The sequence below is a fragment of the Chrysemys picta genome, chromosome 12, assembly GCF_011386835.1.
Source record: "Chrysemys picta bellii isolate R12L10 chromosome 12, ASM1138683v2, whole genome shotgun sequence".
NCBI lineage: Eukaryota > Metazoa > Chordata > Testudines > Emydidae > Chrysemys > Chrysemys picta.
Window position 1 is genome coordinate 14477561 of NC_088802.1, and position 60948 is coordinate 14538508.

General features: G+C 53.5%; 1 protein-coding gene across 1 annotated transcript; it reads right to left on the reverse strand.

Moving 5' to 3' along the window:
* Window positions 1–19391: 19391 nt before the first annotated feature.
* On the reverse strand, window positions 19392–60664 carry LOC135975013 (zinc finger protein RFP-like). The gene is made up of 8 exons (XM_065565046.1): window positions 60233–60664; window positions 57688–57764; window positions 56863–57082; window positions 56101–56123; window positions 51974–52089; window positions 49423–49443; window positions 49293–49319; window positions 19392–20132 (listed from the first exon to the last, which is right to left on the reverse strand). The coding sequence occupies exons 1-8, from the start codon at window positions 60647–60649 to the stop codon at window positions 19573–19575; spliced, it is 1461 nt and encodes a 486-aa protein (XP_065421118.1). The 5' UTR covers window positions 60650–60664; the 3' UTR covers window positions 19392–19572.
* Window positions 60665–60948: the final 284 nt, after the last annotated feature.

Below are 60948 nucleotides of genomic sequence, written 5' to 3' on the forward strand. Positions count from 1 at the left end.
GTGTAGTCCCATAACGTTTTGCCAATAAAGGTCTTAACAAAGGTAGAAACACACTCACCACCCTTAAATTCCCAGGATTTTTCCGGCTTTAGGGACATAGCAAAAACGTAATTCGTCACATGCAACCCTGTCTCCTGCGTGCATTCAAAATAGTAAAAAATATACTTTCCCGATGATTTGGGCTTTCTAATGCTGTCCATAAAACACAGGTGGCTCTCTACATCACCAGCGATCAAACCCTGACACTGCTTACAATGCCTCCCTATACACCTGTTCCCCTTGTCCACGAAAGGCTGACACTTATCACATACAGTTTAAGACAGGCATTCGACTTGTTTTTTTGATGCGCAGTCGATGTATCTGTCTAAACACTCTTTGGAGCGACAATGCAGTCTACAGCAAGGACACCTCAGCTGCACGCCCACGCTGTCCAAGCATGTTCCATTCAAGCAGAGGAGGCAATGATATCTGCAAGAGTGGTCGTTACTGTACACCGTGTGGCAAAACTCACAATAATTTTTCACACTGAACAACTTTTTCATATCCAGAACCCCATAATAAGGCTTATCATGCAACAGGATGAAAAAAGTCTTGGGATACACTGGGCCACCCATTTAAAAAAAAAAAAAAAAAAAACACTCGCCTTTTGCCAGCTAAAGCACCATCTGTATGTTGACTCCGAAATGCTGTTCAAACTCTGCTATGTCACTGAGCATAACCTTTTTTTGATCTGACCACCCCAGTTTCTCATGCGAGTTTCTCGTCCCCGCTAACAATTCCGCATCTGTGGGTTTAGAGTCGGTCATGATGGCCATGAGCCCACCTGCAAAACACAGATTGGTACCGATGTAAGCCAGATTTACTAAACATTGTCTCTTTTAATGGACAATTTGACTACTGAGGATAGAATTTAAAACTCTACGATTACCCCGCCCCTGTTTTTTACAACTTCCACAACGAGATGCAACATCCTATCAATATGCAACTCTCTATTGCTCTGTAGCAGCTTTGAGGTCTGATTTAAGAAATGCTCAGCAGACAGCTCATCCCTAGTTCTTCTGACCAAAAACAAAGGGTTAGTTAAATTACAGCTCTCTAAACGTAACTGAACATAATCATCAGCGCCTACCCTGCCATTAACATCATCGAGAACTGTGTCCCCCTGTGTATGGCTTCAACAACCTGCTGAGCTGAATTTATTCGCTCAAGATTTACAAAACGAAATTAATAGATTCATAGATTCTAGGACTGGAAGGGACCTCGAGAGGTCATCGAGTCCAGTCCTCTGCCCGCATGGCAGGACCAAATACTGTCTAGACCATCCCTGATAGACATTTATCTAACCTACTCTTAAATATCTCCAGAGATGGAGATTCCACAACCTCCCTAGGCAATTTATTCCAGTGTTTAGAAACAAGTTCCTAACTGTCAGGGTGGTTAATGTCCAACCTAGACCTCCCTTGCTGCAGTTTAAACCCATTGCTTCTGGTTCTATCCTTAGAGGCTAAGGTGAACAAGTTTTCTCCCTCCTCCTTATGACACCCTTTTAAATACCTGAAAACTGCTATCCTGTCCCCTCTCAGTCTTCTCTTTTCCAAACTAAACAAACCCAATTCTTTCAGCCTTTCTTCATAGGTCATGTTCTCAAGACCTTTAATCATTCTTGTTGCTCTTCTCTGGACCCTTTCCAATTTCTCCACATCTTTTTTAAAATGCGGCACCCAGAACTGGACACAATACTCCAGCTGAGGCCTAACCAGAGCAGAGTAGAGCGGAAGAATGACTTTTCGTGTCTTGCTCACAACACACCTGTTAATGCATCCCAGAATCATGTTTGCTTTTTTTGCAACAGCATCACACTGTTGACTCATATTTAGCTTGTGGTCCACTATAACCCCTAGATCCCTTTCTGCCATACTCCTTCCTAGACAGTCTCTTCCCATTCTGTATGTGTGAAACTGATTTTTCCTTCCTAAGTGGAGCACTTTGCATTTGTCTTTGTTAAACTTCATCCTGTTTAACTCAGACCATTTCTCCAATTTGTCCAGATCATTTTGAATTATGACCCTGTCCTCCAAAGCAGTTGCAATCCCTCCCAGTTTGGTATCATCCACAAATTTAATAAGCGTACTTTCTATGCCAATATCTAAGTCGTTGATGAAGATATTGAACAGAGCCGGTCCCAAAACAGACCCCTGCGGTACCCCACTCGTTATGCCTTTCCAGCAGGATTGGGATCCATTAATAACAACTCTGAGTACGGTTATCCAGCCAGGTATGCACCCACCTTATAGTAGCCCCATCTAAATTGTATTTGCCTAGTTTATCGATAAGAATATCACGCGAGACTGTATCAAATGCCTTACTAAAGTCTAGGTATACCACATCCATAGCTTCACCCTTATCCACAAGGCTCGTTATCCTATCAAAGAAAGCTATCAGATTGGTTTGACATGATTTGTTCTTCACAAATCCATGCTGGCTGTTCCCTATCACCTTATCACCTTCCAAGTGTTTGCAGATGATTTCCTTAATTACTTGCTCCATGTCAGGGCTGTATCCCCACTTTGAACTTTAGGGTACAAATGTAGGGGCCTGCATGAAAACTTCTAAGCTTAACTACCAGCTTAGGTCTGGTCCGCTGCCACCATCCCAATGGATTCCCTCCCTGGGAAGCCTTGAGAGACCTTCACCAATTCCCTGGTGAATACAGATCCAAACCCCTTGGATCTTAAATAAGGAGAAATTAACCATTCCCCTCCTTCCTCCCACCAACTCCGGGTGAATACAGTTCCAACCCCCCTGGGATCTAAAACAAGGAGAAATCAATCAGGTTCTTAAAAAGAAGGTTTTTAATTAAAGAAAAAGGTAAAAATCATCTCTGTAAAATCAGTATGGAAAATAACTTTACAGGGTAATCAAACTTAAAGAGCTCAGAGGACTCTCCTCTAGTCTTAGGTTCAAAGTACAAGAAACAAAGATAAACACTCTAGTAAAAGGTACATTTACAAGTTGAGAAAACAAAGTAAAACTAAGACGCCTTACCTGGCTTTTTACTTACAAGTTTGAAATATGAGAGACTTGTTTAGAAAGATGGGGAGAACCTGGATTGAGGTCTGGTCCCTCTCAGTCCCAAGAGCGAACGAACTCTCAACAAAGAGCACACACAAAAGCCTTCCCCCCGCCCCCAAGATTTGAAAGTATCTTGTCCCCTTATTGGTCCTCTGGTCAGATGCCAGCCAGGTTACCTGAGCTTCATAACCCTTTACAGGGAAAAGGATTTTGGAGTCTCTGGCCAGGAGGGATTTTATAGTACTGTACACAGGACAGCTGTTACCTTTCCCTTTATAGTTATGACACTCTATTATCTTCCCTGGCACAGAAGTTAAACTAACTCGTCTGTAGTTTCCTTGGTTTTTATTTCCCTTTTTATAGATGGGCACTATATTTGCCCTTTTCCAGTCTTCTGGAATCTCTCCCGTCTCCCATGATTTTCCAAAGATAATAGCTAGAGGCTCAGATACCTCCTCTATTAGCTCCTTGAGTATTCTAGGATGCATTTCATCAGGCCCTGTTGACTTGCAGGCATCCAACTTTTCTAAGTGATTTTTAACTTGTTCTTTTTTTATTTTATCTGCTAAACCTACCCCCTTCCCATTAGCATTCACTATGTTAAGCATTCCTTCAGACTTCTCGGTGAAGACCGAAACAAAGAAGTCATTAAGCATCTCTGCCATTTCCAAGTTTCCTGTTACTGTTTCTCCCTCTTCACTAAGCAGTGGGTCTACCCTGTCTTTGGTCTTCCTCTTGCTTTTAATGTATTGATAAAAAGTCTTCTTGTTTCCCTTTATTCCTGTAGCTAGTTTGAGCTCATTTTGTGTCTTTGCCTTTCTAATCTTGCCCCTGCATTCCTGTGTTGTTTGCCTATATTCATCCTTTGTAATCTGTCCTAGTTTCCATTTTTTATATGACTCCTTTTTATTTTTTAGATCATGCAAGATCTCGTGGTTAAGCCAAGGTGGTCTTTTGCCACATTTTCTATCTTTCCTAACCAGGGGAATAGCTTGCTTTTGGACCCTTAATAGTGTCCCTTTGAAAAACTGCCAACTCTCCTCAGTTGTTTTTCCCCTCAGTCTTGATTCCCATGAGATCTTACCTATCAGCTCTCTGAGCTTACCAAAATCTGCCTTCCTGAAATCCATTGTCTCTATTTTTCTGTTCTCCCTTCTACCCTTCCTTAGAATTGCAAACTCTATGATTTCATGATCACTTTCACCCAGGCTGCCTTCTACTTTCACATTCTCAACGAGTTCCTCCCTATTTGTTAAAATCAAGTCTAGAACAGCTTCCCCCCAGTAGCTTTTTCAACCTTCTGAAATAAAAAGTTGTCTGCAATGCAGTCCAAGAATTTGTTGGATAGTCTGTGCCCCGCTGTGTTATTTTCCCAACATATATCCGGATAGTTGAAGTCCCCCATCACCACCAAATCTTGGGCTTTGGATGATTTTGTTAGTTGCTTAAAAAAAGCCTCATCCACCTCTTCCACCTGGTTAGGTGGCCTGTAGTAGACTCCTAGCATGACATCTCCCTTGTTTTTTACCCCTTTTAGCCTAACCCAGAGACTCTCAACACTTCCATCTCCTATGTCCATCTCTACCTCAGTCCAAGTTAATTATGTAGTCTCTGAGCTGCTGATGGCTTTGAATCCAAAAGCCAAGACTGTGTTGATGCAAATTACCTAACTGATAAAGGAAAAAGAGAACTACCAGCACAAAGAAGTTGCAGATAAAGAACATACCTGGTCAGCAAACAAATGTCTAAATAAAAGGCACGGTATAACAATATACCTTTAATTAAAATAAATGTAATGTTAATAAGTACCCCTGTAACAATGTATAGTTTGTATGATTTTTTTTTTTAAAATCCTTTATGGTAATGATGCTTCTCAGCTATTACCTGTGAACAAACTTAAAGCTTAACACAGCAGAAAAGACGTTATAAACTTGGTCTGCTGTAGAGGAGAAACTGAAGTACACCACCTCATGGATTTAAAGACTGAATAGTGGGATAATTTCCCCATAGCCCTTAAAAGATAGAAGCCATTGAAACCTGGCTTGCCTATAGAACAAAAATACAGGAAAATATGGAAGTAATTCCTCTTGTTTTGCCTGAAATCAGCAAGGATATTTGTGAAAGGAAGGAATATTTTAAACAATAATCAATACCACCTCAAAAGGGGTAGAAAAATGTTATTTTTGTCTTTCAGAAAATCAGAAAAAGCTGATACCAGCTACAGGACAACCTAATACAGAAACAAATAAAAGTGAAAAAACCATACTGCTATAGGTATGGAATGTACTGAAATGCAGATACTTGCTTTGTCCACCTTGGAACACAAAATGTTTTGGGTAATATCAGGAAACACTAAGGTTTTGATACACTTGTTAAAGCAAAAAAAAAAAAAAAAAAAAGATCATTGTTTGATACCTATCAATATAAATGAATACAGTATATCTCCAGTACGGTTAGACTAAATTTGTTAAGTGGAAAAATTGTTAAGACTGCACACCAACAGGCTTTGGAAGCAAAGATATGGAAAGTTAGCCCACTCCCCATATTGCACATGGAATAATTCTGGCTGCCTCAGGCCTCGAGCCAGTGGGATGGGGAGGGAAAAAAAAATATTGGACACCAGAGGTTGTACTGAGTGGACTCCTCAAAAGTGGGTATGCTTATCCATGCCTTTTGCTCCAAAGCCCCGTAGTAAAGACATTTCACTAGAATCCTGCATATGGAATAAAATGGATAATAAGACCAAAGTACTGTATAATGGGCAGTGTGTATGTGTTAATTCTTGAAAAACGTTTTGAAAGGATAAAAAAGTGTTAGCAATCCAGCAGTAAACACATGTAAATGTAATGTAAGTACTGCGTTTACCAATAATCACATTTACTATTTGCCACAACCAAAAAAGTCTCAGCTTACTGTAAGCACTGATTTAGCTGAGTTCTCTCTCAATCTTGGCATTGAATGGCAGAAAGTTACCAATCATCTGTTAAAAGGTAAAAAGGTAACATAGTTCCAAGAAAAAACAAAAAGGCAATGTGGGAAACCGAATCATTTATATTATACATGCAAATTGAAACATGTTAAGCATTGCCACTGCAGAAAGACATAACAGCTTACCATTGGTATGACATATATTCTGAATGGTCTCCCACAACTACTGGCATACTAATGTTAACTAACCCTAATTGTTTTTGGTTTTAAATTGTATGTGTTTAATTGAAATGTTTGGAATGTGCTGTTGGATAAAACAAATGTATGCAAAGCGAAAGCCACAGGCCCAAATCACCTCCCAGTATTTTCTATTACACGGACTAAATAAGAAGTGACACTGGCGATTAATAATCTTAGTGTCAAAAGGGGGATATGTAGCAGCTGGATTTTATAATGTACTATGAGAATTAATGTATGATTTGATTTCATCTTGTCAGCCACCCTTTTTGAATAGCAGAAAGGAATGACAGACCAGAACAATCCTTATGACTAATCATGGTCATCCTTTTGTTTTAGAATAAGTTATAAAGCTACTATGGTTTCCTATATGTATTACAAATTAGGAAGTAAGAGACAGGATTCTCTATTGTGTCTATGTTAAGTAGATTAGAGGAACATTGAAGGCCTGGGTCTCAATGTAAATTGTCTTGATTGTAAAATTTAGCAAGGTTTAATTTGCAATGCCCTTTTGCTCAATATAAAATACTACTGTTTGTATTCTCAATCTGTTTGTGTGAATGAGGAATGTATACATCAGAAAAAGATAAGGTGTGAAGGCCATTGTTATAGCCAGAGTCAAAGAAGAAGGAGTGAAGAAACTTAAAGGACATCAAAGAATCATCAATACCCATCCATAATGAAGGGCAGATTGACGACCCTGAGGTAAAGGCTGGCACCCCTAAAAACAATTGATTAAATTGGAACAAAGGACAGGATGACCCTCTCGGAGGTGTATTGAAATGTTTACACCAATTAAAAAGTAACCGGTCACAAAGTGACACAGCAGAATCCATAGGCTTCAACAGAGAAGAAAACCTATAAGAACAGGGTGCTTTGCCATAGGACTTTGGCTTCGTCTTGCCACACTCCAGGAGCATTGGATCGTGACCGATAGAACCCCGCTCCCCTCTGCGACCAATCTGGCTGGCCACTAGATTGATCCAGACTCTGAACTGCTAACTATAAACATCACTGCAGGAGTGTGTGTGTGTGTCTAAGTGTCTAAAAAGCATATGCTAACTGTGGTATTCTCAATAAACGCTGTGTGTATTTACCTTCCTCTATAAAGATCCCGTGTGCTTTGTATGAGCATAACAATACCACTTTAAAAAACAAAATAAAACCCACAAATATTTTTAAAAACACATCTCATTTTACAGAATAAAAACCAAACTGCTTTAAAACCAACTTTTAAAATCTATTTTAAAACACATTTTGCACAGAAACCCCTGTTAATTTGAAACACACCATACCATCAGTTTGCAGCCATATACTTTTTAAAAAAAAACACACCTATGTTTTGCACAAACTCAGACAGACACACCAGCAGTTGTAAACACCAAACCAACAGTTTGCAACAAAATACTTTTCAGTAAACCCACAGACATTTAAAAGCCAATTGCAGAAAGTTACCTTCTACCACAAGATAAAGGGTTGCTGGCACATGGTTGTTCTCTTTCCCCCCATATGTGTTTGGGCCTTTAGGTTAAAGAACAAGTAAAAATATTAGTTAGTATTACCCCCAAATCCCTATGCAAACTGTGTAATACCTGAAGTTTTTTTTTTATTTAACTATATTAAGCACAACTATAGTTAAAAATGACTTTTACCTTGATCTGGTGGTGAAATGCAGCTTAAAGTTATTGGTTCCATGCTAAATAAATTACACTGCAATAAAGATAGGTACCATTATTTAGTAAGGACAGCATGGGCAATGAGTGACATTATATAATATATAGTTTCAGAGTTAAAAACAGGGAGCATACTTCCTCTTGCAGTCCAGCAGTAATTCAAGATCGTTTCTCTCGGAAAAGAAAGTCTTCAAAATACCTGAGGTTTTTATACCATCTTAACTCTCTGTTTCAAACAGACTTCAAAATAGTAGTTAGCAGGTTGATTCGATCACCACAACTCTGAGATAATAGATAATTAAGGACTTTAGGCCCCCTCCCCTAACATTTCCTTTTGTGATCTGGGTGGGGGAATTAAGTTGTCTGCCCAACTGGGCTGCTTTTGGCTATTTTTTTCTTTTAGTTAAAATATATTTTTATGTAGGGCCTTCTTATAGTATTAAACAGTAAATCACCATATACCTCAATCCTTAGTGTAATTGTCCCCATTCCCAAGTGGGGGCCCTTTGCAGATATCAATGAATGTCTTGGGGCTTGTTTGTTTGTTTTTTAACACATGTTTCTTTCATGCTTAAAGTTGGGGGGTTGTTTTTGAAATAAAATGGGTGTACTGCAACAATAATAAGCATCCTACAAATACCCATAGCTTTTAAATGTTTGATTGTCTTTAGAGCAAATGCTTGTTCTAAAGTATAGTGGGGGGTTGTGAACCCTTGAAACATTTCAGTTTTGGGTTAGACCCTTGTTTATCTTTTGTAAATATATTATTTTAAACTTTTAATGACTTTGAGTTGCTAGAAAGAGTGACCCATAGCATTCAACCAACTCCTGGGGTTATATTTAAACTGTCCAATAGCATCTGCAAGCTCCTGAGATTTTATTTCATTTCATATTAATCAGAGCTCACCATCCTCACCCACCCACCATCAAATTTAATTACTGATCACTAATACGTTTAACCCTGATGGCAACAAGGGTGGGTAATCTCAGTCACCCTGGCTATTCAGTGGTAGTGTGGTTAAAACCATTCAGTTCAACAGGGTGGATCAGCTCTATTGTACTCAAACACATGTCTGAACCATCCCTGTTTTTTTTTTTTAATTGTAAACACATTTTTAGGGTCCCCCCCCACAAGATTCTACAACATACATTTCTGCTTTTTGCTGTAAATGGGTCTCTTTTACACAAAGACACAAAAGCTACGTTCTGACAAACTATTTATTATTATTTAAAAGACATACAGCTCCTTGAAAACAAACCAAGATGCTCCATTAAAACTTTTAGCTCACTTAAGAGCCACAGAGAGCGTCTATGACACAGCCCTCACAATCTTCAAAAAGCTTTTCCCTAAGACAGTGATTAATGAGAGGAAAAACAGCAATGTGTACAATAGTCCACATGACTTTTTTACGCTCACGATGTGACACTGGCTCAGTTAGTTCCACGCCAAGCCTCCACCTTAAATCCACATAGCCGTCATCCTTGGCATTCTCGTCAATGATTTGTACCAGCATTGAGCAAAAACAAGGCAGGCCTGGTTCATCTTTGCTGTCTGATGCAATGCTGTCCAGGGCCTCTGGGCCTCTGGGTCCTCTACAAAGGCATTGTTGAGCTGTCGAGAGATTTTCAGACAAGAAACAAATGTAAGTTCCCACTGTTTGTTTTTAGATTTACACAACGCTGGTTCCTAAACCCATTACTCTCACACACAAATCCTCTAACATTACTTCTAAATCGTTCATTTACCTGAGTGAGGTCTTTTCCATTCACTTTGTCCGCCAGTGACTCCCCTGAGCTGCGTTCGCCTTCCTCCTCCAATGGGGTGGACAACGAGATGCCACCATGCTCATCGGGGTGTCTCATGAGCAGTTGGGGTTCAGGTTCGGGTTCCAGTGAATCCATCAATGGCTGGGCCAAAGGGCTCCCCCCATCCATTCCCTCCTTCTCCTCGGAACTATCGCTGATGTAGCACTTTCTCTGCAGATGGTCAAAGACACTTGGGGCTAAAACAAAGTCCGAAGTTCTCACAGAGGTGGTGAGGAAGTTCATGTTTCCTCTCAGCCTTTCCACGATTTCTAAAACACGCGTTCTTGGTAAGAGATGGCCTCTTCTGCCCAGCTCTGGGGCTTATCAGGTGATGGTGATGCACTCTGATTGGCAGAGGGCAGTGCGAGGAGTTCTTAGAGGGGTCACACAAACCACTTCCGGACAGGTCACCTCACCCTGGAACCCCCCTGATTGGTCAAATCTCCTCTCGGGGTGGACCCCAGTGGCTGAAACCCCTCCTTATTGGTAGAGGGCAGTGGTAGGAGTTCTTAGAGGGGTCACATGACCCACTTCCTTATGGGTCACTCTGCCCTGGAACTCCCCCCTCATTGGTCAAATCTCCTCTCTGGGCAGTCCTACAGAGACGAAACCCATCCTGATTGATAGAGGGCAGTGGGGGGAACTCTTAGGGGGGTCACATAATACACAGTGCTTCGAGTCATGTGTCCGGCTTCACCCTGGAAGTAATACCCCCAGGGGTGGGATGTTCTGCAACAGGTGGGCGGGGCTTAAGGGATCAAGGGGTGGGGTTTACATTTGATTGACGGTAGGGCCTTATACTACTCCTACCATTTCAATCTGCAGCAACGTCCCTGTATTTGGGAGAGATACTGGTGCCTTGAGTTATGAGCCCAGATGTGTGTGCGTGTGTATGGGTGGGAGGGTTGGACAGTGCAGAAGTGGATTCCCATCAACTTTCCCCCTTGTGTCTTAGAATCAAATTATTTTCCACTTTATGTCCGTTAAAATTGCCATATTTGCCAACTCACGTAAATCTCACGTATGTTCCCCATTGAGGAGAGAAGGGGGAGAATCCCAGGGGATGAATGTGAGTCATGTGCCTGGTGCCTGGCTAGATGGCTCTGGGACCTTGTGGGGATGAGGGGCTGTAAGGACTGAATAGAACAGAATTTGGGGGAGCGGCACCGCCTGGCTGCTATCGGGGCAGTTGGCCTGACTGATTGGGTTAAACTCATTAACTATGTATTCTCTGCAGACTGTGCCCCATTTGCCCCAACAAACCAAATATTAATAAACTGCCCAGCCCCAATTTGACCATCCCAGCTGATGCCCCCTCCCAGCTGCCACTGAACCTCCTAGATCCATCCCTTTCCCCTGTCAGTTAAAGGGCCAGCGCCCAGCAGAGAGAGTGGGAGAAAATGATGCTGCAGCCAGGTGGGAGACCCTGGGTCCAGTCCCCCTGATCCAACCCCTCTGACACTATTTATTCACAGTGGAGCAGCTTCAGGAGGGGAGACTGAGGGAGCCACACATCAGAATCTCACTTTCTGAGAGGGGTCAGAGACCCCTCTTCAAATCCCTTCTCCCCCTCTTCTAGAAATAGGGGACTAGAACCTGGGTCTCCCACATCCAGCTGAGTGCTCTAACTAGTAGGCTCCTCTTCCTGGATTTTGAATGGGACCCAATCCAGTAGGCAGCCTCTGATCATTCCTATAAGAGCAGCTCCAGCATATGATTTAGGGTTTGTCTTCACTGCAAAATAGATAAATAAATAAAACAAAAAAACCCCACCATGGCAGCGAGTCTCAGAGTCTAGCTTTGAGACTCAGGCTCACACGGGGCTCACGCTATGGCACTCAAATAGCTCTGTAGATGTTCCCACTTGGGTGCTGAAACCCAGCCAGGGAGTTTGTCTCTCAGCCCAAGCTCTAGCCTCAGTGAAAACTATGACCTGGCTATTTTTAGTCTGTAGACTCAAGCTTTGAGACTCGCTTCTTCGGGTCTTTTGTTCAGATGTAGCCAGACCCTTAGAAGCTCCTCAGCTTCTCTTCCACTGGTTTGTGCATCGCATAGGCAGGAGATAGGTCTCCAGATGGCCACAGGGAGGCAGCATTGCACGTGCCTACAGACTCAAGCATAGATGCAAACGGAATATTTTCAAGTGAATTTAGGCACCTACATGTTTGACAGAGGCTTTGAGCACCATGGTGGGGCCAAAACCAGGACTTAGTGCCTAAAATAGGGACTTAGGAACTTGACTCTTTGGAGTGTTCAGCCCTTCCTCCATATTTGGCTGAGTTTGGGAGGCTGTGATGGGGTCCTTGGGGTGCAACCTGGACTGTGGGATCACTGAGCCCCCTTTCCCACCAACCTGGGGTATCCCTCTCATGCTGTGATACTGATGTCATGCCACAAACCTCTGGCAGGTGCTGCACTTACATAGACATCCACAGGCAGGGACACACCCAACCTAGTTACATGAATGATCTCCCAGACACTCATGAACTATCAATAGAGAGGTTCCAGACAATTTCCCCCAGCTCCCCAGCCTTGCATCCCAGAAGTGTATTGTCCTGCCCTGGTCAGAAGCCCGGCCAATATAAGTTCATTACCCAGTTCGCTCTAGCCCTTGATGTGGAGAGGACATGCACTAGCCTTTGTAAACTGAGCTGAGATTTTCCAAGCACTTCAAACAAAACACACAGGTTTAGATTAAATATCAGATTTATTGACTACTGAAAGATAGATTTTAAGTGGTTGTACTTAGCAAATGTAGAGATCAAAGCTGGATACTATTGTTGTACCTGAAAGGCTAGTTGTGGTGTTCCCAACCTGACAACATATTTCAGTAACACATATAGCAATAATTCATAACTTCACATACAACCCAACAGATCAAGACGATTGAAATGATACCTCACAAGACATACTTTGTACTAAACATTTCATAATTATCTGACAGTGGTGAATATGGGGGTTCCAGGATGCTGCTTTGAGGTACAGAGGCCTTACATTCAACTCAATGCATTTCACCTCTCTGTCTGTAACACAATAATGGTTCAATGCTGCATTTGATCAATTCTAACACTTCAGCGAATGTTCTAGGCATCAGCGGGCAGAACTGCACTGATTGTGTCAGAAATCTGGATGCATGAAATGGGAGACACTTGGGGCCCCTGGCATTGGGTGGGGTGGACAAATGGGGGCCCTTGATGACAGAGTTGGGGGTAACTGCACCTTTAATCCCCTCTGTGGTCTATTGAGAACCCACTAACAGCAATGGGAGGGACAATAATTCCTCATGGGGAAGCCCCAGCTCCAGCCCCAGCCCGTTTGGTTCTGGTGAACAGGGCAGGGATTTTGCAGGAGGACTCCACACACCCTGCCGTGACGGTGGACGGTATTTACACCTGATGGTGAAAGTCTCTCTCTAACTCCTCCCAGCTGTGAGTGATGCAGACTCAGCAGAAATTCTGCCCAGAGTTCAAAATCGAGGCAGACTGGGCAGGTGAGTGACTCCTAGAGATGGAGCGGGGGTGGGGTGTGGGGGCAACAGCAGCCAGGGCACATGGGAGAGGAACAGGGAGGGGAAATTCAGTCTCATTCATTAATTTCAGAACAATGGGCCTCACCTCATGGAACTAGCTACAGGCAGATCAGCCAGTAGCCTTGAGCCCTGGCACTTTAGGGCCTCTCCACAATTGATTCTGCTTCCCTCAGGATCTCTCCTTAGACTCTCTCCTGTTGCACTGTATGTTCCAGTGCGACTCACCAGGGGCTCTTCCTTAGGGGCCCTGGCCCTGCAGAGACCTGTCACCAGCAGGGGCAGCTCCTCCTTGGGGGAGGGTGGAGTGAAGTCCCAGCAGGAATATAACTGCTGTGCAGTGCAGCTGACACACTGTAGGGGGCAGCACCGCCTGCTGCCAATGGGGAGCCCTGGAGGCTGCAATACACCAGGCTGCTACCGATGCCTGTGCCTCACTCAGCCTGCAGGCAGCACAGGGAGAGGCCCAGAGCAGGGCACAGAGGTGGCTGTGGGGCTGTTTCAGTTCATAGGCACTGTGAGGTCTCAGAGGGCTTGGTGATGCAGGGTTCCCAGAGGCAACATGGAATAATGGGGAGCCCAGCGCTGGCCCTAGGGGGATAGTTCCCCAACCCCACAGATCTCACTGCCAGGATGTTTCCCCTGAGACTCAGCCTCACTTTCCCCTCTGTTAATTTCTCCCCATCCCCCCGCTGCTTTTGCCCCTAAATTCTTTATTTTCAAAAACAGAACCAAAAACAATAGAACCCCCCAGATGGTGGCCACAGAAATACTGACTCTAGGAGCAATTCTCAATACACATCTCACACTGCCCATAAGACCTCCTGTTCTCAGTCATATCACTGACCACAGTTCTGCATGTCTGGATGGGTCCCTCCACAGCTGGGATGGGCAAATCCCCTCATGCAGCCCCCTCTCCCCACAGCTAGGATGCGTGACTCTGGAAAGTCTGGAGGATGCAGCCAGATTAGCATTGGCCTCCCCCCTCCTCAGACACAGTTGGTGGGTGACAGAAATGAGGACCCCCCAGTGGAGAGTTCATACTGGATTTCATGCAAGGCAAATGTCCTGCTTGGATTGGATTTAACTTTGCAACCCCTGCAATGAAGTGGACCTGAATGGATGGCTCCCCATTAAATCAAACACTTTGCATATCTCTCCATGTTAAATACATCTTAACTGTTTTTTAAATATTGGCCAAGCTAATTGTTTATCATTATCTGTATTTATTATTGCTGCACAATAAAGCCTCTAATCAGCTATAACAAGTGCATAGTGCAGCAACGACTTCTATTTACCGTTGTGCTGGCACAGCGTCAAGGGTGGCAGGTTTGTATAATTTTTGGTGGGGCCCAGAATGGGTCCATGTCCTGCCACCCCCCGCCCACACACACACCTGCCTTGTAAGCCAATCTATATTTTTTAAAATAATATAAAAATGGACTGGAAACAGTAAGTGCTTAACAGTTTCCCTCTATTGCACAATATCACTATCATCAGAAAAATTTATGTAACTAAGACTATCAACTCGATTAATACTCTTTTGAATATGGAAACAACCCAGCACTCTTGGATCAATAACTCTCAAAAGCAAATACTTTCTAAAACTAAAACAAAATGTAGCCCCTTCTTTTGTAATGTTCTTCAAGAGGCAGCAAACACTTTTAATTGTTGCTCAGTGGGGGATGGGGCAGGAGTGGTGACTGCAGGGGGAGGGGGGACAGGGTGTCATGACACTCACCCAAGCCCCACCTGCTCAGGTCCAGGAAGCCCCCTCGCCTATCTTGTGGTGGATGCCAGAGGTGGGGGGGTGCCATTATGTGTGTGCCTCCTCCCCTGCCGCTGCCCCTCACCATAGCCTCACGGGGTGGGGGATGGGGCTGCCCCTTGCCAAGCCTGGGGCAGGAGTGGTCACTGCGGGCGAAGGGCAGGGTGTCATGAGTCCGACACTCACCCAAGCCCCAGCTGCTCAGGTTCAGACTCCAGGAAGCCCCCTCGGAGTCAGAGTTGTCTCCCGGTGGGTGCCAGAGGGAGGGGGGGGCTGCCATAACATGTGTGCCTCATCCACTCCTCCCGCTGCAGGTGCAGTAGCAGCCTCAGCCTGCCACCAGTGCCGGTCCCTTCCTTGTTAGGTAGTGCGGCACGGAGCGGCAGGGCAGCCATCCGCTGCACAGGGCGCAGGCAGGGACACTCCAGGGGAGGTGCGCGGGGGCGGCAGGTGGGGCAGTGGGAGAGATGAGGCCTCAAACATTGGTGGAGTTGGGCCCCCAGGCCCTGAGTATTGCTGGAGCCCAGTACCATGGGCCTATATAACTCGTGGCCCCTGCAAAGCATATTTATGCAAGTTTTCAGTTGCAGAAGTTTGGCCTCTTTTTGATTCTGACTGTGTGGAGACACCAACTATAATAGAAACCACATTAGAACATTTACTTTGCTTACTATATATGGGATTATAACAAAAATGTCACAGGAAAGATCCAAATGAGAACTCTAGCCTGTGTTCTTGCACATAGGTTGTTAATCCCTGGGAATTGCTGAGAACAGATTTAATCGGGCTCTATCCAGTACCACAGAAGTGATACCAACATGTCCTGACAGCTACAGATGATTTTTCAAAAGAGGTAGAAGAATTTCCACTTAGAACTATGACAGCACATGAGGTGGAGAAGAAGACATGTAAACTTATATATCAACATGGCTGTCCAGAGCAGATCCTGGTCGATCTAGGTTCTGAATTGAATAATGAGGTAACAGTTTACATTGAGTGTTATTTTCATTGTATGGTCAATTACACAATCAGGGCCATGTGATGGGGCCTGTTAGCAGCTACAAACGGAACCCTTTGGAAGCCAGCAACCTGGTCACAGAGCACCCAGGGCACCGGGTGCAGTTCGAGTAGGAGGGACTGAGTAGTTTGGGTTTGGAAGGGCAGAGGGGATCACTGGCACCTGTAGGGAGCCTGATGAGGTCACTAGCTCAGCGCTGAGAAGAAAGCAGCAGCATAAAAGGCTGAACCAGGGAGCAGGAAGGGGGCTCCTTGTAACTGCTGCTCTGTTGTGATGCACCATAAAAAGTCATAAAGACACTTGGTGGAGGTTCCCTGGCAGACTGCCTGCTGCTTCATTCACACAGAGCTCTGCCAGCCAGGGGTTGCAGGAACTGATGGAGGAGCCCATTCATAGTTAGATATTTTTAAATGAACATCGTCTGGAATCACTTCATGACACTTCATGCTGTAAATTGTGAGTGACCACACATTTTTATGTCTTGTCAGATAGTAAAAAACATGTTGTATATTAACCTATTTGCCAACATATTTCCCCATGTAATAACACAAGAAGATTGGATAAGAAAGCACAGTAATTACACATAATTCTATGAGAAATAGGGAAAGGAATGAAGATATTTCTGAAGGAAATTTTAGGGGAAAATTATCTATTTTTAGATTAAAATTTCCATGTGTTAAAAACTAGGAAGAACACATCGCTTCAGCAGCCCATGCCACCTAGACACCAGCAGACTGGATAAAAAGCACAAATGAATCCATCAAAAGATAATTTTAGGGTATTTATTTTCAAATAACCAAGGTAAGTTTAGGGCACACTGCCATGAATGGCAAATTGTGAATAAATCTTCAAAACTGAATTATACCATTGAAAAAGTTCATAACGCATCACATTTAAAACACAAAGTAGTCTTAGCAATGCCATGCCATGCTCTTCTTCTTAAACTCTGCTCAGCTACCTCTTCAAGAAATTAGGCTCAATCACTAATTTCAAGGAATTAGATCAATCAGTCAGTATTTTTACAGAGCATTCCAGAAGGTGGTGGACAGAACCCAGAGGAATAATGGTGAATTTCCTGGAGCAACTTTCTTTTCTTTGTACTCTAAACCTCACATGACAACAAAAATATCACCCTTTCCACTGATTTATGTCTGAGAAGAAAGGTTTGCCAAAAAGCTTCACCAAATTTCATGTTATGTGTCATTAAGTGCCAGTGTCTTTAACACAATTAAGTTAATTTGTGATGATACAATAAAGGAATACAACCCCTTTTCTATTTCTTTATCAAACTACATTTGTTGTGTCCTTATAACCAAGAACATGAAGAGCCCGGCAGTACATTGAAATCAGTAGTGCACAGTGACAGTACATTGCCTGCAAATAATATTTCTAAAGAAAAATAAACTAAAAAATGGAGATTGTAGAAGAGATTTCTATCAATAGGAAGAGAGCATTTGAGGTCGGGGACCGAGTTTTGTTAACTGATGTGAGAAAAAGAAAGGAAGGGTAATATCTTGATTACCAATTATATGTAGCTAGAAAGTTAAAAATCACATGAATTAATGCTGACAGAAGTTCAAAGATTATTATATAATCTTGCGTGAGTTAACTTAAATATATTGCTTAATTCATTTTTTCAACTATTAATTTTAAAAGGTGTAGTGCAGGAGGTGAGCGTATGTGCCCTGCCTTCCAGAGAGAACCAGTCAAGACAATAAAGAGAGGGGGACAGAGAGCAGCTGCACATGTGTGTAGTTGTGATGTTTATGACACATGTAGATTGTAACTGAATAACCCAGTCTGACAATTTAATAGTTTATTTTGTTAAGATAAATATTTTGGATTTCTTGAAATTCCACAATTGAAATACAAATAACGTTATTTAGAGAAGTTAAACTTCACTATAGATTTGAGGGGAAAATAAAAAAAATGTAAATAATTCCATTTCTACAAATATATTTGTGACGGGTTGGATCACAGAAACCCCCTTGGGAGCTGCCACCCGATGTGCAAAGACTACCCCTGCTTCTGTTTTTCCTGCCAGCTCAGGACTCCAGCACCCTGTCTTGCTGAGCCGGACACTCCCGTCTGGCTCCAGACACAGATCCAGGGTCTGAATCACTTGTCCCAAAGCTGCAAGTTTACCCGAAAACAGCTCACAGTAGTGTGCTTGTCTTTAGCACTCAGATGCCCAACTCCCAATGGGGTCTAAACCCAGATAAATCCGTTTTACCCTGCATAAAGCTTATGTTCGCCCTCTATAACACTGATAGAGAGATATGCACAGCTGTTTGCTCCCCCAGGTATTAATACATACTCTGAGTAAATTACTAAATAGAAAGTGATTTTATTAAATACAGACAGTAGGATTTAAGTGGTTCAAAGTAGTAACAGCCAGAACAAATTCTTCTTTTAGCCAGAACAAAGTAAGTCACCAAGCAAAATAAAATAAAATGCGCAAATCTATGCCTAATCAAACTGAATACAGATAATCTCACCCTCAGAGATGCTTCAGTAAGTTTTTCTCAGACTGGACCCCTTCCAGGCCTGGGCACAATTCTTTCCCCTGGTGCAGCTCTTGTTGCAGCTCAGGTGGTAGCTAGGGGATTCTTCATGATGGCTCCTCTCTCCCCTTTGTTCTCTTCCACCCCTTTATATATCTTTTGCATAAGGCGGGAACCCTTTGTCCCTCTGGGTTTCCACCCCCCCCTCACTGGAAAAGCACCAGGTTAAAGATGGATTCCAGTTCAGGTGACATGATCACATGTCACTGCAAGACTTCAGTACTCACTTGCCAGCACACACATATACAGGAAGACTCACAGGTAAATACAGCCATCTGCAGACAATGGGAGTCATCAAGATTCCAAACCATCATTAATGGTCCACACTTTACACAATTACAATAGGCCCTCAGAGTTACATTTTATATTTCTAGTTTTAGATACAAGAGTGGTACATTTATACAAATCAGATGATCATACTCAGTAGATTATAAGCTTTGCAATGATACCTTACAAGAGACCTTTTCCATGAAGCATATCCCAGTTACGTTACATTCACTTATTACCGTATTTTCTCTAAAACTATCTCAGTTACATTATATTGACTTATTATCAAGTTTTTATAAAACCATATAGACTGCACAACTTCACAATATTTATATGCTTGTTTTTGAAATGTTGTTGAAATGTAAATTAAAATATTCTTGTATTTACACCTTGTTACAATAATATTTTCTAAATTAAAATAATCTTTTTTCTTTCATATTGTATATTGAGATTTCACAGGGGTAGAAAATTCTGACATGGTAAATGTCCCCCATCCACCCCCATCTGCTACCCCTGGGGCACGGGATGGGGAAAGGTGAGGGCTGGGGGTCCCCAGGTGTCCGGTTTTCGACTGGAACCTCCAGTTGAAAAGGGAAACTGGCAGCGTCCGGTCAGCACAAAAAGTCCAGTTGCTGCAGTAACTGGCCCCCACCACAGGGTAACGGGAAGAGCAGCAGGGCTGGGAGGGGACAGTCTGTGCTGCGGGGTCACTGTCAGGGACAGAGATTCCCTCTGGCCTGAGCTGGGACTGGGCAGATTATCAGGGGAGCCACGTTTGTACCACAAGTGTTGAGAGAGGGATTGAAATAAGGGCGGAGCTTCCCGGAGAAGGTGTCTGTGAAAGTGAAGAGATGGGACCTGTCAGTCACATTGTAAAACGAGACCTTGCCCGCCTTATAGTCCAGGAAAATCCCCACCCAGCTGGGCCTGACGCTCATGGGGAGGGGGGTTGAGGTGGAGGTGAGGGCCTTGTATCCCCCATCCCTCAGCCACACAACCCAGCATCCATTCCCAGGTGTGAATGTGACATTCCCCTTCCTGCTCACAGATTCCCTACAAACCCCCAGAGTCCATCTAGTCTTGTCTCCCACCTCCACCTCCCAGTAATGCCTCCCACCCGCGAACCCCTCAGTGCCCAGGACACAGGCACAAGAATCAAATCTCTCATGGTTGTCGGGCAGATCCTGTCGTGTGTCTCCAAGTCTCACACATTTCCAATCCTCAGACAGGACGAGGTCGGGATGAGCCGTGTCTGGATCCACAGTCACTTCCACTGGGGAGAGAGTCACAGAGTCAGTGCTGCGGCAGGGGCTGGTCACTGGGATCAAAGGGAAATTAACCTACATCCCTGTTAATTGCTGGTGGGGGGGAGGGGGTTGTTGCCTGAGGGGAGTCAGGGCCCGTCTGACTATGAGGAGTCAATGAGCAGGAAAAGGGCAGGAGGAGCGAGGGAGGGGTGAGACACTGTCAGTGGAGGTGGGGAGGGGACACGCTGATGTTGGGAGAAGAAAGGGGAGGGGGAGGTGAAAGGAGCAGAGGGGGTGGAGGGCGGGACAAGGGCAATGGGGTGACAAGGGAAGGGACGGGCAGCAGGAAGACAGAGGGGGATGAAGGGAGGGGCAGGTTCCCGGGGGCTGCAGGGGGTGGGGGAAGGGGTGGGCATCAGGGCAGAAGAAGAGGACGGACCCCAGGGTGCACAGGGAAGCAAGGGAAGGGGCGGGCACCAGGGGACAGAGGAGTGTGAGGGAATGGGAAAGCTCCAATTGGGCAGGAGAAATCCAGGGGAGCGTGGGCTGCAAGGGGGTGAGATGACGAGGAGTGGGGTAGGTGGAACCATGGAGTGGAGCGAATGGGCAGGCACTGGTGTTGAAGGGGTAGAATGGGGGGTGAAGGAGCAGGTGAGCAGAAGGGGAGCGTGTGGAGAAGGCAGGACCTAGGGGGGCAGAGGGGTGTGAAGGGAGATGTGGACACCAGAGGGAGGATGAAGGGAGGGTTTGGACCCAGAGGTTAGGAGAGGGTGAGGGAAGGAATGGGGCAGTGCTGAGATGAGGGAAAGGGCTGAGACAGGAGTCCCAAAGGGGGGTGAGGGAAGGGATTTGCATCAGACAGGCAGAGGGGGCAAAGGAAACATCAGGCACCAGGGAGGCAGATGGGGCAAGGGTAGATCTGGGACTTGGGAAAGAGGAGGAGCTGACACCAGGGGACTAGAGGGGTGGTGAAGGGTGCAGGTGTCATGGAGCCAGAGGGCAAGGGGAGGGGCAGGGGTGAGAAATAAAGAGAAGGTGACATGGGTCATGATGGCAGAGGGGTGAGAGGAGAGCAGGGTCAGTGGGGCAGGGGGTGCTGAGGGGGGTGGGCACCAGAAAGGAAGGGGACAAGAGGAGTGTCAGGTGTTGGGGGGCAGGGAGAGGGAAGGAAGGGGTAGGCAGCAGAAGGGTGTGGGGGAAGGGCAGGTGCCAGGGGGATTGAGGGGGTTTGAGCAGAAGGGCAGGCACAGGGAGGGCAGAGGAGGGGAGGAACAAGCACCAGGGGGCAGAGAGGGGTGAGCAGAGAGGCAGGGCAGGTGGGTAGGGAGGTGTTAGGAGAGGGGATCGGGGAGAGGCAGGTGCCAGGAGGTTGGAGTGGGGCTAGAGGAGGGGTGGGCACAGGGGAGTGAGGGAAGGGGAGGGTGTCAGGGGTCAGAGAGGGTGGGGAGGGGGCAGCTGTCAGGAGGGCTGAGGGGAGTAAGAAGGGCAAAAGCCAGGACAGCAGAGGAGGGTGAGGGGTGGGGTGGCCATCAGAGGGGAGGTGATGGCAGTGGTTGGCACCAGGGAAGCAGATGGGGGTGAGAAGAAAGGGAGGGATGTTGGTGAGGGGTCAGATTTGATACAGGGTCCAGGGTAAGGGAAGGGCAGAAGCCAGAGAGGGGTGATGGAGAGGAAGGCCCCAGGGAATCTCTGTTGCTTTCGGGCCATGTGTGGTTGGTTTCTCGCTGAGAGCAGGTCGGTGCCATCCCCACACACACTGGAGGTGCAGCCCTGCCCCAGGGGGAGCAGCTGGGACTCTCCATGCTGGCAGGCCCCACGGGCCCCACCTTCCAGCCAGGAAAACCCCAAAGCCAGCCCCTCCCCTCGCCGGGTCCAGCCCCACCCCAACGGCGGCAGTGGTCTGGTTTGGGCTCACTGGGGGGGCATTACAGTGGAAGATTCGGGGGGGGGGTATAAATGTGTACTAATGGGCTGTTGCTAATAAGGCCAGGGCAGTGGGGAGAGAAGAAGACATTTCCCCACTTACTGCCCACTCCATCTGGGAGAAGCTGCACCAGGTGTCAGCCCCAGTTCACACCCGCACAGCACATCTATACTAGGGTTTGCACCGGTGCAGCTACATCGGTGCAAGGAAACACCGGCAGACATGGCCTGAGACACTGCTGTGCCAGGAGTCGTAACCCCTCCCATCACTGAGGTTATGGATAAATAATAACAGGGTCACTGGAGATGGGGTGCTGGACTCTGGGATCCCAGGTGGAGGCCTGACCCACTGGGCTGCAGAGTCATTCTCATTCCCACGCTCTGGCCCAGTTCCCATGGCAGTGTTTAGACGCAGGGGGATGTCATCAGACAACTGGAGCCTAGTGGTTCAAGCCCTGATGGCATCACACAGGGGGATTGAACCTGGGGCTCCCAGCGGAGGGCCCAGCCACTGGGCTAAAGGCTAGAGGGGAAGCAGCAGCATCTTTTTCTTTTAATTGAAACTCGACAGCAAAGTCGACATGGATTCATGAATAGTTTCTCTTGACCCAAAATATAATTTTGCAGCAAATAAACTATTTGTCCAAAACATTTCACTCAGCTCCACTGCAAACCTGTCTGAGCAATTTAGGAGCCCGAATCCCAGTGATGTGCAGTGAGTGACTGTCAACATCCCCAGAAACACGAAAGTACAGGCAGGCCAGGTTCAGGACACTCCAGAGCTGCTGTTTAATTTGCCCTTTGCAGACAAATGCCCCCTGGGCCCGTGATCTCACCCCCACAAATCAGGCTGAAAATTGAGACTTGGCTCCAGCCCGAACTCTCTGCCCAGAGCCATTTGTGCCATGGATGCTGTGAGTGGCCTCCTGCAGCGGTACATGGGTGTCTTAGAGACTAACAAATTTTCTTAATCTTTCCCTGTTTGCTGTATAGGATGCTGATCAGGTGGTTTCGCAGTTTCTTTGAGAGTGTGTGACACAGTCTCTCAGCATAGTCTGTGTGATATGTAGATTGTAATGGATTTTTTACCTTTAGTCCTTTTGGTATGATGTCCATCTGCTTGCATTTGGAAAGGAAGATGATGTCTGTCTGTATCTGTACGAGTTTTTTCATGAGGTTGATGGATTTCCATTCCATACGCCTAAATGCAGTGCCTTGCATAATGACAGGTTTCAGAGTAGCAGCCGTGTTAGTCTGTATCCGCAAAAAGAAGAACAGGAGTACTTGTGGCACCTTAGAGACTAACAAATTTATTGAGCATAAGCTTTTGTGGGCTACAGCCCACTTCATCAGCTGTAGCCCACGAAAGTTTATGCTTAAATAAATTTGTTCGTCTCTAAGGTGCCACAAGTTCTCCTGTTCTTTTTGCAGATACAGACTAACATGGCTGCTACTCTGATCTCTGCCCAGCGCAATTTGTCCCATGGATGCTGCTAGCAGCACAGACCTTCTGCAGCTGCACCTGGGCATCTCCCAGAGAGGATAATGGTCACAGAAACCATCTCAGAGCCTCAGGGGCTCAGGTGTCTCCCTCTAACGACTGTGCCAGCCACCCCCCTTGCTCTCATTAACCAGCCCTGGGTCAGACACGCTGGGAACTTTCACACCCAGACTCTGGAGACACTTTGGGTTCATCTGCACAGCCCACAGCAGCAAGTCTCGGAACGGGGTGGACAGATTCAGGTTTGCGGGGCTCCCTCTTTGGCACTAAAAGTAGCTGTGTAGACCTTCAGGCTCAGGCTGGAACTCAGGCTCTGAAGCCGAGAATGGAGCCAAGTCTGCTCCTCCCAGCACACGCAGGGACATGGTCTGTGTCCACGTCCCCTTCATCCCCTTCCTGGTACGAGGAACAGCAGCCCCAGAGCCCCTCCCTTCACCCCCCCAGGGCAGGGGAGTGAGAGCCCTCCGCCTCCTGGGCAGTGGGGCCTCCCAGCACCAATTCCTGGGTGAGCGTTAAAGAGTCTCCACCCAGAAAGCTCTGTGCACCCGGCAAATACATAGATGTGCCCATGGATCCATAAGCACCAACTTCTGCTGGTGCTGGTGAGTGCTTGCCTCCCCCTGCCCTGACACCACCCCTGCCCCTGTCCTGTCTCCACCCTGCCCCATTGCAACCTCTTCCCCAAAGTCCCCGCCCCAACTCTGCCCCCTCCCATCCTCTTTTGGACCTCTTCCCCAAATCCCCACCTCGGCCCCGCCTCTTCGCCGCCTGCTCCCCTGAGTGCACCACGTTCCCGCTTTTCCCCCTCCCTCTCACAGCTTGTTATGCTGTGAAACAGCTGTTTCACGACAGCAAGCACTGGGAGGAGAAGCAGGGAAGGCACGCTCAGGGGAGGAGGCGGAGGTGAGCTGAGGCGGGGGCTGCCGGTGGGTGCAGAGCACCCACCAATTTTTCTCTGGGGGTGCTTCAGCCCCAGAGCACCCACGGAGTCGGCGCCTATGCATGGATCAGAATCTAGGACGATACTCCCCCAGGAGTGATGGAAGCTCTCTAAAAGTCGAGTGGCCACCAGTGCCCAAACCGTGGCCCCGCCCTCCTGTGCCAGCCCTTCTCCCCAAGCTCCTGTCCCAGCACTGCCCCTTCTCCCTAAACCCCCACTGTCATACCACCCCTTCTCCCCTAGCCCCTGCCCTCATATCGCCTCTTCCCCACCAAGACCCCACCCCTGCACCATCTCTTCCCTCCAACACCCTGACTCCCTGGTCTCTCCTCTGTGCCCCCTCCCTCCCCAACTGGCCCTTACAGCTGGTAAGTGTGAGTCTCCCATTGTCCTGCCAACATGGCTCAGCCCTGACACCTGCTGGAACTTCTCCCTGGGGAGGAACCCTCCCTGTGGCCCATTCAGGCCTTGGCCTTCCTTTCCTAGGTCCTACCACCACCACGCCGAGGGAAAGGCACGCTGCTGCCCTCGCCAGACCAGCCAGAACTCCCAGAAGGACGCCATAAAGTCCACATCCTCCAGCAAGCTATTGTTAAAGTGCCAATAGGCCGGCCCCGGCCTCTCCGCACAGAGAGAGGTCGTCATGGTGACTAGATGGTGATCTGAAAAGGGGGCTAGCCGGACGTTGGAGGACTTGGACCGTGAAAGATGGAAGCGTGACAAGTAAATGCAGTCCAACTGGGAGTGGCAAGACCGATGGGCTTCCACCTGGACATAGGTGAACATGGAGACATCGTCCGGGTGGTGGTCGCGCCAGACGTCCACCAGGGAGTGATGTTCCACAATCTCCCGGAGGACGTCCGCGGGGGCCGGGCACTGCTCGGTCCCCGATCGGTCCCGCTCCTCGAGTGTAGCGTTGAAGTCCCCGCCCAGGACCAGGCACTCACAAGGATCCAAGGAGCCGAAGAAGGCGGACGCCTGCTGATAAAAAGGCAGCCGCTCCGGGCCCGATGTCGGGGCATAGACGTTGACAAGGTTGACCACAAGACCCTCCATGCAGACCTGGAGGTGCAGCAGGTGGCCCGGCACAGCCATGGCAAACCCCAGCACTTTGGGCCGTAGGTCGGGGAAGAACAGGGTAGCCACTCCAGCCGTACGAACTGTGAGATGGCTAAAATAGACCCTGTCCCCCCACTCCAGCCGCCAGCTGTCTTCGGCGGCCGGATCCGTGTGGGTCTCCTGCAGAAAAACCACAGAGTACCCCCCCTCCCGAAGGAAGGAGAGCACCTGGCACCTGCAGAGACCCACCCTACAGCACTGAGTGTTCAATGTTGCAAAGGTGATAGGTGGCATGAGGAGGGCTGGGGGGGATCCTCGCCGGCAGGGACGCTCACGGCAACCATTGGGCCACACAGAAAACCGTGACCCACCCCGAAGGTGAGCAAAACATCATGGAAGCTGCGGACCCACTGGTAAGCCACGGAACCCTGCTTCCTGGTCCTTTTACCCTCCCCCATGAGGGCCCTCGCGGCCCAGAGGATCTGATGGAAATCTCCCCATCGCTGGAGAGCGAGCAGCACCTTATTGTGGGAGCCATGGATGTCTTCTAAAAACTCCCGCAGCTCTTCTTGCAGTTATGGGGGGTGGGGTCACTGGCTTCTGGTCATCCCCCGCTGGGGCCCCTGGCACGGCCCCGTGGCCCACCGAGACGGGCAGGCAAGGGGAAGACCCTCGACATGGCGCCTGATGGGCCGGCGCCACACGGCCCACCTCAGACCCCAGCTCAAGGGGGGGCAGCGGAGGAGGGAGGATAGCAGCCCCTAATAGGTCGGGACTGGGGAACACAAAGGCCGCTCCCTGTGGGTCATCCTCTGGGAAAGAGAAGGAGACGTTCCCAGGGGCGGCAATAGCGTCACGGGAGGTGGAGGAGATAGGGACAGAGTCAGGAGTAGGGTCGGGAAGAGGGACAGAGGCGGGATCCTGGGCCCCAGGAGCTGGATTGCTCTAAGGTGGCTCCTCCCGGTCGGGCTCAGGGGTCTGAGGATTAGGGAAGGGGTCCCCAGGGATGCCAGGCACAAGCTCAACGGCAGATGTAACAGCCACAGAATCAGGAGGTGGACAATCTTCAACAGGGCCCCAAGTCAGGAAGGAACTCGGTTGCCCCACGCCATTGAGGGATACCCCTGGTAACTTGAGTCCCGGCCACGAGGCAGCGGCCGTTGCCTCAACAGGCTCAGCGGCCGTCAGCGGGGTGTCACCTGGAGCCGGGCAGGTCGAAGAGACCAGTGGCTCCTTTACGGCAGGAACAGCGGTCAGGGGCATGGAAGACGGAGAAAGGGGGGGTGGGGTGAGGCCGGCCAGATCAAGGCCCGATGGCAGAGAGTCGTACTCCCCCTGGGTGACCGGGGTCTGACCCAGGGCCTCTATCTCCTCATAGATAGAAGGCAGCTCACCTCCCACCACCCCAGGGTCTTCTTCGCTAGCACCCAAGGCGATGCTTGCCTCGGGCATGGCACGGGGTGGAAGTGGCAAGGAGGTGGGAGGGGTTTCAACGGGGGCCTCCGGACGTGCCCTATCGCCCGGCAGAGGTAGCACCGGGCCTCCCCCATAGAGTAGTGCACCCAGTAATGGGCCCCCTGATAGGGGACCAGGAAAGACCCCTCGAGCGCCTCTCCGGCACGTGCCGCCGGCGGCAGTTGGAGCTGCACGTTCCGGCGGAATGAGAGGACGTGACGGAGGTCGGGGTCTTTGCAGCCCAGCGACAGAGGGCTGACGATGGAGATCAGTTTCCCCAGGGTAGAAAGGGCAGGTAACAGGGCGACATTGGGGAGGAAAGTAGGAACGGAGGTGAGGACCACACGGAGACCCAGGTCCTCCAGTGGCTCCAGGGGAACGAACACGCTCCCCACCGCCAGACCCTTCTCCACCACCTTGTGGGCGGCGGCCTCCGAGGCAAGGAAGAAGACAACCTTGCCATACCTTTTGGAGGCCGCCACGATGGCCGTGGGCTCCACCACCCTTGCCAATGCCCACATGTAGGTCTCCACATGGGGCGAGGCGGGCACCTGGAGGCAACGGATGCCATGTCTCCTAGTCAAGGTGGGGAAGGGGCACAGGCCGCTATAGATGGAAGCAGAGGCGGTGGATGGATGAGATGGCGTATCGGCAGGCGGGGGGCCACCACCACCTGGGCATATGTGACAGGGGAGGGGCACCCGCAGAGCTGGTGGAGGGAGCAGCAGAGGCCTTTCTGCCCTGGCCTTTCCTGCCGGCTGGGGTGGCTCCCCCAGAATCGGAGGGAGTGAGGGACGTGGCAGCAGTGGAGTTCACCCTGTCGCCCGCCGCTGCCAATGCCACAGCGGGTGCGGTGGCAGATGGTTTGGCAGTGGCGGTTAAGGAAGAGGCCAAGGGGGCAGGAGGGGGAGGGGAGCAGGGCCTACTTGCGGGGGCTCCCCCACCGTGTTCCCCTCCATAATGAACAGGGAGGGAGGGGAAAACACACCGGAGAAGAGCGGGAGGAAGGGGAAGCAGGTCAACCACTCCGCCCCGCTAGGCTGCAGGCAGGGGAGGAGGGCACCGAAACGGGGTGGGGGTAACCAAAGGCTTGGGGGGGGACGACAGTCACGGACACCGGATCCTCTAGCTGCACTAGGGGAAGGAAGGTCACAAGAACATCAGGGGGTGCAGTGATTAACCAAAACGGAGTGGGGGACACAAGCGCATGGGAGGGGGCATGTGCACACGAGGGGAGGGGTCAATCAGGGCAAGGGAGGTGCAAAGGAAGGGGAGCAACCAGGCTGGGAATGGGGCAGAGTAACCAAGGGGCTAACTATAGGGCTGGGGTGGGACAACCAAACCAAACTGCAGAGGGAAAAGGGCAGGGCAGACAAACAAACTGAAGCTGGGGAGGGGCAAAAGGCTACAGAGGGCAAATGGGGTAGGCAGCAAGGGGCAAAGCTAGGAGGCCTGTAGCGAATGGTAAGGGGTCAGTCCAGGGGGGGGTAGGTGCGCCAACGAGCGCTTGCGTAAAGTCAACGTGTGGGCCGGCTACTTGCTGCTGCAGGCCCGAACGATGTCAATAGGGCATGGCAGGTCAGGAGAGCAGCAGAGTCCCAGAGGCAGGAGCGGAGGCAGATGGCAAATGAGCTGTGGGGATGGTGGAGGGGGGGGATGGTGGTGGTGGGGGTTTGGGGGGGACACACAGATGGACCAGGGGGCAGGCTCCACACCACACCCCCTGTGTCCCCACAAACACAGTCTAGACCCCCACCACTAGAGCACAGTTCGAAAATCACTCAGTCCTGAATGGCCCCCTCCACAGTGGTCTCCAGAGTCCTGTGCGCTCCCCCAGCAGCCGATGGACTGCGCAGTCCTCTTCCTCCACCTCCAGCAGCTCCCCAGGACGCACGCAGCAGCGGCAGCAGCAGCAGCAGTTCCGGCAACCCTGGCAGGCAGGCAGGAAGGACCCCCACAGGTGGTAGCGGTGATGATGAAGGTGGGGTCTTGTCTTCTCCCTCCAGAGATGGTGGGGAGGGGGGGCTGGCCGGCAAGGCCCCCCCACCCCTCACCCAGTAGCAGTGGTAGCAGCAGCAGTCGTCCAGGAAAGAAGCTATAACCAGCAACAGCAGCCCAGGGAGAAGGAGCTTTAGCTAGCAGGGCAGATGGAGAGGAGGAGACGGAGGGATAGCGCCAGCCAGCAGGGCAGCCAGAAAACACTGAGCACGCTCTGTACCTATTGGGCTTCAGGAAGTGGGCGGGCTTATGGGTCACTGCTAAAGGGTCCCCCCCCAGCTTAAGGGGAGGATCCACAGGGCCTGAAACTCAAATAATTACGGGGGACAACTAATGTAAAAACAGGGACAGGAGTGTGGTCAAAGGGTCAAAAGAAGAGAACCAGACGGGGACACCGAGCAGAGAACCCCGGACAGCGCCCACCGCTCCTCAAAGGCGTCAAGGGAGCCAGTGGACGCCGCCCAGAGGAACTCTGCCCGGATACGTGAACGGACAGAGGATCGGAAACAGGCCCCACAGTCACAGGAACCTCCATCGGCCAACCTCCTCTCCCTGGTTTTATAGATGGCCTGTTTGGCCAGGGCCAAGAGGAAGTTTGACCAGGAGGTCCCGCGACTTTGTGGGGCCATGGATAGGGAGTGCATAAATGAGAAGGTGAGGGGAAAAGTGTAACCAAAAATGTAACATAATATCGGTGAGGAGCCGGTGTAGGGGCTGCAACCTGGCACACTCTCAGTAAACATAAGCCAGGGTCTCCCTCACGCCGCAGAAAGGACACGTGTCCGGGACCGGGGTAAACCGCGCCAAGTACATGCCCGTACTCACGGCCCCATGAAGGAGCCGCCAGCTGATATCCCTGGCAGGCCTTGGGACCAGGGTGGAATAGAGGCTGGCCCACCGGGGCTTCTCACCCTCGACAGGTGGCAGGAGGTCCCGCCCCTTTGTATTGGGGCGGGACACGAGGGTGAGGAAGTGAAGAGTGTGGAGCACGAGCGTGTATAGATGTTTCCTTGGCGCGGTCAGGAAACGAACCGGCTGCAAGTCGTGCAGCCGGCTCACGGAGAAGGGGCGGGGGGGCCGGTTGGGTCCACGGGGCAGGGGCTCAATGAAAAGGGGTGGAGGGTGGGCGGGGCGTGCCCTCGTGCAGGATCCGGTCGAGGTAGACCCGAGCAGCGGGCGGCAAAGCGGCCCTCACCTCCTGAAGTATGCGCTGGGGAGTACAAGGCCTGGAGAGCCCCATGCGCCGAGCGAGCGTCAGGGGATCCAGCCAGTCTCCCCGGTCGTAGTCCAGGAGGTCTCCGACTCTAGTGACTTCTGCCAGGACCAACCTCTGGCGCACCGCGGGGGACTCCGCCACCTGCACACGGAGCTGGGGATTGTGTAGCAGGGGCTCCGCGAGGAGATCTGCCCCCTCGGTGGCCGCCACGGACCTGGTCGCTGAGAACAGTTTCCAGGTCCAGAGGAGGTCCTGGTAGAATACCAGCAGCCCGGAGAGGTCTCGCGGAAGGCCTCTCGGATCGAGATAAAAGAGCTGCCGGTCGTATCGGAGCCCTCGGAAGCGGCGCAGGAAGGCGTGCGCCAATACGCTCCACGCTGGACTACCTGCACCATAAAGGAGCCTCTGCAGGGCCTGGAGGCGGAAGACATGGACCTGAGTGTGGAGGCACTTTAGGCCCTGCCCTCCCTCCTCCAGGGGCAGATGGAGGACCCCTGCAGAGACCCAGTGCAGTCCTGGCCAAAAGAACTCCAGAATCACCCTCCGGAGGTCGGCCAGGAAGCCCGGGGCCGGGACCAGGGTGTTGAGACGGTGCCAGAGCATGGACAGGACTAGTTGATTGAGTACCAGTGCCCTCCCGCGAAGGGAGAGGCACCGGAGTAGTCCTGTCCATTTCTGGAGCCGCTCCGTCACCCTGCCCTGTAAACCTTGCTAGTTCTCCGGCGGAGATGGATGTGTGGCAGAAAGGTAAACGCCGAGATAGAGCAGCGGACCAGTGCTCCACCGGATGGCCTGAAGCGCGGGTGGGAGGGAGCTCGCCTGCCACCCGGCCCCTACCATCAGGCCAGAGCTCTTGACCCAGTTGACCCGGGCGGAGGAGGCCGCCGAGTACACGGTCTGGCAAGCCTCCACCCGTGCCAAGTCGCCCGGGTCCTGGACCACAAGGAGCACTTCGTCGGTGTACGCCGACAGGACCAGCCGCAGCTCCGGTTCCCGAAGCACCAACCCCGTCAACCTCTTGCGGAGGAGACAGAGGAAGGGCTCAATCGCCAGAGCGTACAGCTGGCCCGAGAGGGGGCACCCCTGCCGCACTCCCCGCCCGAAGCTGACCGGCTCGGTCAGGGTCCAGTTGAGCCTGACCAGACACTCTGCGGAGGCGTACAGCACCTGGAGAAAACCCACAAACTGGGGTCCGAAGCCTAACGCCTGCAGAGTGCCCAGGAGATACCCGTGGTCCACCCTGTCGAACGCCTTCTCCTGATCCAGGGACAGGAGGGCGAACGACAGACCATCCCTACACCCGAGTTCCAAAAGATCCCGGACCAGGTAGAGGTTATCAAAGATACTACGGCCCAGGACAGTGTAGGTCTGGTCTGGGTGGATCACGTCCTCCAGCACGGACCCCAGCCGCAGCGAGATGGCCTTGGCCACGATTTTGTAGTCCGTGCTGCGGAGCGAGACGGGACGCCAATTCCGTAAGTCACGGAGGTCCCCCTTCTTCGGCAATAAGGCGAGCACGGCTCGCCTGCATGAAAGAGGGAGGACCCCGCTCCGCAAGGCCTCAGCCCAGACGGTGACTAGGTCTGGGCCGAGGACGTCCCAGAACACGCGGTAGAACTCCACGGTCAGCCCGTCCATGCCCGGAGATTTATTGGTGGGCATGCAGCGGAGGGCTTCCGAGAACTCAGCCAGAGAGAGAGGCGACTCCAGCCGGTCCCGGTCACCCACGCTGACCATCGGGAGTCCGTCCCAGAGCACTCTGCAAGCGGTAGGGTCGGTCGGATCTGGGGAAAAAAGGTGTGCGTAGAAGGCCCTGGCCCTCTGGCACATTTCCACCGGATCCGTAAGGGGGGTGCCGTCCTCCGCTAGAAGGCAGGTGACATGCTTCTTGGCCCCCCTCCTTTTCTCCAGGGCGTAGAAGAAGCGGGAGCCGCGATCCATCTCCCGAAGGAGGCGGATGCGGGATCGAACAAAAGCACCCCGGGCCCGATGATCATCGAGGGCCCGGAGCTCCTCCCGCTTCTCCCGGCACGCTCCGCAAAGGGATGGATCCTCAGGGCTGGCGGCCAGACGCCTCTCTAGCTCTAAGACCTCCCGTTCCAACTGCTCTATCGCCGCATCCCTCCGTCGGCTGGCACCCCGGGTGTAATCGCGGCAGAAGAGCCGGGCGCGCACCTTTCCTAGGTCCCACCATCGCCGCGCCGAGGGAAAGGCACGCCGCTGCCCTCGCCAGACCAGCCAAAACTCCCGGAAGGACGCCACGAAGCCCACATCCTCCAACAAGCTATTGTTAAAATGCCAATAGGCCGGCCCCGGCCTCTCCCCACATAGAGAGGCCGTCACGGTGACTAAATGGTGATCGGAAAAGGGGGCCGGCCACATGGCGGAGGAATGGGCCCGTGAAAGATGGAGACGTGACAAATAAATGCGGTCCAACCGGGAGTGGCACGACCGATGGGCTTCCACCCGGACGTAGGTGAACGTGGAGACATCGTCCGGGTGGTGGTCGCGCCAGACGTCCACCAGGGAGTGACGTTCTACAATCTCCCGGAGGACGTCCGCGGCGGCCGGGCACTGCTCGGTCCCCGAGCGGTCCCGCTCCTCGAGGGTAGCGTTGAAGTCCCCGCCCAGGACCAGGCACGCACGAGGATCCAAGGAGCCGAGGAAGGCGGATGCCTGCTGATAAAAAGGCAGCCGCTCCTGGCCTGATGTCGGGGCATAGACGTTGACAAGATTGACCACAAGCCCCTCCATACGGACCCGGAGGTGCAGCAGGCGGCCCGGCACAACCTCGGCAACCCCCAGCACCTCGGGCCGTAGGTCGGGAGAGAACAGGGTAGCCACTCCAGCCGTACGAGCTGTGAGATGGCTAAAATAGACCCTGTCCCCCCACTCCAGCCGCCAGCTGTCTTCGGCGGCCGGATCCGTGTGGGTCTCCTGCAGGAAAATCACAGAGTACCCCCCTTCCCGAAGGAAGGAGAGCACCTGGCACCTGCGGAGACCCACCCTACAGCCCCGGGTGTTCAATGTTGCGAAAGAGAGAGGTGGCATGAGGAGGGCTGGGGGGGGTCCTCGCTGGCAGGGACGCTCGCGGCCCCCATTGGGCCGCGCAGCAAACTGTGACCCACCCCGAAGGTGAGCAAGGAGTCACGGAAGCTGCGGACCCGCTGGTAAGCCGCAGCACCCTGCTTCCCAGTCCTTTTACCCTCCCCCATGAGGGCCCTCGCGGCCCGGAGGGTCTGGTGGAAATCCCCCCATCGCTGGAGAGCGAGCGGCACCTTATTGCGGGAGCCACGCACATCTTCTAAAAACTCCCGCAGCTCTTCTCGCAGCGTATGGGGGAGTGGGGTCACTGGCTGCAGATCATCCCCCGTTGGGGCCCCTGGCTCGGCCCCGTGGCCCACTGAGACGGGCAGGCAAGGGGCGGACCCCCGACGTGGCGCCCGATGGACCGGCGCCACACGGTCCGCCTCAGACCCCGGCTTAATGGGGGGTGGCGGCGGAGGGAGAAGAGCAGCCCCTAGTGGGTCGGGACTGAGGAACACAAAAGCCGCTCCCTGGGGGGTCACCCTCTGGGAAAGAGAAAGAGACATCCCCAGAGGCGGCAATGGCATCGTGGGAGGTGGAGGGGATAGGGCTGGGGTCAGGAGTAGGGGTAGGGCTGGGGGCAGGAGTAGGGTCGGGAAGAGGGGCAGAGGTGGGATCCTGGGCCCCAGGAGCTGGACAGCTGGAAGGTAACTCCTCTCGGTCGGGCCCAGGGGTCGGAGGGTTAGGGAGGGGGTCCCCAGTGATGCCGGGCTCAGGCTCTACGGCAGATGGAACAGCCACGGCAGCAGGTGGTAAACAATCTGCAATGGGGCCCCCACTCGGGAAGGAACTCGGTTGCCCCACGCCAACAAGGGATACCCCTGGTAACTCGAGTCCCGGCCGCGAGGCACCGGCCGTCGCCTGAAGAGGCTTGGCGGCCGTCAGCGATGTGTCACCTGCAGCCGGGCAGGTCAAGGAGTCCAGGGGTTCCTCGAAGGCAGGAGCAGCGGTCAGGGGAACAGGAGACGCAGAAAGGGGGGTTGAAGTGAGAGCGGCCAGATCGAGGCCCGCTGGCAAAGGGTCGTCCTCCCCCTGGGTGACCGGGGTCAGACCCAGGGCCTCGATCTCCTCATAGATAGAGGGCAGCTCACCACCCACCACCCCGGGATCATCCCCGCTAGCACCCGAGGCGACGCTCGCCTCGAGCATCGCAGAGGGTATAGGTGGCAAGGGGGTAGGAGGGGCTGCAACGTGGGCCTCCGCGAGGAAGGACCGCGGAGAATGGATGGCGGCATCCTCCGGTGCTGCCACAGCTTCCCCAACCGGCAACGGTAGATGTAATGCACCTGCGGGCAAAGCGGAAGGCTCAGCAGCGGAGCCCCCCTTCCTGGTTTTCCGGGGGGCCTCCGCACCGGATGGCAGGAGTGGAGCTCGAGCCTTCCGCTTGCCCCGCTTTCCCTGTACTAGGGTCCAGCCCTCCATGGCATCGTCTGCGGGCTGGGTGACAGGGATTGGGTCGGGGGGCAGAGATGACGGCTTGAGGACCTGAGGAGGTAACAATGGGGCAGTAGGAGGGGGGGCAGAATCCCCCTGGGGAGGGCCCTCTCTCACGCCCGGCAATACCCCCACCGCACCCTCCTCTACAGGCCCCGCCACAGTGCACATAGCAGAGACGGGGCTCTCTCGCTCATCTGGGCATGGTGGGGAAGATACCCCTTGAGCCCGAGCGAGAGCAGTGGTGGTCCAAGAAGGAGGAGGGGCGGCTCCGGGTACCGGGCAACTAGGAGCGCCAGCAATGGTGGGGCTGGCACTCTGCCGGGGCTCGGGGGTCCCGGACGCTCCTCCGTGCCGGGCCAAGGGGCAGTCCCTCCGGACGTGCCCTATCGCCCGGCAGAGGTAGCACCGGGCCTCCCCCGTAGAATAGTACACCCGGTAATGGGTCCCCCAATAGGGGACCAAGAAAGACCCCTCAAGCGCCTCTCCAGCACGTGCCGCCGGCGGCAGTTGGAGCTGCACGTGCCGGCGGAACGAGAGGACGTGACGGAGGGCGGGGTCCTTGCAGCCTAGCGAGAGAGGGCGAACGATGGAAATAGGTTTCCCCAGGGTGGAAAGGGCGGGCAGCAGGGCGACATTGGGAAGGTAAGGAGGAACAGAGGTAAGGACCACATGGACACCCAGGTCTTCTAGCGGCTCCAGGGGGACGAATACGCCCCCCACCGCCAGGCCTTTCTCCACCGCCTCTTGGGCGGCGGCCTCCGAGGCAAGGAAAAAGACAACCTTGCCATACATTTTGGAGGCCGCCACGATGGCCGCGGGCCCCACCACCCTCGCCAACGCCCGCACGTAGGTCTCCACGTGCGGCGAGGCGGGCACCTGGAGGCAACGGATGCCATGCCTCTTAGTCAAGGTGGGGAAGGGGCCCAAGCCACTATAGTTGGAAGCGGAGGCGGTGGATGGGCGAGACGGCATAACGGTGGCCGCTGCCACCTGGGCATACGCCCTAGGGGCTGGGGGAGGGGCACCCGCAGAGCTGGTGGAGGGAGCAGCGGGAAGGATTGTTGCGGCCGGTGGCAGGGCCGCAGCAGTGAAGGCAGCCCCTGCCATGGAGGGCCCAGTCTTTTTAGCGGGGCTCTTTCCTTTTTTCTTGCCCTGGCCTTTCCTGCCGGCTGGGGCAGCTCCCCCATAATTGGAGGGAGCGAAGGGCGTGGCAGCATCGGAGGTCACCCCGTCGCCCGCCGCTGCCAATGCCGCAGTGGTGGCAGATGGTTTAGCAGCGGAGGTCGAGGTAGAGGCTGAGGAGACAGGCAGGGGAGGGGTGGCGGGGCCTACTTGGGGGGGCTCGCCCGCCGTGTTCCCCTCCATAGTGAGCAGGGAGGGAGGGGAAAACACACTGGAGAAAAAAAAGGGGGGGGGCAGCTAAAGGAAAAGCAGGTCAACCACTCCTCCCCGCTAGGCTGCAGGCAGGGGAGGAGGGCACCAAAACGCAGGGAGATGTGGGAGTATCAAGGGCTTAGGGGGGACAGTCACCGACACCGGCTCCTCTAGTTACACTAGGGGAGGGAAGGTCACAATAACAGAAGGGGGTGCAGTGATTAACCAAAATGTGATGGGGGGCACAAGCGCACGGGAGGGGGCATGGGCACACGAGGGGAGAGGTCAATCAGGGCAAGGGGGGCGCAAGGGAGCAACGAGGCTGGGAATGGGGTAGAGGAACCAAGGGGCTAACCGCAGGGCTGGGGTGGGACAATGGAACCAAACTGCAGAGGGAAAAGGGCGGGGCAAGCAAACAAACCGAAGCTGGGAAGGGGTAAAAGGCTACAGAGGGCAAAGGGGGGTAGGCAGCAAAGGGCAAAGCTGGGGGGCCTGTTGCAAAAGGGGAAGGGGTCAGTCCGGGGGGGGGTAGGTGCGCCCACGAGCGCTTGCGAAAAGTCAATGTGCGGGCCGCCTGCCCGCCGCTGCAGACCCAAACGCTGTCAGTAGGGCGTGGCAGGCCAGGAAAGCAGCAAAGACCCAGAGGCAGGAGCGGAGGCCGATGGGAAATGGGCTGTGGGGTTGGTGGTGGGTGGGGCAACGGTGGTGGTGAGGGTTTGGGGGGGGGGACACAGATAGACCAGGGGCAGGCTCCACACCACACCCCGTGTCCCCACAAACACAGTCTAGACCTCCACCACTAGAGCACAGTTCGAAAATTACTCAGTCCAGAATGGCCCCCTCCACAGTAGTCTCCAGAGTCTCGTGCGCTCCCCCAGCAGCTGATGGACCGCGCAGTCCTCTTCCTCCACCTCCAGGCTCCAGCAGCTCCCCAGGACACGCACAGCACCGGCGGCAGCAGCAGCTCTGGCAACCCTGGCAGCCAAGCAGGAAGGACCCTCCACAGGTGGTAGTGGTGATGATAAAGGTGGGGTCCTGGCTTCTCCCTCCAGAGATGGGGGGGCTGGCCGGCAAGGCCCCCCCACCCCTCACTCAGTAGCAGCGGTAGCAGCAGTAGCCATCCAGGAAAGAAGCTCTAGCCAGCAACAGCAGCCCAGGGAGTAAGGGAGAGCTCCAGCCAGCAAGGCAGGTGGAGAGAAGGAGGGAGAGCTCCAACCTGCAGAGCAGCCAGAAAACACTGAGCACGCTCTGTACCTATTGGGTTCCGGGAAGTGGGCGGGCGTAAGCCCGCCCACTGCTAAAGGATCCCCCCCCAGCCTAAGGGGAGGATCCACAGGGCCTGGAACTCAAATAATTACGGGGGACAACTAATGTAAAAACAGGGACAGGAGTGTGGTCAAAGGGTCAAAAGAAGAGAACCAGACGGGGACACCGAGCAGAGAACCCCGGACAGCGCCCACTGCTCCTCAAAGGCTTCAAGGGAGCCAGTGGATGCCGCCCAGAGGAACTCTGCCCGGATACGTGAACGGACAGAGGATCGGAAACAGGCCCCGCAGTCACAGGCACCTCCATCGGCCAACCTCCTCTCCCTGGTTTTATAGATGGCCTGTTTAGCCAGTGCCAAGAGGAAGTTGACCAGGAGGTCCCGCGACTTTGTGGGGCCACGGATAGGGAGTGCATAAATGAGAAGGTGAGGGGAAAAGTGTAACCAAAAACGTAACATAATATCGGTGAGGAGCCGGTGTAGGGGCTGCAACCTGGCACACTCTAAGTAAACGTGAGCCAGGGTCTCCCTCACGCCGCAGAAAGGACAGGTGTCCGGGACTATGGTAAACCGCGCCAAGTACACGCCCGTGCTCACGGCCCCATGAAGGAGCCGCCAGCTGATATCCCCGGCGGGCCTCGGGACCAGAGTGGAATAGAGGCTGGCCCACCGGGGCTTCTCACCCTCGACAGGTGGCAGGAGGTCCCGCCACTTTGTATCGGGGCGGGACACGAGGGTGAGGAAGTGAAGAGTGTGCAGCACGAGCGTGTATAGATGTTTCCTTGGCGCGGTCAGGAAACGAACCGGCTGCAAGTCGTGCAGCCGGCTCACGGAGAAGGGGCGGAGGGGCCGGTTGGGTCCACGGGGCAGGGGCCCGATGAAAAGGTCCGGAGGGCCAGGGGTGGAGGGTGGGCGGGGCGTGCCCTCATGCAGGATCCGGTCGAGGCAAACCCGAGCAGCGGGCGGCAAAGCGGCCCTCACCTCCTGAAGTACGCGCTGGGGAGTACAAGGCCTGGAGAGCCCCATGCGCCGAGCGAGCGTCAGGGGATCCAGCCAGTCTCCCCGGGCGTAGTCCAGGAGGTCTCCGACTCTAGTAACTTCTGCCAGGACCAACCTCTGGCGCACCGCGGGGGACTCCGCCACCTGCACACGGAGCTGGGGATTGTGTAGCAGGGGCTCCGCGAGGAGATCTGCCCCCTCGGTGGCCGCCACGGACCTGGTCGCTGAGAACAGTTTCCAGGTCCGGAGGAGGTCCTGGTAGAAGACCGGCAGCCCGGAGAGGTCTCGCGGAAGCCCTCTCGGATCGAGATAAAAGAGCTGCCGGTCGTATCGGAGCCCTCGGAAGCGGCGCAGGAAGGCGTGCGCCAATACGCTCCACGCCGGATTACCTGCACCATAAAGGAGCCTCTGCAGGGCCTGGAGGCGGAAGACATGGACCTGAGTGTGGAGGCACTTCAGGCCCTGCCCTCCCTCCTCCAGGGGCAGATGGAGGACCCCTGCAGAGACCCAGTGCAGTCCTGGCCAAAAGAACTCCAGAATCACCCTCCGGAGGTCGGCCAGGAAGCCCGGGGCCGGGACCAGGGTGTTGAGACGGTGCCAGAGCATGGACAGGACTAGTTGATTGAGTACCAGTGCCCTCCCACGAAGGGAGAGGCACCGGAGTAGTCCTGTCCATTTCCGGAGCCGCTCCGTCACCCTGCCCTGTAAACCTTGCCAGTTCTCCGGCGGAGACGGATGCGTGGCAGAAAGGTAAACGCCGAGATAGAGCAGCGGACCTGCGCTCCACCGGATGGCCTGAAGCGCGGGTGGGAGGGAGCTCGCCTGCCACCCGGCCCCTACCACCAGGCCAGAGCTCTTGACCCAGTTGACCCGGGCGGAGGAGGCCGCCGAGTACACGGTCTGGCAAGCCTCCACCCGCACCAAGTCGCCCGGGTCCTGGACCACGAGGAGCACATCGTCGGCATACGCCGACAGGACCAGCCGCAGCTCCGGTTCCCGAAGCACCAACCCCGTCAACCTCTTGCGGAGGAGAAAGAGGAAGGGCTCGATCGCCAGAGCGTACAGCTGGCCCGAGAGGGGGCACCCCTGCCGCACTCCCCGCCCGAAGCTGATCGGCTCGGTCAGGGTCCAGTTGAGCTTGACCAGACACTCTGCGGAGGCGTACAGCACCTGGAGAAAACCCACAAACTGGGGTCCGAAGCCTAACGCCTGCAGAGTGCCCAGGAGATACCCGTGGTCCACCCTGTCGAACGCCTTCTCCTGATCCAGGGACAGGAGGGCGAACGACAGACCATCCCTACACCCAAGTTCCAGAAGATCCCGGACCAGATAGAGGTTATCAAAAATGCTACGGCCCGGGACGGTGTAGGTCTGGTCTGGGTGGATCACGTCCTCCAGCACGGACCCCAGCCGCAGCGAGATGGCCTTGGCTACGATTTTGTAGTCCGTGCTGAGGAGCGAGACGGGACGCCAATTCCGTAAGTCGCGGAGGTCCCCCTTCTTCGGCAATAAGGTGAGCACGGCTCGCCTGCACGAAAGAGGGAGGACCCCGCTTCGCAAGGCCTCGGCCCAGACGGTGACTAGGTCCGGGCCGAGGACGTCCCAGAACACGCGGTAGAACTCCACGGTCAGCCCGTCCATGCCCGGAGATTTATTGGTGGGCATGCGGCGGAGGGCTTCCGAGAACTCGGCCAGAGAGAGAGGCGACTCCAGCCGGTCCCGGTCGCCCGCGCTGACCGTTGGGAGTCCGTCCCAGAGCACTCTGCAAGCGGTAGGGTCAGTCGGATCCGGGGAGAAAAGGTGTGCGTAGAAGGCCTTGGCCCTCTGGCACATCTCCACCGGATCCGTAAGGGGGGTGCCGTCCTCCGCTAGAAGGCAGGTGACGTGCTTCTTGGCCCCCCTCCTTTTCTCCAGGGCGTAGAAGAAGCGGGAGCCGCGATCCATCTCCCGAAGGAGGCGGAGGCGGGATCGAACAAAAGCACCCCGGGCCCGATGATCGTCGAGGGCCCGGAGCTCCTCCCGCTTCTCCCGGCACGCTCCGCAAAGGGATGGATCCTCAGGGCTGGCGGCCAGACGCCTCTCTAGCTCCAAGACCTCCCGTTCCAACTGCTCTATCGCCACATCCCTCCGTCGGCTGGCGCCCCGGGTGTAATCACGGCAGAAGAGCCGGGCGCGCACCTTTCCTAGGTCCCACCATCGCCGCGCCGAGGGAAAGGCACGCCGCTGCCCTCGCCAGACCAGCCAGAACTCCCGGAAGGACGCCACGAAGCCCACATCCTCCAACAAGCTATTGTTAAAGTGCCAATAGGCCGGCCCCGGCCTCTCCCCACATAGAGAGGCCGTCACGGTGACTAAATGGTGATCAGAAAAGGGGGCCGGCCGCACATCGGAGGAGTGGGCCCGTGAGAGATGGAGACGTGACAAGTAAATGCGGTCCAACCGGGAGTGGCATGACCGATGGACTTCCACCCGGACGTAGGTGAACGTGGAGACGTCGTCCGGGTGGTGGTCGCGCCAGACGTCCACCAGGGAATGACGTTCTACAATCTCCCGGAGGACGTCCGCTGCGGCCGGGCACTGCTCGGTCCCCGAGCGGTCCCGCTCCTCGAGGGTAGCGTTGAAGTCCCCGCCCAGAACCAGGCACTCACGAGGATCCAAGGAGCCGAGGAAGGCGGATGCCTGCTGATAGAAAGGCAGCCGCTCCGGGCCTGATGTCGGGGCATAGACGTTGACAAGATTAACCACAAGCCCCTCCATACGGACCCGGAGGTGCAGCAGGCGGCCCGGCACAACCTCGGCAACCCCCAGCACCTCGGGCCGTAGGTCGGGAGAGAACAGGGTAGCCACTCCAGCCGTACGAGCTGTGAGATGGCTAAAATAGACCTTGTCCCCCCACTCCAGCCGCCAGCTGTCTTCGGCGGCCGGATCCGTGTGGGTCTCCTGCAGGAAAACCACAGAGTACCCCCCTTCCCGAAGGAAGGAGAGCACCTGGCACCTGCGGAGACCCACCCTACAGCCCCGGGTGTTCAATGTTGCAAAAGAGATAGGTGGCATGAGGAGGGCTGGGGGGGATCCTCGCTGGCAGGGACGCTCGCGGCCCCCATTGGGCCGCGCAGCAAACCGTGACCCACCCCGAAGGTGAGCAAGGAGTCACGGAAGCTGCGGACCCGCTGGTAAGCCGCAGCACCCTGCTTTCCGGTCCTTTTACCCTCCCCCATGAGGGCCCTCGCGGCCCGGAGGATCTGGTGGAAATCCCCCCATCGCTGGAGAGCGAGCGGCACCTTATTGCGGGAGCCACGCACATCTTCTAAAAACTCCCGCAGCTCTTCTCGCAGCATATGGGGGGGTGGGGTCACTGGCTGCAGATCATCCCCCGTTAGGGCCCCTGGCTCGGCCCCGTGGCCCACTGAGACGGGCAGGCAAGGGGCGGACCCTTGACGTGGCGCCCGATGGACCGGCGCCACACGGTCCGCCTCAGACCCCGGCTCAATGGGGGGCGGCGGCGGAGGGAGAAGAGCAGCCCCTAGTGGGTCGGGACTGGGGAACACAAAAGCCGCTCCCTGGGGGTCACCCTCTGGGAAAGAGAAAGAGACATCCCCAGAGGCGGCAATGGCATCGTGGGAGGTGGAGGGGACAGGGCTGGGGTCAGGAGCAGGGGTAGGGCCGGGGGCAGGAGTAGGGTCGGGAAGAGGGACAGAGGCGGGATCCTGGGCCCCAGGAGCTGGACAGCTGGAAGGTAGCTCCTCTCGGTCGGGCCCAGGGGTCTGAGGGTTAGAGAGGGGGTCCCCAGGGATGCCGGGTTCAGGCTCTATGGCAGATGGAACAGCCACGGCAGCAGATGGTGAACAATCTGCAATGGGGCCCCCACTCGGGAAGGAACTCGGTTGCCCCACACCAACAAGGGATACCCCTGGTAACTCGAGTCCCGGCCGCGAGGCACCGGCCGTCGCCTGAAAAGGCTCGGCGGCCGTCAGCGATGCGGCACCCGCAGCCGGGCAGGGCAAGGAGTCCAGGGGTTCCTCGAAGGCAGGAGCAGCGGTCAGGGGAACAGGAGACGCAGAAGGGAGGGTTGAGGTGAGAGCGGCTAGATCAAGGCCCGCTGGCAAAGTGTCGTCCTCCCCCTGGGTGACCGGGGTCAGACCCAGGGCCTCGATCTCCTCATAGATAGAGGGCAGCTCACCTCCCACCACCCCGGGATCATCCCCGCTAACACCCGAGGCGACGCTTGCCTCGAGCATCGCAGAGGGTATAGGTGGTAAGGGGGTAGGAGGGGCCGCAACGTGGGCCTCCGCGAGGAAGGACCGCGGAGAATGGATGGCGGCATCCTCCGGTGCTGCCACAGCTTCCCCAACCGGCAACGGTAGATGTAAAGCACCCGCGGGCAAAGCGGAAGGCTCAGCAGCGGAGCCCCCCTTCCTGGTTTTCCGGGGGGCCTCCGCACCGGATGGCAGGAGTGGAGCTCGAGCCTTCCGCTTGCCCCGCTTTCCCTGTACTAGGGTCCAGCCCTCCATGGCATCGTCTGCGGGCTGGGTGACAGGGATTGGGTCGGGGGGCAGAGATGACGGCTTGAGGACCTGAGGAGGTAACAATGGGGCAGTAGGAGGGGGGGCAGAATCCCCCTGGGGAGGGCCCTCTCTCGCGCCCGGCAATACCCCCACCGCACCCTCCTCTACAGGCCCCGCCACAGTGCACATAGCAGAGACGGGGCTCTCTCGCTCATCTGGGCATGGTGGGGGAGATACCCCTTGAGCCCGAGCGGGAGCAGTGGTGGTCCGAGAAAGAGGAGGGGCGGCTCCGGGTACCGGGCAACTAGGAGCGCCAGCAATGGTGGGGCTGGCACTCTGCTGGGGTTCGGGGGTCCCGGACGCTCCTCCGTGCCGGGCCAAGGGGCAGTCCCTCCGGACATGCCCTATCGCCCGGCAGAGGTAGCACCGGGCCTCCCCCGTAGAATAGTACACCCGGCAATGGGTCCCCCGATAGGGGACCAAGAAAGACCCCTCAAGCGCCTCTCCAGCACGTGCCGCCGGCGGCAGTTGGAGCTGCACGTGCCGGCGGAACGAGAGGACGTGACGGAGGGCGGGGTCCTTGCATCCTAGCGAGAGAGGGCGAACGATGGAAATAGGTTTCCCCAGGGTGGAAAGGGCGGGCAGCAGGGCGACATTGGGAAGGTAAGGAGGAACAGAGGTAAGGACCACACGGACACCCAGGTCCTCTAGCGGCTCCAGGGGGACGAATACGCCCCCCACCGCCAGGCCTTTCTCCACCGCCTCTTGGGCGGCGGCCTCCGAGGCAAGGAAAAAGACAACCTTGCCATACATTTTGGAGGCCGCCACGATGGCCGCGGGCCCCACCACCCTTGCCAACGCCCGCACGTAGGTCTCCACGTGCGGCGAGGCGGGTACCTGGAGGCAACGGATGCCATGCCTCCTAGTCAAGGTGGGGAAGGGGCCCAGGCCACTATAGTTGGAAGCGGAGGCGGTGGATGGGCGAGATGGCATACCGGTGGCCGCTGCCACCTGGGCATACGCCCTAGGGCCTGGGGGAGGGGCACCCGCAGAGCTGGTGGAGGGAGCAGCGGGAAGGATTGTTGCGGCCGGTGGCAGGGCCGCAGCAGTGGAGGCAGCCCCTGCCATGGAGGGCCCAGTCTTTTTAGCGGGGCTCTTCCCTTTCTTCTTGCCCTGGCCTTTCCTGCCGGCTGGAGCAGCTCCCCCATAATTGGAGGGAGCTAGGGACGTGGCAGCAGCGGAGGTCACCCCGTCGCCTGCCGCTGCCAATGCCGCAGTGGTGGCAGGTGGCTCGGCAGCGGAGGTTGAGGTAGGGGCTAAGGGGACAGGCGGGGGAGGGGTGGCGGGGCCTACTTGGGGGGGGCTCGCCCACCGTGTTCCCCTCCATATTGAGCAGGGAGGGAGGGAAAAACACACTGGAGAAAAAAAGGGGAGGGGGCGGCTAAAGGAAAGGCAGGTCAACCACTCCTCCCCGCTAGGCTGCAGGCAGGGGAGGAGGGCACCGAAACACAGGGAGATGCGGGAATATCAAGGGCTTAGGGGGACAGTCACCGACACCGGCTCCTCTAGTTACACTAGGGGAGGGAAGGTCACAATAACAGAAGGGGGTGCAGTGATTAACCAAAATGTGATGGGGGGCACAAGCGCACGGGAGGGGGCATGGGCACACGAGGGGAGAGGTCAATCAGGGCAAGGGGGGCGCAAGGGAGCAACGAGGCTGGGAATGGGGTAGAGGAACCAAGGGGCTAACCGCAGGGCTGGGGTGGGACAATGGAACCAAACTGCAGAGGGAAAAGGGCGGGGCAAGCAAACAAACCGAAGCTGGGAAGGGGTAAAAGGCTACAGAGGGCAAAGGGGGGTAGGCAGCAAAGGGCAAAGCTGGGGGGCCTGTTGCAAAAGGGGAAGGGGTCAGTCCGGGGGGGGGTAGGTGCGCCCACGAGCGCTTGCGAAAAGTCAATGTGCGGGCCGCCTGCCCGCCGCTGCAGACCCAAACGCTGTCAGTAGGGCGTGGCAGGCCAGGAAAGCAGCAAAGACCCAGAGGCAGGAGCGGAGGCCGATGGGAAATGGGCTGTGGGGTTGGTGGTGGGTGGGGCAACGGTGGTGGTGAGGGTTTGGGGGGGGGGGACACAGATAGACCAGGGGCAGGCTCCACACCACACCCCGTGTCCCCACAAACACAGTCTAGACCTCCACCACTAGAGCACAGTTCGAAAATTACTCAGTCCAGAATGGCCCCCTCCACAGTAGTCTCCAGAGTCTCGTGCGCTCCCCCAGCAGCTGATGGACCGCGCAGTCCTCTTCCTCCACCTCCAGGCTCCAGCAGCTCCCCAGGACACGCACAGCACCGGCGGCAGCAGCAGCTCTGGCAACCCTGGCAGCCAAGCAGGAAGGACCCTCCACAGGTGGTAGTGGTGATGATAAAGGTGGGGTCCTGGCTTCTCCCTCCAGAGATGGGGGGGCTGGCCGGCAAGGCCCCCCCACCCCTCACTCAGTAGCAGCGGTAGCAGCAGTAGCCATCCAGGAAAGAAGCTCTAGCCAGCAACAGCAGCCCAGGGAGTAAGGGAGAGCTCCAGCCAGCAAGGCAGGTGGAGAGAAGGAGGGAGAGCTCCAACCTGCAGAGCAGCCAGAAAACACTGAGCACGCTCTGTAGAGGGGTAGACACCTGCTCCTGCCTGGAAGGGGTTAAAACAGCCAGGGCTGAGGCAAAGGAAAAGCTACAAGGCTGATTGGGGAAGCATCCGCAGCTGGCCCATGCCCCAATCAGGCCTCAGGTGGCCTATATAAAAAGGCTGGGAGCCAAAACTTAAGAGTCTTTCTCTGCTTTCAGAGAGAGAAGGGAGTGGCTGTAGGAAGCTAGCAAGAGGGTACCTGAGTGAAGCAGGGCTAGGGAAAGGTAGAGGTGCTGGAGAGCTCCAGCCTGGAAAGCCCCAGGCTGCAGCTAAGTATTGGGCTAAAAGGTACTGGGGGTTGCAGAGGGCAGCACAGGGGTAGGTCAAGGCAGCAGGTCCAAACTCAACCTTGCCTGTGATGATTGGCCTATACTGCAGTCTGCCCCAGGGAGCAGGGGCTAGTTAGTGACTGGCCGTGGCCTTATCCTGAGGTGAGGTAGGGATAGTGGGTGGGGGTTCCCTGGGAAAGGGAGACCCTAGTACTGAAAGGGGTACTGCCAGGGGGCAGCACCCTAGATCCAAGGGCACTGGGGGTCTGGGAGGGACATGGGGGCCAGAGGAAGGCGGATCACTGGCCTGCAGGGGGTGTTCCAGGATGCTGGAGCTATTTCCCAGAAGTCACCAGCAGAAGGTGCTGCAGGGGTGAGTCTGCTCCTCTACAGTTACAATGTGGGCTCCTCTCCTCTGGGAACCAGAATCTCAGATTGGTGACCAGGGAGTGAAAGGCCCCAGCTACTCTCACTGCCACCCTGAGCCAGCTGGTTCCCCTCCTCCTGCCCCCGCACTGCAATACCAGTAATGCTCACACTTGGTGATACCCCCCAGTGTCCCAGCAGACAGAGTGAGGGCCTGTCTAAGGAACAATGGGTGCAATCTAACTCTCAGGGTAGTTAAGCTCTGGACCTGGCTTCAAGGGAGGTTGTGGGATCTCGGTCACGGGAGGTTTCTAAGAACTGGACAAACCCCTGTCAGGGATGGTCTAGGCCCTGCCCAAGCACAGGGGGCTGGATTAGGTGACCTCTCAATGTCCCTTCCAGCCCTGCATTGCTATGAGTCTAGGTTACAGCTGTTCTGGGCTGGGCCCAGGGGGCTCTAAGCGTGGTGTGTTGCACGTGGGGGAGTGTGATAATGCGGTTCTGGCGGAACCCAACTGAGAGTGCCAACTCAGGACAAATTGCTAAAACAGGGCAGTTACAGCCCAAGGCTGGGGTTTTTCCACCTCTAAGGCAAACCAAACCAGCCAGACTAAGACTTCGGCCTCATCCCACTGGCTAACCGCAAGTCTCACAAGCAATCTCCTTAGACACTCCAGTTTCCCAGTATTACCACCAGTGCCACTCGTTATGGGGACAAATGGTTATGAAAACCAATACCCCAGTAAAAGGAAAAAGGTTCTCCTGATCCCAAAGGACCAAGTCCCAGACCCAGGTCAATATACAAATCAGATCTTGCCCACAAATCACGCTGTTGCCAATCCTTTAGAATCTAAAATCTAAAGGTTTATTCATAAAAGGGAAAAAGATAGAGATGAGAGTTAGAATTGGTTAAATGGAATCAATTACATACAGTAATGGCAAAGTTCTTGGTTCAGGCTTGCAGCGGTGATGGAATAAACTGCAGGTTCAAATCAAGTCTCTGGAATACATCCCCAGCCGGGATGGGTCCTCAGTCCTTTGTTCAAAGCTTCAGTTTGTAGCAAAGTTCCTCCAGAGGTAAGAAGCAGGATTGAAGACAAGATGGAGATGAGACATCAGCCTTATATAGTCTTTTCCAGGTGTAAGAACACCTCTTTGTTCTTACTGTGGAAAATTACAGCAAAATGGAGTCTGGAGTCACATGGGCCAGTCCCTGCATACTTTGCTGAGTTACAAGGCGTATCTGCCTTCTCTCAATGGGTCCATTGTATAGCTGATGGTCCTTAATGGACCATCAAGCAGGCTAGGCAGAGCTAATTTCAGCTTGTCTGGGATATCACCCAGAAGCATAGCATAAGTTTGCCATACAGACAGTATAGAGCCAATATTCATAACTTCGACTACAAAACTGATACACACATATAGACAGCATAATCATAACCAGTAAACCATAACCTTGTCCTAGACACCCCATTTGACCCCCTTTATACAAGGTTTGGGTGCCACTACAGGACCTTGGTTGCAAAAATGATCTATACGGTCCCAGTTTATGTCAATAACATCACAGGGAGTTAACACAATTAAGGACCCTGGCAGCTCAGCGTCCCTGCCAGGGGCCTGGGCTGGCATGTTTCTGGCTGCCTGTACCTGGCTCAGCTGGGTGTTACTGTGCTGTGTGGACAGGACCTAGGGTTGGGATCGTCCCTTTGTTAGGTCACTACCTGGAAATCTGAGTCTGTTCAGGACATGACAAGTCCCGGGTGTGTCAGTGGCTGTAGCAGGGGAGCTGCGGGGTGTTGGTGCTGCACAGAGGGAGCTCTGGGTCCAGAGTGTCTGGAAGCCATGGGGACAGGGTGGCTTGGGAGCAGTGAGTGAGATGGGGAACTCAGGGCCAGCACGGCCCATTCACCACCACACAGGTACCGGCTGTGGGGGTCACTGCCGGGGGCAGCGGGGTAGATTTAGTGTCATGTCCTACATGGTGAGGTTGGTGCCTGGGGCAGTCAATAGAACAGGAGCCTGCAGGGGCTGGTGCCCCCTCCCAGGGGTGGGATGGGGACACAGTGCTCTGGGTGGAGGGATAGGTGCTGTATGTGGAGCAGAGGTGGCCACCCTAACAGGACCCCTAATGGTGTTTGTGTAACTGTCCTGGGCTCCCCCCTCCCTTGCAGCTCTGTGTGGTAGGACACCCTGGGGTGCATGGACACCTGGGCAGGTGGTGCTGTAATGTGTGCACACAGCCCCTGGAGCTAGAGCTGCTGGAACTGCCCAGACTCTCCCAGCATGCACCAGGCTGCACAGATGGTCAGGCAGCAGGCTGGGAGGAAACACGCACACAGCTCAGCCACAGCTGTGAGGCAGAAAAGCTGCTGTGTCAGCACAATTTGTTGTAATTGGGTCAGGGGAGTGTCACAAGCTGGTTATAAAAACCTGTCTGCCCTTGCAGTGGGGACAGGGCCTCCCTCCCCCCAAATCCAGGGGGACACTGACAGGGCCAGCTCCAGGCACCAGGTAAGGAAGCAGGTGCTTGGGGTGGCCATCACAAAGGGGCAGCACTCCGTCCGCTATTGGGGCGGCCCGTCCAGCGGGTCTTTGGTGGCGGGTTCCTCTTTGAACTGCCACCGAAGAGGAAGAGAGGGAGTGAAGGACTCGCTGTCGAACTTCTGCTGAAGAATGGAGTGGCGCGATTGAGCTGCCGCTGAACTGCCACCAGGCAGAAACCCTGGAGCTGGCCCTGGACACTGAACACTCCTGTCTGGGCCTGTTATGCTAGAAGGAAATTGTGGGCTAAAGCCTGGTCTGATGCTGAGAGGAGGGTGCTTGGCAGTTCAGTTCAGTTATGGCCAGATAAGAATGTCCATCCTGCAGAGCCCAGGTACCCCCTGGAAAGGTGACACCAGGGGGCAGCATTTTATCACTAATCAGCCCTTTCCCAAAGGGGGCATGTCCCTGCTCTGCAATAAACCTGGGTTTTGTCTGCCCCTTTCCACCCATCCCAGTGACATTGCTGTTTCTAGCCTATTGAATGTCATAGGAAAATGCTCTGTGCAGGGAAAGGAGCAGAGAGCTCCCAGGGGAAGATGGGGCCTCACCATGGATAAAATATCAGCGGTATGTACAATACCTGCGTAGAGCCGGGCACGTCTCCACCCTGCAACCAAACACAGACAGAGGGGTGAGAACGCCCCTGAACACCGACACGCTGAGCAGGAGACAATGTCACACAGGGTGATACAGGGGGGAATGGAACTTACTGAGCTCAGCCTGGAGTTTGTCTAAAAATAAAACAAAAGAAATGAGTCAATATCACATTATCTTGCAGAAGAGAAGCGAGTCAAAAAGACCTTAAAGCAGAGAAGTTACAATCCTTAGACTCAGCCTGGAGGCTACAGCAGCAGCCAGACACCTGAACCTAGGCTGACCAGACAGCAAATGTGAAAAATTAGGACTGGGATGAGGGGTAATAGGAGCCTCTATAACAAAATGACCCCAAAATTGGGACTGTCCCTATAAAATTGAGACATCTGGTCACCCTACCTGAACCCCTGAGCAATGAAGGAATCAGCAAGGGGAGAAATACAGTAACCCCACCTGCCAGGTGCAGGAGGTTGTAAGAGCCAAACAGGGCTCGCTCTGCAAATGGAAAATATTAACCCTGTGAAGCCTGCAGAAAGGAGCATGCAGTACATCGGGTGAAGTGCATGATGGGAATTAGGAAGCTAAATGGAATTAGAGTGAACATCTAGAAATATAAAACAAATACCAGGGAATTATTTTCAGTCTATCAGAATCAGGAAGCCTGTGAGAGACTCGATGGGTCCCCTGTAGGGTTACCATATTCAAACATTTAAAAAAGAGGAGACTCCACGGGCCCTGGTCCCGCCCCCGGCCCCGTCCCAACTCCACCCCTTCCCCACCCCTGGCCCTGCCCCAACCCCACCCCTTCTCTGCTCCCATTCCAACCCCTTCCCCAAAGTCCCTGCCCCAACTCTGCCCCCTCCTCTGAGCACCCCGCATTCCCCCTTTTGCTCAGATCTTGGTTGGGGGTTGCTAAGTGCTTCCCTGCTCCCCACTCACCCCGCAGCCCCTATGCCCTTGCCTGCCCTGCTCCTCCTCACCCTGCAGCCTCTGCACCTCCCCGCCCCTGCAGCCTCTGTGCTCCCCACTTGCCCTGCAGCCTCTGCGCCCCCTGCCCCTGCAGCCTCTACACACACACACACACACCGCCTGCCCTGCTCCCCCCGCTCACCTGGCAGAGGGAGAGCTGCAGGCTCCAGGTGGAATTAAACACAGCCCAGCTGCTCTGTGCGGGAGGAGGGGGAGGGGGAGGGACTCTGGCTGCTAGAGGCCCTAGTGGCTGCGAGCGGCTTTCAATCAGGCCAGGCGTCCAATCAGCCGTGCCACACAAGGGGAAGGGGAAATCTTGGACATTTCTACTTGAGTAGAAATCCCCCCCCCCGGCCATTTAACACTGAAAAAGCCGGACCTGTCCGGGGAAACCCGGACGGATGGTAACCCTAGTCCCCTGGATCCGCAGGGGGGAAAAGGGAGCAATTGGGGAGGGGAGGGACAATGCTGAGAGACTGACTGGTTTCTTTGCATCAGTTTCCACCACAGAGGTTGTTGGGGAGAAACCTGCCCTGGGTGGAGAGGCTTTCTCCTTCCCTAAAGCCCATTTTACCCACCCTAGCTGCCCTATGGGACCAGAACTCAATGATGGGCTGGGTCCAGCTGTAACAAATGACCTTTAATTTAGGGTCTAGATTTTGGGTGCCAACCTTTAGGCCCCGGGGCCTGGTTCTCAGATGGGTTGGGCACCTGCAGCTGTGGCATCTACACAGCTCTGGAGCACCTCCTGCCCTGCAGTGCTCTAATTGGGAGGGAGTAACTCAGATGCCCTAAATTTGGCCATTTTGCTGATTGTGAGCTTTAATGCTGTGACCTTTGGTAAATCATGAAATTAATGTGAGATTTCCTGATGCCCGGGCCTCTGCTAAATCTTCTCAGAGTGTCTGCTTTCCACTAGTTATTAGGTTAAGTATTGAGAACTGGGGCAAGGGTAATTTCTTATGCAGAAGTTTGGAGAAACTGAGATTGTGCCTTTATACTGACTGACTTGGCTTTTGCCTGGTTAGCCGTTTGCTTGACATAAGGGAAATGTTGCCTTAAGTAACACCTTGTTATTAAGTGATGTGTTCATAAGTTGCTATGTGGGACAAAGACATGTTTTGATCGTACCATGTGTTTAAAGACAACAGACACCCAAAATGTACTGCCAAGGAGCAGTTAGCAAAGTCCACAACCCATATGCAGAGAAAAGAGAACAGTGACATGAAAATAGCTTGGACAGGAAAAGTCCCGCCAATCAAAAAGTTCACGCATGTGTAGTGTATGAATTATACAAGGTACTTTCTATTAACACACAAAGGTGATTGGAAAAGAACTAATAAATATATAATCTGGATGTGTATAATATGTAAGACATTGTAAAGGGTAGATGGAGCATCATAGGAGAAATGTATCATGAGTTGCCTATGCCCCAGGAGAAGGTAACTGGGCAGTATTTCTTTCACTATGTCAGTCATTTCTTACTTTAATACTAATTGTAATGGCAAGACATGCTTTTGAAACAAATAAGGGGTTGAATCAATCAACCTGAGTGACTTGGACCTCAAGTGTGTGGCATTCTCACCCAACAATTAAATAGATGCATAATCTAATTATGAATCAATTGTCCAGCACCATTCACCTCCGACAGTCTAAGACACTTATCCCAATTTCCCCTCCTAGATCCCTTCTAGATACCTTTGAACTTCCGCAGAGCCTCCAATAGTGCAATAGTTTTCTGGGAGAAACCACTGACTCGCTCTTCCAATTCAGGAGAAATCTCCTCTGGCTGCTGGAACTTCCCCTTCTCCCACCTGGAGAGAAACAAACAAACAATTTCATGTGATTATATTCCATTTAGTGACTCATTATAAGTTCTTGCTGATGAGTCGTCGCTCTAATAGGCCTGGAGTTAGAATTCCTCTACTTCTGCCAGCCTCAGAAGGTGCAATATTCCCCTCACAGGACCCATTAATCTTCTTCAACTCTGGCCTGGAGACACTAGCTCTGGGGATAAAAGGGGAATTGAGTCTCCATGGGCAATTCACTGCATGGCCTCCATGCTCTGATGGACAGCAGGTTCCCAGGTGAAGTGCTGTAGAAATCTGCCCACTAGGAACTAGACTGATACACCAACTGCCTCTTCCCCAGGTCCTCGGGGGGGAGACTCTTAATCACTGCTTCCCTGTACGGAATGGTAACCAGAGCCCCCAGCAGTGACAAGCCCATATTCCATCCCCACAATCCTGAGGCAGCCAGTCCCCACAGGGATGTGACACCTCTAGGAAATACTTTAGGTCAGTCTTCCCCACTGAATGGATAATTCCAGAGTCTTCTGAGCAAGAGTTGAGAACCTCAGGATGAAGTTGATCAGAGAGATTTGTATCCAACATGTGACCTTCCCCACACATTTTGTTGTAGAGCCCTGGGGAGATGTGGTGCTAACTGTGATGGGGTCCCACGGGTGAAGCCTGGTACTGTGGGATTGCTGCACCCCCTTAACTCTCTCCGGCCTGGGCTGTCTCTCACAATGCCTTGCTAGTGACAAGCAGCAAGCCCCTTATCACTCAGCACAACAGCATGTGGAGCCCCACACCCAGCTATACTGCATGAATCATCCCAGAGCCACTCATGAATCACACAGGGAAAGGCACCAGCCAAATCCCGCCCCGCAGCTCCCAGCACTGTACCTCAGGAATATACCATCTAATTTATTAATTGGTTCACCACTTCATCAATGGAAAGTGGATATACACCAGCCTTTCCAAAACCTGAGCAGATTTACCACACACTTCATAGAAACTCACTGGTAAAGACAACCAGTAAAAGAAGTTTATTGACTACAAAAAAATAGATCTAAAGTGATTGTCATATACATAGAGATAAGGGTAGCATAAAATCCCTCCTGGGTAGCTGTACTGAATCTTTACCTGTAAGAGGTTAAGAAGCTCAAATAACCTGGTTGGCACCTGACCAGAAGGACCAATGGGGAAAGAAGATACTTTCAAATCTGGGGCGGGGGGAGGTTTTATTTGTGCTCTCTTTATTTGTTCCGTCTCTGGACAGAGAGAGAGAGACCAGGCAGGAACAACATCTCCTGAGAACATACCTGAAATGATTCATCTAAGATTACAAAAATTGTAAGTAAGGCAAGGAAATGCATTAGATTTTCTTTTTGTTTTAGCTTGTGAATTTTCCCTATGCTAAGAGGTAGTTTTATTCCTGTTTTTTATAACTGTAAAACTGAGTCCAGAGGGGAGTTCTCTGTGTTTTAAATCTTTTTATTATCCTATAAAGTTACCTTCCATCCTGATTTTGTAGGTGTGATTCTTTTACTATTTCTTTATAATAAAGTTCTTCTTTTAAGAACCTGATTGATTTTAGTGTCCTAAAGATAAAGGGTCTGGTTTGTACTTGCATTAAAGACAATTGGTTGGTATATTATTCTCAAGCTTCCCCAGGAAAGGGGGTGAAGGGACTTGGGGGGGATAGGGATCCAAGTGACCTTCCCTGAATTTTTGTTTAAATCACTTAGTGGTGGCAGCAATACCATCCAAGGTCAAAGAATGTGTGCCTTGGGGAAGTTTATAACCTAAGCTGGTAGAATATAAATTTAGGGGGTCTTTCATGTGGGTCCCCACATCTGTACCCCAGAGTTCAGAGTGGGGAGGGAACCCTGACAGTGATAGACAAAAAGAAAATATAAGCACGCATTCTAAACTCTCAACCCTATTAGACTGGGCAACATCTAGATTAAGCAGTTTTTCTCCCCCACTGGATATTGCAGTTCACAGTACACAGATTTCACCCTTAAAATCGGGCCAGTCTCTTCTGTTGGAGTCTGTTAGGAAGGAGTTAAAATTTAGCCAGCAGAAAAGACAGAAACTGCTAAAAAGCAAGCATATAGTTTAGCTTATTGGTAAGAAGGAACAAAGCTTGTGCCCATGGAAAGGGACAGTTCTATGAGGAAAGCAGGATTGGGCCCAGAAAAGCAAGCAGGAATATTTTAGTAGCACAAACGGCACTAACAGTTGTAAACAATTGATAAGCTTATACGGTCAATGCCCGCCCAGTAACTTAGATCTTAGAACAAAATAAACCCTCCCATCACAGCCCACTGGATATATGTAAGCACTCACTCCTACCCCGCCTCCTTCCCCCACAAGGTAGTCATAAATGTTTGATGTAATTAGGATGGCCTCTACATGTATGTACTGTTCTTATTTTTATCTTTGTTCAGGGTTCTCTCTTGACTTGTAACTATGTCTCTGTATGAACAAATAAATGCAAATACATTGGTTTAAAAAAAAGTATATAATTGACCACTACTAGGGTTACCATACGTCCGGATTTTCCCGGACATGTCCGGCTTTTGGGGGCTCAAATCCCCGTCCGGGGGGAAATCCCCAAAAGCCGGGCATGTCCGGGAAAATCGGGAGGGCTCGGCGGTGCGGGGCTGGGGCCGGCGGTGCGGGGCCGGGGGCATGGTGCCGGGCCGGGGGCATGGTGCCGGGCGGGGAGCCGGGCCGGGGAGCCGGGCCCGCGGGGCGGGGGGCCGGGGAGCCGGGCCCGCGGGGCGCCGGGGAGCCGAGCCCGCGGGGCGGGGAGCCGGGCCGGGAGCCGGGCACCGAGCCCGTGGGGCCGGGAGCCGAGCCCGCGGGGCCGGGAGCTGGGGAGCCAGGAGCTGGGGAGCCGGGAGCCGGGCCGGGAGCCGAGCCCGTGGGGCCGGGAGCCGGGGAGCTGGGAGCCGGGCCGGGAGCCGGGAGCCGGGCCGGGAGCCGAGCCCGCGGGGAGCCGGGGAGCTGGGAGCCGGGCCCGCGGGGCCGGGAGCCGGGGGCCGGCAGTGCTGGGCGGGCCGGGGGTGGTCGGCCGGGGGCCGGGGCCGGCACCCCAGGGCCCGAGCCGACCCAGGCTGGAGCCGCCGGGGGGCCAGCCTGGGCCGCGCCTCCTCCCCCCACACCCCCCTTACCTGCTTCAGGCTTCCCGCGAATCAAATATTCGCGGGAAGCAGGGGAGGGGGCGGAGACTTTGGGGAGGGGGTGGGGTTGGGGCGGGGCTGGGGGCGGGGGCGGGGGCCCGTGGAGTGTCCTCCATTTGGAGGCACAAAATATGATAACCCTACCACTACAGCACCATATTTTCAAAGCTGCTTGTCAGTCTTCCCAGTACCGTAAATAAACACCCTTCAGTATTGTCTGTGCTTGCCTAATTCTTTTTTTTTTTTAAATCTTTTTGCCTAACAAGTCTTAAGTCTTCTCAGTGTCTTGGTTACTTGCAGCAAAGGTGGGGGCAGGAGAAAGGCCAAGGATGGGCCCCCTGTGTTCTGTTTTATACCCTTAGCCTATGTGCTTGGAAAACACAAGTCCAGGCATGTCTCTGGTGGGCATTGCTGAGTCCCCAGGCAAGGTTGAGCAGTTGACCTGGTGTGGCCTTATGCAGATGAGTCACAGCATTGTAGTTCCCTTGCTGGACAATGGCTGGTGTTGTCTGTTCAGTACACAGCCGAGTGTTGGTTACCTCCCTTGTCATTCTATCTGGAGAGCTAGTAGCCCACAGCATATTTTAGTGACAACCATACAACATATTTTCATAACTTCATATGTATTGACGATATACACATTTAGACGGAACAATGGGTTTCAGCAGATCATAACCTTTCCCGTGATACCTCATATGGCATGCTTTATATGCAATATCACAATTACATGTAAATGAGGACTCTGGGGGTTAGTGATCCCCAAGGTATAGAAAGTCACACTAACATCACCACCAAGCTCTTTCCCAGCATTGTGAAGTGTGAGGGGGAGTGAGAGAGAAACACATACCTGCTCAAGGTGCTTCCGATGTCCTAGAGGAGAGAGAAAGAGAGAGAGAGAATAGCTCAGTCCCATCTGACACACACACACACACACAGGGGATCTCAGGGAAGGGATTTTGCAAATATGGGGAAGAGAGGCTCTGCCCTGGTCCAGGGCCATGGATTCTGTAAGCTAACTGGGCTTTTCCATCTCTAATGTCTCTGTGTCTGTAACTCTGCAAAGAACAATAGTCATTCACATGTCAGGAATGCACACGCCAAGTTACGCTGAGTTACACTGAGATCTCTGACTGCTGGACCCCAGTGCTTACGGTTCAGGAGCCCTCCCTTCCCCATGTGGGGATATGGAATGTTTCTAACCACAAGCACCAGCTTTCTATTGTCCCTGGGGGTGCTGAACCCCAGGCCCTGACTCCACCCCTTCCCCTAATGCCATATCGCTGCCCCACCTCTTTCTGCCCCCACTCCACCCCCACCCTGCCTCTTCCCTGCCTCTTTCTGCCCCCTCCCCCAAGCACACCCCATTCCCGATCCTCCCCCTCTCTCCCAGCGCCTCCTGCACACTGTGGAACAGCGGATCGGGGCAGGCAAGATGCGCTGGGAGAGAGGGGGAGGAGTTGATCTGCGGGGCTGCTGGCATGAAGGAGGCACTGTGGAGAGAGAGGGAGCTGGCTGCCAGTGGGTGCTAGGCATCTGCTAATTTTTTTCCATGGGTGCTCCAGCTCTGGGGTACCCACAGAGTCGGCATCTGTTTCTCACTCAGTCTCACCTGCAGGAATTCACTCGCTGGCATTTGACACTTCCCCTCCATCTCACCGATCAGCTCACTGAGATGGGAAATCTCCTCTGAGAATTTACTGAAATTTTCATTTTGTATCCTCACAATCTCCTCATCCAGCTGGGCCAGCAGGAGCCGCTCTTGTTCCTCCAGGAAGTGCCGCAGTTGCTGAAATTGAGACACAATCTTCTGCCTCTCGGTTTGTGTGTTTCTGTACAAAAATAGGGAAAGGGCTGGTCAGGAACATGGATGGAGCCCGGGGCCCTTTCATGGGCGAGCTGAGTGTGCAGGAGGGAGAACCTCGTTGAAAATCCTGATTTCTGACATTTGACTCTACCCTATGGGTACTAGGCAGAGGATTCTCTCACACCTTCCCCTTTGGCCCCTGTATCTCTGAAAGGGATGTTTCCATGTCTGTCATGTTAGCATATTCTGTTATTCGTGGTCTCTGGGAACTCAGACCCAGAGCAGCAGGTGGCAGGACTCAGCACTACACTGACAGAGATGCCAGGGGAGTTAAAAGAAACAAACTTGTTAACAATGTGAGCCATGACCAGACACAGTGGACATCACTTCACGGGTGACAGTCAGTTCACTTAGGGGGATTTCTGTGAAAGCCACAAGGGCTGGACATTAACTCATTAACTGAAATGGAAGCTTAGAGCTTGTCTATACATGAATCTAACCCAGCAATCCATGATCATGGAGAAACACACACAAGCCCATGTTCACCAAGGCCACACAGGGGTCTGCCTCCAAACAGATCTCCCACCGCCAGTCCCTGCTGGTTAATAACAACAGGCACCTACCAGATACTCCTGGCTTTTCCCCTCTCCAGTCACTTTAAATCCCAGCAGCTTTTCTCTCTCTTCCCTCAGAATCTTCAAATAGGCCTGGATTTTTTCATGAAGAAACAGAAATGATTTGGGAGGTTTTATTTGAAGGGTTGAGAAGGGTGTAGAGCTGAATGTTTTTCCATCCAAACCCCCAGATTGGTTGGTTCTAATCACTTTGTGACATCAGGACCACCAAGGACATGAAACCTTATTAATGCAGACTGGGAGTGTGTCATATTCAGACTTGTTAGCAATTCAAGTTCAATTTTTTTTTTTTTGTAATTAGAGAGAGATCTCATTTGTAAACAAGCTTTATCGGTATTTATGAACTGATTAGTAGTGTAACGCATAATAGGACTCTGGAGTCACATGGGGGTGAATCAATAAACCTGTGTTCAAGAAGGTTTAATGAACAAAGTGATACAAATCCCAAAAGCCACCAGGGTATAAATATGGTCTGGAATTTCAGCCCTGAAGCCCTGGGGACTGCACTGGTTAGACAGAGCTGGTCTAAGCACCAGGTCAAACCCCATGAGATGTCGGGAGGCCATTTGTCTGGCTTGAAGCTGTACAGTCCCAGTTTTGTGGAGCACTATCCCTGTCCAGTAGGGACTTAACACTGGATGTGGCTTTGTCCAGTGAAAATGAGAGAGAGGAGGAAACAGAGCTGGATTTACACATTGCGTGCCCCTAGGCGGGGTCCCCACACTGCCCCCGGTGGCTGAGCAGTTGAAAGGTCCTCGGCTTCAAGCTCCCTCCTCCTGCCTGCAGGGACTCAGAGCTTGAGGGTCCCCTGCTTCCCGCTGTGGCCGGAAGCTGCGGAGTACCCCCACTGCCCGCAGTGGCTTGGAGCTCCTACCCCCGCAGGAAGTAGGGGTACCACCACTTTTCACGTTTAGTGGAGTGGAGTACCCCCACTGCCCAGCACCCATTGCACAGCCCTCACAACTTTCCAGTGCCTCATACCAACCCGCCCAGTGCCTCCCACTGCCTAGCACCCCGCACCCCTTCGCTGCCCAGAGCCCCCCCAAACCCTCCCAGACACCCACTGTCCCGTGCCCTGCCCCCACTCACCAGCCCTGCTGGGAGGTGACTGTGTCTGCTGGGCTGACTGAGGAGTCCTCCAGCAGGGCTGTGTGGGGCCGTCTCCCGCTCAGCTGGCCCTGCTGGGATCTGGGATCAGCAACATTTGAAGTTTTAGGTGCACCTAGAATGCTGGTGCCCCTAGGCACATGCCTACTGTGCAAATGGGAAATCTGGCCCTGGGAGGAGACTGAGGATGCATGAAGGACACCAGCGGGTGGGGGGGGGAGGACACCTCCATGCAGAATGACAAAGGCAGTGTGGGCCCATATTCTGGGGATGTATCTGTGGCCACCCTAATTAGAAATGCAGATTTGTATAAAGAACAGTTGGGGATTGCCCTAGTGCTGTCCTAAACCCTTTCAGTGGCCATGTCCTCTGGGTAGGTACCTCACTTTCCCATTCCCTGGTAAAGATCCCAGAAGCAGTGGATTCTGGAAGATTTCAAAAGGCTGCAGGTGGGGCTAATGGAACCACTTTGGCTGTTCCTTGCCCACATACACACTAGTGCAGTTCAGATTGATACAATCCAGTCTAATCCCCACGGTATTTGGCCCAGCCCTGCGCTGTCTAGAGCCCTTTTGTGGGTGGACTCAAAGGTGTTTGGGGTCCACCCAGTGTTCAGCCCAGTGATCTCCTCTAGGGCAGTCTGGCATTATATTTTAACCCCTGATGGAGCAACACAGGAATTCAGAATCCCAGTGAGAAACCTTATCTCCCTGCTGAGCCTGGGACCTTTATCAAGGAGTCTTTCCCTCCTAATGGACAAACTTCCTCACAGGGGGCTGATACTGAGGTGGCAGCATGGCCTAGTGGTTTGGGCCCTGGACTGGGACAGGGGAGAGCTGGGTTCTATGTCAAGCTCAGTCACTGACATGCTGGGTGACCCTGGGCAATTCACTGCCCCTCTCTGTGCCTCAGTTTCCCTTACCACCCTTTGTTTGTCTTGCTTATTTAGACTGTAAACTGCTCAGGGCAGGGATTGTCCTTCACTGTGTTTTGTGCAGGGCCCAGATCTCATTTGTGGTCTATTAGGGCTACTGGGATGCAAATAAAGATAATAAAAATAAATTCTATTAAACAAATCTGTAACAACAGCTTGTACCTTCCCTTTTCCAGTCTGAAGGTAACACGCTCAGATAAATTGGCCTGCGGCTCTTGTGATTTAAACCTTACTGATCAATTAACAGCTTCAATTAACAGTGGAAGATAGTTTTGAAAAGGATTGAGAAGTAGAGAAAAGTTTCCCACATCAGATATCTTTAAAGACTTCATTTTTTGCCACGCTAGCAGATCATTTACTTTCTATAACATCGCCCATACAATGAAGGCTTTACAGAGCTGAATGATGCACCACACCTGCACCAGGTAACTTTCAGTGAAATTAGCCTGTAATTAAAATCTAAAGTTATTACCCATTAAACTTGACAGCAGTTCCCTACCTTGTACTTCTGGGCAGCCTCCTCTACGGGAACCACTGTGTGAGCGCGATGAGCCCGGGATCTGTCACACGCCACACAGATGGGGGTTTGATCCTCTTCACAGAACAGTTTCAAAGTCTCCTGGTGTTCCCCACACACCCCGTCCCCTCCTGCTCCCTTTGCTGCCTGTAAACTCAACCGTTCAGCTATTTCTAGGACATTTGCCAGCTGCCTGTTGGGCCTGAGGTTTCTCTGTTGCACAGTTTCTCTGCACTGAGGGCAGGAGGCGGCTGTATCGGATCCCTCCCAGCACTGGCTGATGCAGGCTCGGCAGAAATTGTGCCCACACTCCAGAGTGACAGGTTCTGTGAAATACTCCAGACAGACGGGACATGTAGCTTCCTCCTGGAGACTTTCCACGGGGTTCTCTGCAGCCATGGCTCCCTCTGGGCAGAGTAAGTTACAATTTCCTGAGTTCACACCATGCCCCGCCTGCAGCAGCAAGGGATGTTTCCCTTCCTGGAACAGACTCACTCTATTTGCTGAATTGGAAAGAGCCAACATTACGGCTTTGGTCCTGCAGTCACCCCCTGTGCTGGTGGGGCAGGTCACTGGGGATTCAAATGGACACCAGAATCCATCCACCTGTCCTGATAAGCTTGCAGAACTGTGTGTCTAAGGAGTGATATTTAGGCTTGGGCAGAATTAATTTTATTTAACATATAATTTTGACAGAT

Bases quoted from the DNA above. Each gene is read 5' to 3' on its own strand.
- LOC135975013 (XM_065565046.1), bottom strand. From the start codon at position 60,649: ATGGCTGCAGAGAACCCCGTGGAAAGTCTCCAGGAGGAAGCTACATGT. The intron at 49,444-51,973 runs GTATCTAGAAGG...TTTTATTTTTAG, and splicing joins GGCTCTGCGGAAGTTCAAAG to ACAAACTCCAGGCTGAGCTC. The intron at 20,133-49,292 runs GTATTGTACATA...CTCTCTCCCCAG, and splicing joins ACGTGCCCGGCTCTACGCAG to TGGAAGTGACTGTGGATCCA.